Source organism: Lissotriton vulgaris, chromosome 2_1 (genome assembly GCF_964263255.1).
Source record: "Lissotriton vulgaris chromosome 2_1, aLisVul1.2, whole genome shotgun sequence".
NCBI lineage: Eukaryota > Metazoa > Chordata > Amphibia > Caudata > Salamandridae > Lissotriton > Lissotriton vulgaris.
The window spans coordinates 2,108,532,741-2,108,604,829 of record NC_141687.1 but is presented as its reverse complement, the minus strand read 5'-3'; positions in this window follow the sequence as shown (position 1 = coordinate 2,108,604,829).

The window sequence follows — 72,089 nt, the reverse complement described above, 5'->3', positions numbered from 1 at the left end:
CACCGTATTTTTTTATTTTTTTTAGGTATACACACATGTGTATTTGAGACTTTGTGAATAATTCGAACTATTTGAGACTTTGTAAGAACTTTTTTCTGAACTATGGCATCATCAGTATCACGAGATAAACGAATATTAGGTGCCATTCTCTTTGTTTTGACTATTGTGGTGATAGCTGTAATAGCCTGGGTAGTTGAACTTGTGGTACCTGCACGTGAACATCTGCTGCCGACTACCCCGGCTCCATCTGAACATTTTCACTTTACCTTACCCTACCATGAAGAACGACATCGGCAAACTTATCTGAATAACAGTTTTATTCAGATTCTTCATCACACGCATAATATGACTAATACTTCCAATTGCTGGGTGTGTGGGATGTTACCGGGGCACCAGAAGAGAGGGGGCACCCCACTCATTCCACTCCCGTTCTCGCATAATGGATCCTGCAATGCCTGGTACACCCTCCTCTTTACTTTGAGATGGCCAACAAAAGGGGGGGTGCTTTTTCGTTTGAATAAAATATGCTCCCATGACAAGGATGGGTTTCCACGGGCCGAGGGTACTCGATTTGAATGGGAAGAGTACAGGCCCGACAATATATCTGCCCATTGTGTGTGTACAGCTATCAACGAAATATCAATGTATCCAGCTCACATGTCATTAATGTCATTGCTACTAAAGCCGATTTGTGTATCAGAAATAAAGGTTCGATTGCGGTAGGGAAAAGTGAATGTAACACCACAGTTACTTTTGATAGCCCGAATGGCATTTCGTTTGTAGCATCTCGAAACACGTATTTCATTTGTGGAACGAAGGGTTATCATCAGCTTCCATTGGGATGGTTGGGCACGTGTTATGTATCGTTTGTGCTACCTCCTGTATTCATTGCCCCTCCAATGTATCACAATGACTACGTCTTGTATCATGATTTTGTCCTGAATAGAGTCAAGCGGACTGTTGTTCTGGATGACATAGACCAGACTGATACTGCCTTACAACAGTATGTGGACTTCAATTTGGGACTGTTTTCCTTCGTGGGGGCCGCGTTGAACAGTCGGAAAATAAGACGATTGACACGTGTTGTCGAGGCTGTAGCGAATGACACTGCCATTGCCCTAGGAAATATCACTGAGGAACTCCAGATTTCTAGAATAGTTATGCTCCAAAATAGGATGGTGTTGGATGTAGTTCTAGCTGACCGTGGGGGGGCATGCAGAATTATCGGAAGTAGCTGCTGTGTGTACATACCTGACAATTCTCCATCTGTTTATGATGCCATATCAAAGCTCCATAAAATCGCAGCTGAGATACACCCAGACAATGGAACTTGGACACTTTCAGGATGGTTCTGGTCAATGCTTACTGCTTGGGGCTGGAAACTGTTAACGATTCTATGTATAATTGTGGGGGCACTATTTTTTGTATGTCTATGTATCCAATGTGGCCCGGCCTTATGTTCTATGTGCCTATCAGCTTGTATACCATCAAGACGAGCTCTTGCCCATGACAAAATGATGCTTCATAAAGAAGTGACCCAAATAATGTTAATAGACATCGAGGACGAACATCCTGATTATGTTCACTATGAGGTAGATTCAGCTAAACGCTAAAAGGGTCGTCTGTCGTAATTGGCATGGCCGCGTTAGCGATTAGCTGAAACTACACGTTTTCCTCCTTAACTTGGCTATATATGAAAACGCCATTTTGAATGTTGCGGCGGCCATCTTAGACCATAAGCGGCCTCGTGGCTGGCGTGCCCTTTAGTCCGTTGTCCATTCCACTGACCACTTCAGTCTGCCCAGCAACAGGCTATTTTTAGTACTGGTCAAGCCCGTTCATGCGCAGTCCCCACTGACCAGTTACCCCTCAGGAATGTGCGCCAAACTGACCAGCGGAGTTGTGCCCCCTCCAAAGAGCTGGCTGTGTTCCAAAACATGACCATATATGTACATAAATGTGTTGTAACTTGTGCCGCCTATCTTTTATTACCCCAAAACTGTATAAAAGACGGGGTCACACCGGTGTTCGGTGTGATACCTCTTGCATTACCGAAGGGTGCTGTATGAGTGTACCACCACCCCATGGGGTCTTAATAAACTTGTTCTTTGACTTTTACAGTTTCCGTGCCAACTGTTCTTGAGTGTAAGTGGGTTATCTACGGAGCATGTAGGCCTTGGGAACCCTGATTACTACAAAGATTCATTTGGATGTGGCCCCAGCGCTCAGCTGACGCCCGACCTTTTATAAAAGATTTGCGAGTCTTTATCGGCACATACGCAGTCGGCACGCTATATTCTGACCAGGGTCCTTCGTTTAGCTCAAAAGCTTACAAGGAGGCCATGGCCAATCTAGGCGTTGCATTGCAGTATTTTAGTCCATTCCATCCTGAGGGAAATTCGGTTGTGGAAAGAAAAAAATGGGACATAAAGCAATCTATAACAGCTAGGGTACTAGACTCGGGTGATGGGTGGCTCAAACATCTAATAAGTGTCCAACGTAGTCTTAACAATCTGCCAAGAAGTTCTCTAGGGGGAATCACTCCATATGAAATCCTTTTTGGAACTAGAATGATTGTCCAAGAACTTGATTGTCACACTTCTGTGTACTAGAACAAAAACCTTTTGATATCAAAGACCGTTTGGCTGTTTTGCAGGACTTAAATGAAACAAAAAAAAGTCAAAGCAACATATTGCAGAAGCCATCGACCACTGAAGAGAAACCACACGCCCCAGCAAGGCCTGCCTGGATTCCAAAGATTGGGGATCTAGTCAGATCAAAGATCGCGGACAAGAAGGACTTTGGGCCTTCTTTCAGACAACCAGTACCTGTGCTAGCAATCCACAGTTCGAGAACAGTGTTACTGCCGCCCCTTGCTGGAAGAAAGGAGAACAGGTTCGTATCCATCGACCTGGTAAAACCACATCATGTGGCCAATTGTAAGTAGTAGGCCAAGTGGACTCCAAAGATGTAGCAGATGCCCGAATGTGGCTACAATCCAAGAGGTTCAAACTGAGAGACTGATAACATTTGAAGACTCTAGAGTACAGAATAAAGGATTATGTAACAAAGCCATGGAACTAGTGCCTCTTGAGACCCAAATAACAGTTTGTTAAGAAACACCTGCCTACAATGAAATAGCATCCGAGTATACTAATATGACAAGTGATCAAGTGGTTCTAGCGATTTCATCGAATCCTGAAGCAATCCCTACAATTGACAGAACCGCCTCTGGCTATTTCATTAACTTTGATACGTTTTCCGAGGAACCAAGTGAACCTGACGCCAGCTAAAAAAACTTTTAAAGAACAAGCAACGGAATTCTTTCACCAACTGGAAAAAACATATCTGGTTTCACCATGGGTTAAAGTATGGATTGTCTTAGGTATACTTTTTCTTCTACTTTGGTTGACTCTGGTATTTACCTTGGGAATGCTGATCAATGGAAAATATAGTATAAAGGAAACAGTAAGAAAGAATATCAACTTATTACTTAAGCCACACAAATCATCCCACCGTGAACAAAGAGACTTTCAGCAGTGAACATCACAGCCGTTCATATACCAGGTGGTATAGCTTGGGACAGAACTGAATATGGCATTTTTGGTCCGGCGGAGCTGTTGAAAATTCTACACCAATTCGAGGTTTCCTTGAGTGACTTTGTTTCACCCAGCACCTTTTCTGATGATTGGGACTTTGAGACTGTTAATAATATGATGTCAGACTTAGAAATGTTTGCAAAATTTATAAATCATGAATAGTTAGAAGGTTCATCAGATTATGAACAAATGTACTGTTATAATCACAGCTGTCATCATTTCTTGCAAAAATCGCCAAATCCTAGAAATGCATTAACTTGTAACCAATGGGAACATTGCCCGTCGCCACCAAAGGGTAGCTCTAAAACATTTTATGACAAATTTCCATACTTTTCAGGTTTTAATGTTTCAAATCCAGAAACATTTTACTTTAAAAATATTAATAGGACAGGAATGAAAAGTATGTTGACGAATACAAAGCAAATTTATTCTGCAGCCTTTTATGCTCCTTTAGGCTTTGACTTTTGGAAAGACAATATTGAGACAAAAACTGTCTGGGGTACAAAAGACTGGCAGGTGCAGGGCTTAGAAGCTTTATTTAGAGCCTGCATTATCCCAGAGCAAATAATGTTTTAGAATGACACTGTTCAACAGACATCTTGTCTTGGATTAGCTAAGATAAAAGATTTAAACAAACCGTCAGTACCTACACATACACCTGATAGCAGTAACACTTCAGAGGGGGTGGTCGACGTAAAAACTATTTTACTTAACAACAGAACAGATCCTGAATGAAAAAAATGGGTAATCTGGCCCACAGACACAAACAACTGTCAAGATAGATTCCTGAATAAGACACAAGGGTTCACATTCACTAGGCCAGATCCAAGATATGTCCAGAGACAACATTGAGGGATAGTAACATCATACAGTGTGGGAAAACTGTGCCTTGAGTGGCTACAAAAATCTAAACTAAAAGAAGTAAAACAACACTTATTTTTACTTAAAGATGGCGTTGATTTAAAGGACTTCTTACAAGGACCTTCAAAACTGCGTCATAAACATCTTATATATGCCGGTATCGGTGCCATTTATAATGAAGCATGGAAAACAATGCAAGCAGAGACTGCAGAACGAATACGAGAAATTGATCGTATCAAATTAGAGAAATCTCTCTCTGTAGTTGACAATGGGTTAACAACTCTGTCATCCAGAATATATTCTTTGGACAGCATAGTATCCTCTGCCATTGACATAATGGAACAGGACTTGGTCATGTTACAACTTGGTCAATCACAATTGCGTTCTATAATGCTTTTGGGCTGGACGTTACAAAACCTTTGTTCTGGCTATATGCCTTGGCGTCTAATCAACAACACCTCATTGTTTTCTGAATTTACCCTTACAGATAAACAAATCACTTTGGCACAGAGGGGAGCAGACTACACGGTGCTGAGCATTGGAAAACTGGAAGGATTGCTATTAACTGTTTCTGAGAAACCAGCAACAGAATGGATATTACACGGTACAATCAATCTGCCTGTTACGATTTTGCATTTTCAGTATTGTTTGAAACATATACAAGCAGGCGTATATGAAAGGTTGGTTAAAGAATACATCAAGACATCCTGGGATTTACCTTATACACAGAAAATGTTGGAGTGAGGGATAAGAAGTGTTTCTTAGTGGTACGAATTGCGGAAATACACTAAGCGGTTCACTCTTGTGTCAGGGTATTAATTTACACAAAACCTGCGATCGTTCTTCGAACAACTTATCCTGCCACCTGCAAGGTACTCCAGCTGCAGTGATAGATCCAATTTTTAGGCAGCTTTCTAATGGAAGTTACATTATGTTGAATGATCACAGCTGCTGTGGCATGTTGCTAGGAACCCCGTATCTGGTAACTGTGTCAGCCAGGGTCCCTTGCTGTATGCAAGTATTGTTTCCTAAAACTAAGACAGACGGGGAGTCGCCATTATGGCCTTCACTGAACATCTCTTCTATACGAATTTATACTTTGAGCAGAATGCAAGCCATTCTTTTACAAAAAGCTGTGCCACTGACCTCGGCCAAAGAAATGTATGATCTGCAAGTCGCGAGGACTTCTGCAGAGATACATGCCCTTTTATCAACAAACTGCACTATACATTTCTCAGAAATGTTAGGTGTACCTTAAACATGTCTGATACGAGTGGTATTGTACATGTATTTAAGACAGTTTTTCGGGACTGTTTGCACCGTTTGAAGCAGTCCTAGGAATATTTCCAAACTTCGTGCACTCTGTGTTTGGCGGCCTGCTTCTTGTTTTGGGACTCGTAGCAGGGATTCTATTTTTTCTCCTTCTGCTCCGATATGGCGAGCCAAGTCACCATTGACACCCAGATCACCTTGGAGAACACCCTTCTGGCAATGAAGTGTCGTGAGCGCATGATACAAATACTGGGCTTGACTCGTTTGAGAGATTTTGAATACCACGTGGACCAATCTGGCAAGATTGCATCTTACTTGTTCTACGATGCCTGCTATGTGGAGAAGAATGCGTGCTAGACATCTGTCTGACACTCCCATCAGTCCTGCCAATGGAAGTTGATACTTTGCTTGAACCAGTAACAGCTCATGCACTGTGTTGTCCCCAGCAGCTACCAATCCTGATGACGGCATTCGTTGAGATCTCACAGACGCAAAATGCTGACGTGAGATACGTAGAGCAATAGGCACACAGGTACCATCTACTTCGAATATTGCTAATGCGACTGACACAAACGGCGATGCTTCTCATCTATGTGCGGTTGATCTGCTTAACGAGGTAGTCCAACTTTCACCTACAGTAGTAGACAAATTCTTTACTAGCTTAGAAGATTTTATGTTTTCCCCAAATAATGACACTGACTTTTGAAGTTAGCACACAGTGTTCTGTGAGACTCTGAATTCGACCTTCATGTTTCAAAACAAGATTCTAACTTTGGAACTCTATTTTTTCTATGATTTGACTTTTTTCCAAAATTAAACTTTTTTTTGGCACAAAGTAATCTGCTTGAAGTAGAACTATTCTTAGAGAACAAGAATTCTTTGAATGCTTCCAAGAGACAATATTTGACCTTGTCCACACTCAAACAATTTATATATTCTGTCATGAAATGTCCTCGACTTTTCTTCTGTATTTAAGAGCCATTTCATAAATGTATTTTTATGATTCATTCGGATAGCGTTTTTCAAATGTCATCTATATGCTTTGAATGAAACATTGCTTTTAAATGCGTACAGCACAAATGCTCTTTTTGGGTACAACCATTTTGAATGTATTTTTATGTACTTTGGGTGTGGTTTTAACACATCATGTTTAGATATGTTTTATGTGTTTAGAACTTAGTAATGTCATACATAATAAAGTGGAGTAGGTGTTGTGTGGCATTTTAGGCTCCAAGTGAATTTTCCCGATTCATGCCCTTATATAGGTACAATTCACATTGCCCTAATATAGGCATAGAAACCAAGCCCTTATTTAGACATAACCCATGAAGACCAAATACAGGCATGGCTACTTCCACCTGTACCAAACGTCACAACGATTTCTTGGAAAATCGGCTTAAGCAGTCAGGGACCTTCCCTTGCTTGAATATTGATTTGTCCAAGAACTCATGTACTTTGCAAAGAACTACTATTCCCTAGGGGTTCTTTCCTGACGTTATTATGCACGACTTTACTTCAAACTAGACACCTTCAAGGTATAAATGTGCCTTCACTTTCTCTAGCAAGACACAGTGGTTCGGAGCAGTTCGACTATCTACTTGCCAGACGCAGCTCGCTACAGCAAGTGCCGAAGGAAGCCGACCCCCCAGCTGACGCACTGATCGAGAGGCTGCATTTCTCTTGGTCAGAATCCAGCTCCAGAGTTTCCAAGCTCCCCTTGCGGGGTGTTGGGAAATCGAGTCCCGAGACTGAGATACCAGACCTCCTACATTCTAAACTAAGGTAGGAGCTGATTAGAACCTAGAGAAATCTTGGCTAGATTCTTGGCAAATAAAACTAAAACCTATGCTACACAATACTTACTTCTTCCCGCGTACTAGACTTAGGTCAGGTACATTGGGGTAGGCGTATTTTAGAAGCACCAGTCGAGTATTTTTAGCCATTGTTATTTATGTATGTATTTATATATGGTTAAGGAACCATACAATGCTCTTACAGTATTATTTTATAATATTGTTCTCGCTGTACGCATTATACTTTGCAGTCTGCATTCCTATTGTAGCAGTTCACTTTTATTGCATGAGAAAGAAGACTGTTCAATAAAACCTTTTATTGAAAACGCCGTCTCTCTATTTCTCTGCACTTCTGTAGAAACGAAGCATGCACGAGTGACTGAGTGAAATACTTATCTATTGTTTCCGCGACTCTAGAGATACATTTCTAATTCTCGGGAAACAAAAGTTGTCATGTTAATGCGGTTGTGAGAAACCAATCCCTTCTTGTGAATTTGAGAACGTTTGAGCTAGCTGGCACTCACTATTAAGTTTAATATATTCAATAGAGAACTAGTTGACCTTAGTCCTACGTCTAATCTATAGGATATATTATTCCAATGTGCAGAGCCTATTGGGAATATAGGAACTACACTACAGAAGGATGAAGTAAATATGGAATGTTCTTCGATAGGGATGAACTCAAGTCAAACAGCCTATAGCAAATAAAGCCAGCAAATAGAAAGTAAGCAACTTTGAGTTACAAACATGGGTGAGCGAAACTCACAGAGTTCTACTCTGCAGAATCATGCGGAGTGGTCTAAGAACTCTGTGTAATTCCGTGGAGTTCCGCATGCAGCGGAATGTCACTTTGGCTGCTTGTTGGTAGAGCATGGCCTCTCACCAGGTGCTGACTATCGTGCCAAAAGCACGAGGACCGGCTTCTGCTATAACCAGTGGTGGCTGCTTCGGTGGACCGGCTTCTGCTATAACCAGTGGTGGCTGCTTCGGTGCTGGGGAAAATGGATAAAAAATGTTTTTTAAAACTTACCGTCTTCGCAGCCGTCACCGCACCCTCTTCTCTGTCCTCACTCTGCAACACCGGAAGCCACTCCCAGCCAATCACGAAGCTGCATGAGCAGAGTTGTGGTTGGTCTGAGCTGCCTGTTTGGCCGCTCAAGCAGTACCAGGGAGCCTGGGCATGTACTCCATGGGGCTGTGTAACACAGCCCAGTGGAGAACATGCTAAGTGCGCATGAATGTTTGGCCAGCCGCAGAGGGCCGGCCAAACAATCATGCGCACTTTGGGAGTGCAGAAACCACTCCTCACTGTGCTCACCCCCTAGTTGACCTGGCTCCAATCCCTCGCAGAAAAATAAAATGATAATAACAGCTTGATATTATCATTTTCATTTTCTTTTTTACACTGCTCAAATAGCAGTGGGCCAATATTTCTCTGCCTTAGCAGATGAGTCAACACTGGCTATAACTTGCACCAGTTATAGCGCTTCTCTGGCTGCGGTGCCATTCATCCCTCACAACCACGGGTGAAAGCACCATGCCATTCTGGCCTAACCCCAGTACCGATTATGTACTGACTCCTATTTGAAATAAAACAATTTAATTGTTGGTGATAATATGACAAGTTCACACTAGTGGCAGTACCTGGTATTTATCAACCATCCTAGAGGCAGTGCAGCAACCTTTACACAAATAGGAATGTAATACAGAGAATAGCAAACATATGCTACCTGGGGAACCAGAAATTATTGGAGATAGCATGCTTAGGATATTCAGACTATTCCATATACAATACTGTGAAGTTGTAGTCTTCACACGTTAAATGAGGACAATGACACTTTTGGTTTGGGGAAGATCGACGGTTTATTTATATAAATACCATGCAAGAAGAGTGCCGAGCGTCTTACTGCCTCCGCGCTCCGGTCGCTCGCTACTGCGCACATTGCCCTTCGATCATGCGCATTCTATCGCTCTCACGTCCTTGCATGTTACGTCATCACGCGACCGCAAGGACTAGAGCGCAACACTACATATCTCCCCTTTTTATACATATACAAAGGCGTGCTATGAGTCCACAGGGGTTTAACATTCCCCCAGTTCAAAGTCTCTGAAATGAGCAGGCCTGACCACCGTTGTCCCAGCACGTGTGCGTCTTACCGGCGTAGAGGCTTCTCAGGAACCATCTTCTGCAGGGCTCGCCATTCTGTCCCTTTGTTGAATCAGTTCATTTCTCTTGGGTGTCATGTCCTTTTCGGCCTGCACTTCCTCCACACCTGGCACTTCCAGATCTTCTCCCTCAACGTGCGATTCTCCTTCCACTTGACATTCACTTTCTGCATTCATTCTTTCTTCGCTGCCTCTCGGTCCTTGAACTTGTCGGTCTTTCTCTCCCTCCACGGGCCACTGTAGGATCTTGTTGATTTTGGCCATGCGGTCTTGGGACCACACATTTCCGTCACTGAGTAACGCTGCTCTATCATATAGTTCTTCGACTTGCATGGGTGGGCTGTAATTGCTTTCTCCTTTTCTTCCCAGTACTGCCAGCTTGACTCTCACCCACTCCCCTCTTTCAAGGGCTGTGTCCTTCATGTGTCTTCTCCTGTTATAATGTTCTGTATACACTTTCTGGACCTTCTCTAGATTATGCGGGACTACAGCAGGTGACCATTTGCTGGTGACAGTCTTTTTCCTCCAGACTACATTGTCCTTCGTAAAGGGATGCCTGCCCCTTACGATTTGGAAGGGGCTGTACCCTGTGGAGGTGGGGGTAATCCTGTACGCCCATATCATACTCTGGACTTCTTTTTCCCAGTCCTTGCCCTTCATGATGGCGGCTTGTATGGACCCCATGAGGACACGATTGAATCTTTCCACCTGTCCGTTGCTCGACGGGTGGTACACTGAAGTGTGTTTGGGTTTGATTCCGTTTCTTTCACTTGTACCACTTCTCGGATTTGAATTGAGGGCCATTGTCACTCAGGATTGTTCTCGGGATCCCTTCTCTCAGGAAAACAGAGGTGAGAAACGTTATCACCGTATCGGCATCCATTTCTTCCTGAACATGAACTTCCGGCCATTTTGAGTATTTATCCACCAAAACACATAGGTACTTTGGCATTCCTTGGTTATCCAACACCGGTCCTAGGATATCCACTGATACATCTTCCCAGGGGTTGCAAGGCTGATCAAATTTTCCCAAAGCTGGTCTTAGTGGCTATAATATCTTGTCTGCCCCATGGCATTGATCACAGTCTCTCACGTGCCTTTCCACTTGCTTGTCCAGTCCCGGCCACCAGTACATTTGCTTCACCCGCAGTTTGGTCTTTACAATGCCGAGGTGTCCTTCATGTAGCTGGTTCATCAGGAGTGGGATCAATCTCATGGGGGGCACAACTTTGTCACCCCGATACAAGAAGATTCCGGAGTCGCTCATCGATAATTCCTATCGTTCTTCATAAAATTTCCGGAGCACTTCTTTCAGCCGCCGCTTCTCAGGCCAACCACTGATTAGGCATTCTTTGACCTCTGAATGTCTGCTCTGTGGGAGATAGCGCTCTGGATGCGAAGCTGAGGGTTTCCACATTGCCATCTTCCCTCTCTTGCGCGAGGACTGCTCCCAGCCCCTTCTAGCTGGCATCCGTGGTCAGTATGGTCCTCCCCTGGGGTTCATGTCCATGCAACTGCACCGCTTGGCTTATGTCTTTCTTTAACTCATCAAATTCTCTTTGTGCTACTTCGTCCCAACAGAACGCTGTCTTGTCCCTTATAATTTGTCTCAATTGATGCGTCTTTGTTGCAAAGTGCTGAACGAATTTGCTATAATACTCAGCCATCCCCAGGAAGGATCTCACCTTCTCTTTGCTGACGGGAGCTCTGGCATCGCAGATTGCCCTCACGTACTCTCTCTTAGGTGTGATCCCGTGTCCTACTATCTCATGTCCGAGGTAGGTGACAGATGTTATACCCAGCCTACATTTATCCCATTCAGCTGTCAGGCCCTTCTCTAGCAGCACACCCAGCACTGTGTTTAATTTCCTGTCGTGGTCCTCTCGATCCATCCCCATCACTAGGATGTTGTCTTGAAAATATTGGATGCCTTCTACGTCCTTGAACAGGCAGTGCATTAGATTTTTGGAACACCGCAGCGGCTGATGCCAACCCGAAGGGCATCCTGCGGAATTGATAGCATCCAAAGGGTGTTATGAAGGACGTGAATTTCCGGCTTGATGGGTGCAGGTCTATTTGATGATAGGCCGATGCGAGGTCAATCGTGGAGAACCACTTCACTCCCCTTGTTCTGGCTAGCATTTCTTCTATCCGGGGCAACGGAAATGTCTCCACTATCAGGCATTTGTTTAGCTCTCGAAGGTCCACACATAGACTCACCTTGCCGTTGGGTTTTCTTGCCACAACTAAGGGCGCTAGCCACTCCGAGCTGTCAATGGGCTCAATTATTCCTTGCTCTTCCAGTCTGCGTAGTTACTGTTGCACAGCTTCCTTCACCTCTATGGGTACATTCTGGACCTTGTGGGACACTGGATGAGAGTTTTCTTTGAGCAGGATTTTGTGTGTGAATTTCTCCAGTTTGCCAACCTTTCCGCCAAACACTTTCGGGAAGTCCCTTTTTACTTTCTCCAGGTCCGGCCAGCACTCACAGTCTTTCAGCAGAACTTGCACATCTCCTCCCGGGTCCAGTTTTATTCCTAGGTCCCCTTGGTCCATCCATCCTAACATCGAGGGGCCCTTCTCTGCCACATACAGTTTGCACTCCGCTGTTCTTCCCCTGAATTCAAACTTCAGGATCCTGTAGCCCACCATGGGGATCGGATTGTTCGTGTATGACACCGGTCGTATGTCTGGTGGTTCCAACTTGGGTCCTAGGCTGGGCTTGAACTCTTCCTCCCATACTAATCTTTGGACTATGGTGTATGGGGATCCTAAATCTATCGCAATCCTGAACTTTCACTCCCCCTATCAGCATGCAGCCCGTGGTTTACGAGAGCACTTTTCTTCTATTCCCAACACTTGTTCCTCGATACACAATACTAGGTCTTCCTCATCCAGTTCCTCTTCTTCTCCTTCTGGTTGGTCATGTGCTATATACTTCACTACCGACCTCTTCCCTTTCCTGCGACATACTTTTTCGTAGTGTCCAATTAGGCCACAGAACATGCATTTCACCCGGAACGCCGGGCAGCGCTTATTTTGGGCTGCGTGGGTCGCACTTACGCACCTGTAGCACGTGGTCTTAGTTTCCATGGACTGTTTCCCTGTTTGTCCTGGCTTGTCCGCCCATCTGTGAGCTCCTTTATTTTCCCTGGGCGTTGTTCTATTTCTTCCTGAGGGCTCTGCATCATCCACCCTGTTCACCATGGGCCTCTGGGCGTTCTCCCTTTTTGCTGCGTCAGCACACCGCTTCGATAGTTCCGCCTTCTTTACCATTGCGATAACTTCCTTCAACGTCACCTCTCTGTGTGCCCACAACTTATCCTGTACTGTCTTGTTGGTGGTGTGCATAACAATTTGATCCTTTATGAAGTCGTCTTGGAGTGCCCCGTACTTGCATGTAATCGCCAATCTTCTCAAGGCCCCGACGTAGTCATCTATGGATTCTCCCGCTTCTTGCTTTCTCTGTTGGAAGTTGAAACGATCAATGGAGACACACACTGCTTACCGTCCAGCATCCTCCAAGGCATGTTTGAAGACGTCATCGTCTGCTGCCGGTCTGGGCGTGGGCACTAGATTCGTGAACACCCTTATCCCCTCCGGGCCTAGGTTATGTAAGAGTATCCTTTTTCTCCTCGCGCTGGGAAAGGCCTCGCCATTTTCATCCTCCAAGGCTTCTAGATAATTCTTGAAATATTCCCTCCAGTCTTCCCATTTCATCTGGGGTTCGCCTGGTTTGGGCAGAAACGGAATCGGCGCTGTAAGCGAAGATGCTTCGACGCTCATTCTGGCCTGTTCTCCCGGTTCTTCTTCTTGGCTACTAGGGCTGCCTGGCGCGCTTGCGTTCCCGCCTTGTGCCGTGTTGGGTGGGGTTCTCTTTCTCCCCTTTCTCCGTGGTCTCCCCGTTCTGCCAGGGCCTCTGTGGGGGTACTGCCACCCTCCTACCGTGCTTCTCCTCCTTGGTTGCCCGGTTTCCGGCTCTGGTGCACGTGGTGGGAGCTGCCCACTTCTTTGCGCCTCTGCCACGCTCCTCTTGCAATATCTCTGCCACCGTGCTTCTTCTCCCTTTGTCAGCTGACCTGTGCAGTGCAGCGTTCTGTTTTCTGCTGTTCCTCTCTGTGAGTTTCTCTCTCTTTTTTTTTTTTTTTAACTGGATGTCCTCCGTGTGGGGAATCCCACTCCTCGACTTCACTGTGAAGTCGTAGTCTTCACACTTTAAATGAGGACACTGACGCTTTTGGTTTGGGGAAGATCGACTGTTTATTTATATAAATACCATGCAAGAAGAGCGCCGAGCGTCTTACTGCCTCCGCGCTCCGGTCGCTCACTACCGCGCACATTGCCCTTCGCGCATGCGCATTCTCCCGCTCTCACGTCATTGCGTGTTGCGTCATCACGCGACCGCAAGGACTAGAGCGCAACACTACAAATACAAAAAAAGAAAACGGGCAACACATAGACAGAATGCAGGGGCGACAGAGAAGCAATTCATTGGAGGCACCACGGAGCCTGTGATCTCCGATCAAGGTAGACCCTGAACTTGCCGTGGGTTGGGAGGCGGTACGGGCAGAGGAATGCCGATCAGCCCCTGTAAACTGGCGGTGTCTGTGGAAAAAGAAAAACGAAAGAATGGGAGACTTCTCTTCATACATTATCTATCAATAGCTTCAGAGCATTGTAAATACATTGAACTAACCAAACAATAACCATCAGTGCAATTTTAAAAGAGCACTTTGACGGCAATCAAATAACATTAAAATGCAATTTCACATACAGTACAAAAAAGCATTTCACATTACGAGGAAAAAGGAATCCATTTTGAAAGTCGGCGCACAAAAAGATCAGGAACACAGCATACAGAGACATGATGACGGCTCTTCATACTGAAGTTGGTTAGATTGAAAGCAAAAGAATTCAGATTTTTGTGATCCTTTCTAGGGAGACTGGAGGCAAGGCCTAGTTTGTTCGGGAACATGCAGCCTGATTTATGAAATGTGGGGCCTTCTGAGCTTTCACAAGCAGGCGTAAGGAAGTTTTCCCCCTCTTTATCAGTGTTCTGTTTTGTTAAAAGGACCTCTAGACCTAAATGCAAGAATATATGAGAAAGATTGGTAACATGAGGTTCGCAGCCCTCCCCCAAGACTCACTTTTTATCTGGGTAGATCCATCCCTCGTTGCTGACTCTTGTTGGACTCGCTCGCCAGCAGGCCCCTGTAAAAGGGGTGTTCCTCCATATTCCTGCCCTATGCCACTCTTCTTTCCCACATGATTAAAGACTGCCAAAAGCTACTCTGCTGGATAAGTCTGGTGTCTGAACTGGGCACACCAGTCAGCTATGGCACAGCAGCAAGCAACTGCTGGATCAGAGGACTTGCCTTTCCACCATAGGCAGTAGCAATAACAACTTAAGGAGGACTTATTGGCCCTGTCTGAGGGCCCGCCGTCAAAACAACTCCTGTTATGACTGAGGCCATCTTAAAAGACATAGCACGAGCAAGATGAAGGCAGAATAAAACACAAAATGGGACCGGTAAGCTGAACTCCTCTCTGCAGTGGTCAAAAGAGGTTTTTTGCTGAACTCCTCACTCCAAGCGGAGCGGAGTTTGCCACCCACCCCTAGTAACAAACAACAAATCCAATAGTAAGCAATGGGTAATATTCATTCCCAGAGAAGCTTTCAGAATACCCACAACAAGCTGTTACCAAATCAGATAGCTGCTCTGTCTGGTAGGCTTTGAACTAATAATGAGCAAAAAGGATGCTCTGTAAAAAAGGCATTTGCCTAGAATCACACAATTTGGTCAAGCAGGGAAGGCAGGATTGATCTCATATTTTCCAATTTCATACTGTGACATTCAGCCACTAGATGGACTGCTCTTTCTGACATCAAAGTTTACTGATTGGTCCAGTGTCAGGGCTCAAAGCTCTGCTTATGGTGTGCCGAACACCAAGGCTACTTAGTTTGGAATCCACATTATGCTGCTTTAATTGACTACCAGACACCCCTTACCCTTTATGTCACTCTTGTAGTTTCCTGCTCTCTCCCTGTGTGATGTCTTTTTTGTATTTCTATTCCTCTGTCTTTACACTTTGTACATTTTTCAGTCTTTCTCTCGGGAAATGTACGATGAAAAAAGTAACAGTAACCAAAAATGAGTGTAGATGGAGATCATCTGCAACCATCAGCTCAAATTAAGCAACGGCTTGGTCATTAATTCTTTGAAGATGAGATTAGAGGAGGATGACAGAATCAACATTTTATTTTTGGTCGTTTTTCATATCCCTAATCGTGACAAAGGACATAAGAGCATTTCATTCCCTGTGTTACATGGTTGGCAGTTAGAACCACTGTGCTATGTTGCCTCAGAGAAAGTCCAGGCTCATTATAGGCTCAAAGGTCCAAGAGAACCTTGACCCGAGCCAGAGTTAAGCAAAACCAATGGGAATGATGGACAGATGGCAGTTCGGGCTGGACTGTTCCTATGAGACACAGGGTCAGACTGATTTGCATATGGCCATGTCTGAACTGGGGTGGCGGAGTGAGCTAAAGAATGATGATGGATTAAACCCAGATCAGTTGACTGGGGGTGAGTGCTCGCAATGTTCAACACTCCGTCCATCATCCCCTTTGGTTTTGCTTTGTTTGCCCTAAGTTGGCAGGGTATGCCCAGACGTGGGTCCCTTGCTTACTTTGCCACTGGATTCAAGCTAGCCTGACCAATGACGGCTGATTAGCCAGAAACCGGTCCCAGGATGTGTGTTTCCGGTCCAGGGAAGACATGGCTTGGCAGTTTGGGCTGGACTGTTCCCATGAGGCGCAGAGTCAGACGGATTTGCATATGGCCATGTCTGAACTGGGGTGAATTAGTGAGCTAAAGAATGATGATGGATTAAACCCAGATCCGTTAACTGGGGGTGAGTTCTTGCAATGTTCAACACTCTGTCCATCATCCCCTTTGGTTTTGCCAAGCCAGAGTTAGGCAACTGGTTTGAACCTTCATTGGCTACCCCTACCTCTAAGCAAAAGATATCTGCACATACCTAGGACTCTTGCTGCTGATAACGGTCTGTGAGAACCAGGTTTCCCCAAGCTCATGCTGTCACAAAGGGTAAAAATAGGGTGACCACCTTTCCATAATTTTCATTGACTGTCCGTAATTTAGCACTAATATTCGTTGACCATGATGGATAGTTTAACAGACAGCATTTGTGCGTAATTTTAGCCTTTAAGCTGAAGGACAAAAGTTAACTGTGACAATTCAGATTCCCCAGCTGGAGTGGAAGGGAGGGAATCTCCAGTGCTGTGACCCCAAGGGAAGGGCAGACAGAAAAGAAACTTGCCTTCTTGGTATGGTACCTGCTACCCAAAAGAAATGCAAATGTGCGCAACTGGTAAACTGCAAATGTAAAGGCTGCTTGGAAGCCGTTATAGGCATTAATTAAAGGAGTCCCTTGAAGCTTCTTTGATGGCAAAAATATTTTCTTTTTTAGAGGTACTGTAGGGGTGTTCCAATATGAGGTGTGGAGTGCGTGCTTTTCATGGATAGTTATACACATTTTTGCACTCGATATAATATGCAGATTATTGAAATCTAAAATTTAGAAACACTTTTTATTTTTAACCTAAATTCATATGCTCATTTTGTGGCAGCCTATATTATACTGTGTGTAAAGCATGTTTAAAATAATGATTTACACATTCAAAGTGCTTTCAGAGACCTCTTAGCACAAAAAATATGTAAGTCACTTTACCTGCTGCACCAAACAGGATTCTAAAGAAAGAGGAAACAACAAGGACAAATAAAGATATTTCTCCTCGTTATGCCTCATTTGGGGAGGTGTACATTTTGATGCATTCTGTGGTCTACCAGTAATGGTAAGTCTGGGAATGTGCCAGAATCCATGGTTGCATGCATGGGAACACCCACACTCCACCCATGAAACGCATCCCTGGGGCAGAGTAACACAATGCAGAGATTTGCACTGTGTTGCGTCACTCTAGATTTATCAAGCCATGCAGGGCATGGAAGATGGTCTTACGTAGCTTAATAAATCTGAATTAGTTGTTGCGTTGGCCTTACGCCCCTCCTGATGCGCATGGGCGACGTAACCCAATGATAAATATACCCGGGAATATTGTGATCTTTTTAGTCTCACATATGATTCTGCCTCCACGCTCACTGACCCTGTCCCCACTGCAGTATCCATACATTTTAAATTCTCTTCAACCACTGCACAGAATAGCTATGTAATGTCTGAAAAAGTTAATGACATTATCTATGATGTCCTGCCTTCTCTTACCTCAATTATGTAACTTTTAGTTTTTAGATATTGATCCAGCTTAGCCTGTGATCTGCATTTATTGTAGTTACTTTTAAAGAGCTCTGCCTGGCTCATTGAAGCTCATCAGCTTCTGCTAAGACCATGCTAGTATCCAAGATTCGTAAAGCTTCCCGGGGTGGCAGAAGCGTTGTACATCCTACTGCCTTGTTATGGAATCAAATGCCTTTGCATCTTAGGTCCCAGCCGAACCTGATAGTTTTAGAAAACAGCTAAAAATGTGGCTATTCCCAAGCTGAAGCCTTGATTTTTTGTGAGCTCTAATTTATATCGTACTATAGCTGGTAGCATTAAGACGTTATCTGGCATGCGTTGCGCTTGATAATATTAATCTAATCTAATCTTTATTTAGCACAGTGTGCTATTCATCCTACAGAAATATACAAAAACACTGTCTTCTGTTTTATTTAGGGGATTGAGGTAAAGAAAGTAACCTATTCATTGGCTTAAGTACACCATGTGTGACAGGAAAGCCTTGGTTCAAATCCCAGATTTTCTCATGACTAAATTTGTTTACTTCCTATGTCTATTTTACTTGAAAGTGACATGTGAGTGCACTTTCAAGTAATTCAGTTTAAAATGGACTGTGTGCAAAAAAGTACGTGTATGTTTTATTAGCCTGCAACGTTCCATCATCCATTACAATAATATTGGCCATGATGCAAGGAAAACCATATAATTGGTTCACATTGTTCACTTGTGGTTTTGTCAACAGTGTGGACTAATGATGGTTTTACAGTTTATGTTTAGAAACTTTGACTTCATATAAATGTCAATTTAATGTTATGATCTAATGTACTAAACTGATACACTACCATATGTGTTTTTTAAATTATTTTTTTATTGTTTTATGTCAAAAGAGGTTACATAGCAGGATAGTAGCCAGGTATGTAGCAACAGATTCCATCATACATTTACAGAAGAACAGTGCTGGGCTACATACATTTATGAAGAGTTAGCGCACATTTTGAAACATTTACTGTGAACATACAGACAAACTGTCCCTCCACACCACCATGCCCAGTTCCTGCTGCCTAACCTATCAGCATAGGGAAGCATGAGAATGAACTCTGTTGTGCCTAGAAGAAAATATTCTAGTTAGGAAATCATGCCAGTGTGTCAGAGATAGGCGCACTTAGACAACTGCCTAGTGGAGTTGCCTAGATGTGGCAAGAACAACGAGTACATAGAAACCTAGAGTGTATGTGTCAGGGTGGTTTACTGGGGCAGGAGGTGACAGTATCATCCTTGATGGAGTCTTTAACCCGTTGCATGCTGATGACGAACCCCAGCCGTCATGCACTACGGTGCTCGTGTGCTGATGACGGCTGGGGTTCGTCATGGCCCGCCCCTGTTCATTTGTTTACCGCACAGGGGCGGAAACGGGCCAGCAGTGAAGGGGTTAAAGACCTCCATCAAAATATCCCACCAGGGGTGTAACAAACACCCCGGCAACGCCCGCGGTGCGGGGGCAGTCGTTAGTATATGAAGGAGGGCCCCCTCAGCTCATCGGTAGAGAGCTGTGAGAGGTTTCCGCTAAGGCAGCTTTAGTGTGCAGCCAGCTCTGAGCTCCTCGGGTTGACCCAGGACTGAAGAGAAACAAAGTAACAACTTACATTGTTTCTCTTCAGTCAGAGCCAGCCCCGGAACAAAGGATGGGGGTGGGGGGGGCAGAGAGAGCAGGAGGCAGCACAGAGCTGACAGGGGCAGGAGAAGGATTGCAGCTCCAGGAACAGGATCTGCTGGGACGCATTGGAAGGTAAACAAGCATTTTCAATATATGGTTTTGCAACATATGCATTTGCTTATGTAGAAGTCATATATGGTTTGGATTGGAATTGTTAGTTGTGGAATTGCGTTGTGTGGATTGGATCTGTGTAGTGAAATAATGTGGCATGGTGTGCAGTGTAATTATGTGGATAGTAATTGTGTCGTATTGAGTGTACTGGAATTATGTGGAGTGAGATTATGTGTCATGGAGTGGGACTGTGTGTCTTGGAGTGAGATTATCTGGAATGGTATTTTGTGTTGGTTAAGTGGTATTTAGTGGAGTTTACTTATGTGGTGTGCTGTAAAATATTGTAGCATGATGTGGAATTTTGTGGTGTGTTGTGTAATTGTGTTGTTGGTTAGAATTATGTAGTGTGGAATGGAAATGAGTGAAGTTGAATTTGTGTGGTGTTGAGTGAAAATTGTGTTGAGTGATATTATGAGGCATGGTGTGAAGTATAGTTAAGTGGAATGTTGCTACGTAGCATAGACTGGATATATGTGAAGTGTATTCATGCAATATGGGGCAGAGAATGATTATGTGGAGGTAAATTATGTGGTGCTGGGTGGTATTATGTGGAGTGCAATTATGTTGTTTAATGAATTGTGTGGGGATGAATTGTGGAACTATGTGACGTGTGGAATAATTGTGCAGAGTGGAATTATGCAGCATGTTGCAGAGTTGTATTTTGTGGAGGGTAATTACATGTTTTGAAGTTGAGTATAAATATATTGTGTGAAGTATAACTATATAGGTTGAAGTGGAATTATGTGTAGTTGAATTGTGTTGTGTGTAGTGTAATGATGTGGTTTGGAGGGGTATTAAGTTGTGAGGAATGTTATTATGTGATGTGGAATTAAGTGGTATGGAGTGAAATGGAAATATGTGTTTTTTATTTTTAGGATTGTAATTATGTGGTATTGAACGTTTTAGGGTGAAATTATTTATAGTTGAATTGTGTGGTATGGAATTATGAGATGTTCAAATGTGCTGTGTGTGGTAGAATTAGCATAGCTGCCAATGTTTCAGATTGCTATGTGTGACATTTTCATAATTTCAGTGTAATTATGAGTGACATTTCAACGTTTATGAGTGACACTTTCTCGTGAGCAAAATCAAGCAATGAAGAGGTGAGAAACTTCTAAATATCAGAAATTACACCCATTTGAGCAACTAGAAACTCTCAGAAAGTCACTGAACTAAAGTGCGCTAACAGCAATCTACTGAAAACTGAGCAGAGTCAGACTGCGTGAATGTCACCCATTAATACAGTTAAATTATGAAGACGACACACTTCCCAATCTGAAACCTTGGCATCTATGAGTGAATCAGTGTGAAAATGTGCTCTAATGGAGGTGTATTCCTCTGCACCCTCATGGTGACCAGCCTGCCAGGTGTCTTTGCAAATTTGCAAGCGCCAAGCAGTTTTTCATCAGCTGCATGTTAATATAACTCTACAAAATAAATACATAGGATGAAAAATCAGAGGTTTGCCTGCGCCAGGTTACACTTACTCCAGCACTTTAAAATTGGCAGTTCATTCAAGGACCAAGCAGGCCACCCATAATGTCTGGTTACTCTGCGTAGAAATGCTGCAAAGTTTTTTTTAAATGCTAACCTGTGGTCAGATTAAATCTTCCAAAAACTGCTTTCATCTATGAGTAATCAGTCCATTTCTGGGATGCTAAAATCACAGTAAGGCCTCAGTGATCTTCTGTCTGAGGTGGGGGGCTCCTGGGATCTAACATGTTTTAGGACTATGTGGTCTAGACTGCCCTGGGCCGAAGTGTTTCAGCCATTTAGCCAGGAGTGTGATTGGAAGGGAGATCCGAGCTTAAAGCAGTGTGTGCAGTGGTGCCTCTGATGCTCCCAGACTGGAGTTAGGCCACAGCTCCCTGCGCCACGGTAGGCACTTAGACTCTCGGCGCAACCAGCTCATCTGCGGACCAAGGTCTGTAGGTGCATTAATACAACACCTGCTGGACGGAGGGGTACCTCAGGCCTCTTCTGTGTGTGTGTGTAAATTAGGCCTCACAGGCCTGCGACCAGCAGGCAGAGGCCCAAACTTGAGAGGCTGGGTGAGGCAATATAGTGTACAGTTAGAGCATGCCTCTCAATGGACTCTAGTCAAAAGAGGCGCATTGAGGACCACAGAAGGGCCAATAGGCGTTGGGAGGCTTTGAGGTGACTGACCACAGTAACAGATGGAACTACGAGAGATCACTGGAGGCGCTAACCCTCTGAGGAGCAATAATTTATGGCAGTAAGGGAGGGGGGTTTATTTCTATGAACTCAGAGAGTGTATTGTGCGGTATCAATACAATGTCACCTGGGTACAGTAACGCTTTCGGAAACCGATGTCACGCATTTAGCAATTACTCAATGTGACACCCGTAATCAGTGCAGCTATATGTCTAGCTTGCATCTGAAGAAATCAACGCTCTGACACAGATAAGAGTTACCAATACACCTAGGTCACAGGAGTTACAGGTCCTTCACAATTAACATTTTTGTTTTTCATTCCGGTATGTCTGCTGCTGAAAGTAGCTTTTACAGCCATGTGAAAGTTTTGAAGAAAACAAGTAGAAATCAGTCTGGAAACAGACACCTGCATTTTATTCCTTTAATACTTACTCATCGTCATTTCCATTCCCCCAACATCAAAACAGCAATGAAATTGGGCACTTGAGTGCTGTGGTGTCATCGTGTTGGAATCTTAGATCCCGGCTCCTCCATGCAGAGCTGCCGTTTTTGCACATTGCTCCCCGCAAGGAGGCGGAGGTTATTCCAGGTCACAACATCACCCACTCCAGAGCTCTGGTGCCCTTCTCAAGCCCCTAGCTCCCATCAGAAACCAGTCCTTGCAGATGTTGCACTCTAAGCGGCTGACATGGTAGGGCTGCCGGTGCATGGCGCGCACGCGCCTGCAACAAAATCTTGTGAGACCTAACTTTATGGACACACTACGGAAATATGGCAAAATGTTATGGGCATAGAAAAGGGACATTCATTACAGGACTACCACACAGGCAGCTGTACTGCATTACGAAATTTACTGCATCACATTTAGGAGACAGGGGAAGCACCAGAAAACAGACGGTGCCCACATGGAAATAATACTACACCAGCATTGATTAGCAGCACTGGTATCCGAGGAGGTGCGATGCCTGTTATGCGTGATTTTGCATTTCAGTGCTGATCACAACACTGAAATGTGTTAGTCTAATGCCAGATGTATGGTACTTGGCAGGGATGAATTAGGTGGTGTGGATTTGGACAAGCTTTGCATGCTAAGGCTGCTATGTCATGTGGTATAAAGTTGATGTTTGTCTATTTTTCTTTGTAAAAAAATATGGGCTGTTTCTTTACCTTCCAGTACATTTCTGAACAATTTGTTAAGCTAAATTTTATTGTTGCATTGTGTGCGAATGCAGGGAAGAAGGAGTGTCTGCCAGACATGCAAAAACTCATGCTACGTCTCAGTATCAACTTCCACACTTCTAAGCCGTAATTCCAATCCTAGAATGAGTTACCTGTTTTCTTTAAAACGACAGTTAGTAAAACAAGGAAGTGCTTTGCGAGCCTTTATAAGTAGCAAAGGTTTTAAAGGGACTTGTTTTTGTGCAAGGTATTGCTTTTCCCAGTTCACGGAAGGGATAAAAAACATCTCCTGATAATAATAGGGTTTACAGGATGGTGCGATAGCAGAATATTGAAAAGTGTGGATCTGGTGAGGACTGCAGGCAGTAAGTGCTTGATAAGCTATTTGCATAGGAAAATACTGTATATTTATTTTGTTATCCTCCATTAGTTATTAGTAAGGAAAGGGGAAGAGAAGCGTTCACCGACAGCATTCGGACAGCCTTAGGGAGACAAAGAATGCTGTGGTCCGTGATAGATGCCGCCCAGAAGTCATAGGTATATGTATCAGGAGCTGCCATTGAAAGGAAGTGGAAAAGCGCTTTTGATGTTGCCGGTATTGATAGCTACCGTGCGGTTGCAAATTTCGCTGGGCTGACAGTGGGTGGGGGAAATGCTACGTGTCACTGTAGGTTTAATTACATGAGTCGCGCATTCTCTCTGGTGTTTGTCCTAGGGGTTCTTGCTGACTGTTGCTACACATGGGATCAGGTTAGCCTTTGACAAGAGGTATGGTTTAGTGGGGTACACTGCCATAGCGCAAGTAGGAACTCGTACACGACCATCACCGCCGAAACCCGAGGTATTTCCTGCTGATAGCCCAAATACCGCCCTCATTCCAGAAATTCTGCAAGACAACCACGAACGTTGGCATTGACCACGCGTTTTGCATATTATACATGCAGGCTCGTTGCGAGCCAAGGGAGCGATCGTGCCTCCATTGTTCGCGCTCCTTGTGCAAACCGGTTCTGAAATAGAATTTAATACCTTACAAAGGCAGCACCTTAAAATTCAGACATGTTAATCAAACCGTCCTGAAGATTATCCCATTATTCTTTTAAAAGGGATTGAAACATCGTCGACCTATGGAATAGTTTCACAAAGAAAACCATTGTGAAATATTGGTGTGATAACTATTTTGGACAGCTTGTTTTGCATTTTCATTTACTCAAAGCTTCCTTTTTCTGTGTTCTTTGCCTGAAAATCTTAAATGTCTAATTGTATGTTTGTTTTGTATTGATGTACTGGATGCAGGATTGCATCCCACTTTATTATTGTTTGCGTCTTAAACTGCTAAATCATTCAATTGATTAAACTATGTGTCCGGCTGGACACCGTGAAGTATAGCACCCACTATGGTCTATATCTATCCTTTTTGCTCTAAATAATTTTTAAGGACCATTGTTCATAATTTAATACTGTCTTTACTGGTAGGCAGTGGTTAAATGGGGACCGACCATCAGTCTTTCTGTCTGTGGTGTACAGGGGAGCAGTGGGCGGCAGTCACGGGTTCAAAGTGACATCCGAGGGGTGGTTTTAAAGGCGGGCAGAAAAGCTTAACTGCGGGCTTCGTAGTGGTGTGAGAAGAGTTAATGGATGCATTAGTAGCAGGCATGAAGGCAGTGGTCTGTGTTTGGAGGTGGTCAACTGAGCGGGCTTCGCTTGTAGGTGGGTCATCAAGTAGAAGGATGTGTTTAGTGGGCCGACTGGAGGCAGTGTTATGCAACTTTGTTGGCAGGCGCAGCAGCAGTATTTACTGATGTATGTCAGTACAGTTGGTGCACATAGCCGGATGGTATGACATCGACACCTCCATTTCGAATCCTATTATAACCAATGTTATAAATTAGGACCATATATTGGAGCTAGTGTGTTATTAAGTCATCCAAATGGGGGAAATTAGCCCACGAGACGTTCCCAATCGTCTTTAGAATTTAGTCCATTCCTGACCGTGTCAAGAATTGAAATATACCATTGTTCTTGGTATTTGTGCTAGGTGGTAATATCCCCACCTCTTTTACTACCTGTTATTCTCTCAATTATGAACCATTTGGAGGCAGTGTTATGTAACCTTGCTGGAGGGCGCAGCAACAGTATTTACTGATGTATGTAAATCGCCCGACGAAAGGGCAGATGTGACAAATGGAAGAACCAGAATCCTTTTTTATGGCTGGACTGAGCCCCTGCAGTATGTCGGGTTGCTGGCCTGAGAGCTCACGACTGACACGTAGAATGGGGTTCTCCCTCCATGTACTTTGCAGGGGGGCCCACTCAAGTTCCGTTATGCCACTATATCCCACGTCTGTGCAATAAAATATTTTCTCAGACCTGCTTATTCCACTCTATGTAACAGAGCAATCTCTCAGATCAAAACCAATAGACTGAGGCCTTGTCCAATTTATGATAGTTATAGGACGTGAATCCTTCCAGTGCAGTATGATATTGCATTTTGCTAGAAGAAGTCAGGTTGAGGATCTTGGTGGAGGTGGTTCTCGAACATAGGGTGGGGAATACGCCCAATAGAACCACTGCTGTGCAATTTGATAATACATGGCCATTGTGGTCAACAGCACCTCGAGAACTCTCTGCCAGTATGAGAGGAGTGTGGGGCAAGACCAAATCATGTGAAGCAAATCATTATCTAATTCCATACAAGGACATGCAGCTGTGGCTCCCAGATGTATTTTGTTCATTCAGCAAGGTGTATAGAAGGCTCAGTCCAAAAAATTAAATTGAATACAACCTGCTTAAATGGCAGTCGCCCAGCCCATATCGTGCAGATATTTGCCATGTCAGTCTCCCAAGTAATACAGAAAGAAGCTCTGGAGTGATCTACATATTTCAGTAAAGCTCTGTACACCCATCCTATCAGTTTGCCACCAGTCCCTATGCTGTAGAGCATCTGACACACCTCACGTGCGGTTGATGCCAGGTGGTGGACATGAAATAGGGCATTTCATTATTATTTATGGTGTTTGTAAGTAAGTAGTTGACCCAGGTGAAGAATGTAGTCTGCCATAAGGGTTTGGAAATCTAGTAGCTTGTCGTCAGCAAATAAATCTCACAAATTTGAGAGGCCTGCAGCATGCCACTGACAGAGTTGCCCTGAGCATAGCCTTTCTGTGCATGTGGGAAGGCCTAGCAAAGGTAGAGCAGGAGCGTAGGGTTTCTTCGTGTTATTGAGTTTACGAGTTCTAGTCCCTGTTGAATGCTGCATCCAATTTAAGGCATTGTGTTATGTACACAAATGTCTTTCAAACTCTAGGACCTCCTACTTAAGCTCTTTGGTGCTGCCATATACTCCAAGTCGTTCTCTCCGCTCAAGTAATTTGGACCTTGCAGGTGTTCCTAGAGTCAAGAGTGCCAGACAGCCCATTACTGAAAGTGGAAGATAAGACCAAAAAGCAAACTGGGCTCAGAGGGACCATGTCAGTACGCCCAGATTCAGGCATGGTAGATATTAATCCCTCGGTATTGAAGTGTAACTGATTCCCAGTTCAATCTGGGGTCTGATTGTATTTAAAGGGGAAAACACTACCATATGTTATAGAAACACTTCTTACATTTTAAAATCTTTAGCACGTTCTTACAATTTGTTTGTGCAATTTACATCCCAAATATTTTGAAGATTCTACGTGTATAATGGTATTTAGGGTGGAGCCACATCATGGTTTGGCTTTGAGATGCCGGGTTTTTAGAGACCCGGTGGTGCCAGGAGAGGAGACCACACCCGAAGACCTCTGAGTTCTCCCTGTTCTGGACTTACAGAAACACAGAGTCTTCTAGTCGAAGTCAGTGATCGAGTTTTATTGGCTGCAACCAAGTAACATGCGTCCTAGAAGTACGACAACACGGGCCGTAAGTTCTCAGGAGACTGTTCGTTTTTACAGAACCAGCCTTCTCCTTATATACATAAATAACAGCTGTAGGCAAGAATTCTTGAGTTTATGATATGGCTATACACATATTTCTACAATAATACAAAGAGCGAAGTCATGCTGGTCAGCACATATTTCAGATGTCCAGTTTGTGATGGATTACCCCGCCAGATCCAGAACTCCCATCAGATATCGATGAAACACCAATAAGGTCGGGCACCCTCCCATCATAAAACGGGTCATAAACAAGAGTCATGGACAGGTGTATGTGTATGGAAAACAAAGTCTGTATGTAGTGGATGGTTTATGACATGTTGTGCCTTGAATGATATCTTGCTCGGCCACTGGGCGAGGAGCTGCCCAAACAGGCTTGGCTGGAGGCAGTGGGGACAGCTTCGGCCAGGTCATGGGGAAGTCAGCTACGGCGGACGTGTCCTTTTAGATCAAACTCGGTCTTAATCAATTGACTATATGAGGGCAAGTCATAACATGGATGCCGTTTACAAAATGGAGTCTGAGGGTTCGGGACGGAAACTACGATTTAAGGGTGTTAGCATCACTCAATCATGACGCAATGCATAGGGATAATGTCCTAATCATTACCGGTCTGTAGATACCAAATTCGTCATGGTACGACGATATTTTGTGACACGAGTGTTGGACCTCGATATCTGTGAAACAGCGGGGTCCGGATTTGCAGTACCACAGACACTCCTTTTGCCCTCATATTAGGCAATAACTCACGCTAATCTGAGTCCAAATCTGTATTGATGAATTCACGGAGATGCTGTAGCATCATTCTGTTGCTCAATTCGTCCCTTGACACAGGCTTCCTTACACATGAAGTGGCGCAGAGGCCACATATTGCAGGAGCGCACTGCACAAACAGGCAGAACATAAACAGAACGGCTAAGATCATCCCGATGAAGATCAGAGTTTTCCATCCCCAGGCAGAGATCAGTTCCCAGAACCACCCTAGCAGAGACCAGTCTCCTTTCTCCATGTGAAGGGAGTCAGAGATTTTGTGTAATTTGGAGATGGCCTGGTATACCGTCGGAGCATTATCGGGGATGAAAATGCAGCAACTAGATTGGATCACTCTACATACACCACCACGGTCTGCAAGTATGACATCTAGGGCAACCCTGTTCTGAAGGGTCATAAGTCGATCCAACTGAAGCTCAGCTGTCAAGTTGCTAAGGGCACCGGCCGTTTCAGTCACGGCGGATTCACCTATTCGCGTCAATTGTCGAATGTTCCTGCTGTTCACCATGGGCCCCCAAAATGGCAGAAAACCCTTTGCGAAGTCTCCAAACTCCTGACCCGCAGTGTCGTCTTGACTCACGACACCCCTAACTGTCCTTGTCCGATGGTAATCTGCCCCGGCCGTGTAGGTGGGTGGCAGCAGAAACGAGATAAAACATGTGCCCAAGAAGTCAGGGGGCAACCATGTGTAAGCTTTGTCATGGCAGACGAAATAGGTGCCTTTAGCCGCCAAGAATGGAGGGGAAGTTCGGGAGGCAAACACATACGTCTCCGTGCATATGCTCTTCCCCAACTGTGCTTTGGGATCCCTGCCAATACCTTGCAGACATAAGTGACCTCGGTGGGGCACTATCCAGACTGGGGAGGATTTCTTTTATTTCTGGCTCTCACTTAAGGAAATCCCATACTTGGTGATGTTCCACCTGCTGTATGGGGTAAACTCATCTTTGGGAGTTGCTCTAACCGTGTCAATATCTCTACTCATATTTCGGATCCCTGCCACTAGTGCCTTATTGTTTGAGTTCTCCCCTCGAACGTATGGTTCAAGGGAAAACAGGAACATGGTCTGGAAAGCCCACAGAGAACCGAAATAACTAAATGGCAGGACAAAGTAAGGGATGCCCTTATCTGTAGTGTGTGGCATGAGTCCGCATATCCAACAATTCGATGTGTTCATTATAGACTGGTGCTGGTGTAGGAGCTGGATAAAGGAGTTATTTACGAATTCTAGTCTTCTGGCAGACTCGTGTTCAGGTAGAGGGTGAAAGGAGTGTGCGGGAACAGTAGGAGGAGGTGCGAGCTGTGTGTTGTGTATGAATGGAACTCGAAAAATGGACAGAGCATAGCCAGTTAAAAACATTATTATACTACACAACATTGAGATGCTTAACACTAGAGTTCGTCTTTTTGCCATTACAGTACATATTTTCTTTTCAAAGGTCATGTGTCTAGCAGGTCTCTCAACCCCTGGAAACTCCATCCTCTGGTTGCTGCCCGCGGTGGGAGGTTGCTTCTGCCAAGATGTGCGCTCTGTCCAGTCCGGGGTAATTCCCTCAGACTGACCAGAACCGGTGACCTAGGCGTCCCCGGCTGCACTCCTCAGACTTCAACCGCGGCCCTAGCAGCAGAACCGGATGGCGGTTCGAAAATCAAAAATGAGCTAGTTCCCTGGGCGAGAGAGCTGTGAAATCAAAAATAGTTCATGGGAAAGGGGGGGAAATCGCACAAATTCGATTATGTCAGTTCCTTGGTCTGGACCTCAGATTATATCGTTCCTTTCCAGGCACGGTGTGATCTTCAAACAATGTTTCAGGTTCTGTAGTGTCCAACTGCATCGACGGTGGCACAGATCTTTGCAAAATACAATCGCTCTCTTTGTCGGTACCGGTTCCTTTTAATCGTGCATCGCTGAAGGGGACAAAACGAGGTGTAAACTCAGTTTCGGAGTCAGCGACTCCTTGCCGGACCCATCGGTCATATGGAAGGGGGAGCGGGACCCTTTTGCAATGGGCGCCGTGCACCCAGTGTTTCTTCCCGAGGACACGTACTGCAGAGCGGGTGGACAGCAAAACCTGGAAAGGTCCGGTCCAGCGAGGCTCCTCGTTCTTTGTTCGTCTGAAATTCCGAATCAGGATCCAGGAGCCGGGTTCGATGGCGTGGCCTGGATCGTCAGACGCCGGTGGAGAGGAGCTGTGGACCTGTTGATGTAAAGCATGCAGTTTAGTTGTCAGTTCGTGCAAATAGTCAAACAGTGCAGGGTACTCTATTTCACTGAGCCTCCTGGGTCTCGGTACTCCCCATATATTTGCTGGGCGCCCGAACACGATCTCGTACGGGCTAAGTCCTAATCTGGAATGGATAATCATCCTGGTAGACAGGAGTGCTAAAGGCAGGGCGACCTGTGCTTGGCCAGTTTCAATTTTAACGTGCCATTATAGCACTCTACCAATCCTGCCGATTGGGGATGATTTGCAGCGTGGAACTTCTGGTGGATGCCTAGACACTCACACACTCTCTTCATCACTCGTCCCACGAATTCACTTCCATTATCACTCCAGACAATTCTAGGCATGCCAAATCTAGGGAAGAATTCCTTGACAAGGGCTTTGGCAGTTGACAATGCAGTGTTGTTCTTAAGGGGGTACGCTTCTACCCACCTGGAGAAGGCGCAAACGACAACAAGGACATATTTCAGGTTATTGCACCTCTCCATGTGAATGAAATCGAGTTGCAAGACCTCGAACGGGTACGTTGGAGGTGCAAAATGACCAGCTGGGGTTGGGGTTCCCCTACCGGGATTGTGCTTCAAACACACCATACAATTTCTGACCAGATTCTCCGCACATTTTGGGATACCACTATTCTGCCATACTGGGGCCAACAGCTTACATATTCCTTTCACACTGATGTGTGCCATTCCGTGGGCCATCGTTACCACTGCGAGCACATAGGCATCAGGTAACAACCACCGCTGATGTTCTGACAGTTCGACCCAACAACCATTCGCGTCTAACCTACCCTTGCTTTCTCTCCATTCATTCACCTCTTTCTTGGTAGCATCAGCTTGTATAGACTTCACGCTTTCGATGGTGTCCTCACACATACCCACATCAGGGGTCCATCTAGCAGGACCTACAACATACATCCGACTCATTGTGTTCCTTGCAGTCTCTTTCGCGACCTCATCGGCAAATGCATTCCCTCGGCCAACATCATCTCGGATTTTCCTATGCGCACTGCACTTCACAATCGCAACCTGTAGGGGCAAGGTCAGTGACTCGAGAAGGTCGTGTACTAGCTGGCCGTGTTGAATTTTCGCACCATGTGACGTCAGGAACCCACGTTCACGCCACAATCTTCCAAAACTGTGGGCTACGCCAAAGGCGTACTGACTATCAGTGTACACATTCACTCGTTTTCCTTTCGCCAACACACACGCTCTTGTGAGTGCGACTAACTCTGCTGCTTGTGCAGAATTCTGGGGGATGCGAGCTGTCTCTACAATCATGTGTAATGTTGTCACGGCATATGCTGCAGTCGTATCACCATTTGGCAACTTGAAACATGAACCATCAACCCATAAATTATCATTACATTCAGGGAGGGGAGTGTCCTGTAAGTCTACTCTCCCTTTTGTCTCTTCCTCTGTCCTAAAGCAGCAATCATGTTTGTCGACCTCTTCTGTCTCTGCTGGTGGAATGGGTAGTAACGTAGCAGGGTTGAGTGTATCACACCTCTTTATGTGAATGTGACTTGCTAACAGGGTCAATTCGTAGCTGGATAGTCGAGCACTAGTTAGGTGTTGCGTTTTCGTCCTGTTTAGTAGGATATCTACTGCATGTGGGACCATAACGGTCAGAGTATTATTCATGACTAACCCAGCCGACTGTCGAATACAGACAGCCGCTGCGGCAGTGGCCCTCAAGCAACTTGGTAATGCCTTAGCTACGGGATCTAGAGTCGCGGAGAAATATGCACATGGGCGTTGTTTGTCCCCAAAGTGCTGCATCAAGACTGATAATGCGCATCCTTCCTTCTCATGGACGTATAATGTAAAAGGCTTGCTGTAGTCGGGGTTGCCCAACACAGGAGCCGAACATAATTCCTCACGCAACTCATGGAAACTCGCCTGACAATCTTCAGACCAAGGCAAAGGATTGGGTGTGTCTTTACGCATTAATGCCAGCAAGGGCTTGGCCAACAGTGAGAAATTCGGTATCCATTGTCTACAGTATGATGTAATGCCCAAGAAGGCACGCACTTTTCTTTGTGTCCTTGGGACACTCAATTCTGCAATTGCCTGTATTCTTTCTGGGGTCAGTCTCCTTCCCTCCTTCGATAAGATGTGACCTAAGTAGGTTACTTCTTGTCGTCAAAATTGTAATTTGGCAAGCGAGACCTTGTGCTTCATGTCACATAAATGACGCAACAATGACAATGTAGCTTGCTTGCAAACCTCTTCAGTATCTGCAGCGATCAGCAAATCGTCTACATACTGAATCAGAGTCGCGCCGCCAGGTAGAACAATCGTATCTAGTTGTGTTTTCAGAGCCTGACTGAATATTGATGGACTCTCACAATAGCCCTGAGGAGCGCGTCTGAAGCGGAAGCTTCGTCCTCCTAAATTGAAGCCAAAGATATCTCTGCTCTCCTCGGCAATCGGGATGCTGAAGAAGGCATTCTTCAGGTCGATCACTGAAAACCAATTGGCTGAGGCTGGGACCATTGTCAATAAGGCAGTAATGTCGGGGACGACTGGAAACTGTGGTACAACGATCTTATTCACTTCCCTTGGATCGATCACAAATCGGTACACAGGGGGCTGTGAAGGATCGGTGCGCTTTAAGACAGGCAAAACAGGACTGTTACAAATGTTGCCTGTAGTCTCTTCGATGACATCTTTCGCAATTAGATCGTGGACTATCTCTAGCAAAGCCTTTTCACATTCTTTTGACATTCTATATTGGGGAATATGTGGCAACTTGACATTAGCTTTCAATGTTATGACATACGGTGCTATCTCTAAACGACCTACATCATTAGAACCATTCGCCCAAAGTACATCTGGAAGAGATGACAACTCAGTCGGAATTCTTTCCTTTGACAAATACATCGGGGAAATCACTTTCTTACCAAGGGTGAGTTGTACTCCCGAAGGAGAACAATACAAAGTTGCATATAATCTTTTCAGCAAATCCAAACCTAACAAATTTTCGCCACAACCTGATCGGGTTTCTAACAGGGGCGCCAGAAAAACCTACTGAAACACTCATTTCGCCGGACAAAGGTGCGCCAGGAAGTTTTGAGTGCATAATAGAACTTTTTGTAGCACCAGTATCCAGCAGAAATGGCTCCGACACTCCGGATGTAATTACCTCGACATAAGGTCCATTCTGATCTACCGGAACTGAAACAACTCCCTCTCTTTGTCCATGGCTGTCCTAGCAATTATTACCCTCATTCTCGTTTTCTGCGTAATAGTCATCTGCATAGTACTGAGCTGACCTGGAAGATGCATTATTCTGTTGGTCAAAGCTATTCATAGAATTCTGAGGCGGAAAAGAAATGGTATTCTGGGGGAAATTTCCACGGCCCCTACCTCTAGGAGCCTGTTGAACACCTCTACCTCTTGCGCCGGAGACACCGTTTAAACGTCGTGCAAGAGCTGGGCAATTACTTTTGAAATGACCCTCTTCTTTGCAATATGCACATTGATTCGGGCCATACGGAGAACGCTGGTGGGAAAACTCGTTTCCTTGCGCGTTTCTCGAATACTGCTGTGGTTGCTGATAATTGGGCTGACTAGGAGTGCGGGCGGATAAGCTTGCTGGAGGAGAACTTTAGTTTTTAGTTCTTTAGTCTTCTTGTCTGACTTATCTAGCTCGTCTTTGCGTCTATTTTCATAGTACTGGGCTGTGGCTAAAATCTGCGCTGACGTGGAAACAGCCCAAGCACTCTCTGAATCTTTCCATTTATTGCACAATTCAGGAAGCAGATTATGTACAAATTTGTCTACAAACAATCTTTGGCCACCCTCGGTAGCCATGTCCTGACCACTATGATCAGTGAAAGTCTCCTCAAACCTCGTGAAAAAGTCAGACACATTCTCATCTTTCTTTTGCTTGCACGCAGATAGCTTGTCCCAATTTACACGTAATTCAGGCATTAACGTTTTCATGTACGCGATAATCCTACCGGGAAGATCTGCTATTAAAGGCTCGGGTTTAGAACCACCTACTTGTCTAGCATCTGTAGCAGTAATATTAGCCCATGAGTCACCTAGTTCTTGATCATGATCTACATGACGAATTTTACTCCATAAAGGATGCGGAACAACATTCTCAAACAACATGTCTATATCTGCTAAATTCATTATACATGAGCTGGCGGTCTGTGATAATTCCTTGTAATATCCTGCTGGGTTTTTACGGGGATCGGGTAGTGTCTGTTTGAGTGCTAAAACTTCGGATCTTTTCCAGGGGACATGTACCCATACACGCTGGAAATGCGGTGGAACAGGTGGTTGTGCATTCGCATCACCTTTCCGCCATACCGGAGGAACCTCTCTCATGGGGTACTGTCGTGCCTTTTTCCTACCCGACATATCATCCTCATTAAACGATCTAGAGCTGTTTCCCTTACTCCTATAAGATAACAACAGATCCATTGCCTTTTCAACATCTGCACCTATAATCATGCCTTCGTAAAATGTGAATCGTATGCGGGCTAGTTCCTGCATTCTGCGTTTTGGGTCATTGTCTTGTAAATCTTCCCAGAGGTACACACACATTTCTTCAAATACATATCTTTGAGTGGATGAATCCCACTGACGGAAGACTTCCATAACAGACTGAACATCATATCTTACAGTATCAGTAACCCATTTGCGTGCTAACTCATTCAGTACTTCTCTTTCCTCGTAGTCGGGTAGTTGACTACGCAACTGTCTACGTTCTGGTTTAGGGGTCGTTTTAGGCGACCCAAAGAAGGGCGAGAATAGACCAGTGACAGTACTTGCCACTCTCTGTCTGACAGAAGGAGAAGCTTGCGGCGAGGCAGATGCGCCAGAAAAGACAGGCTGATGTAAAGAGGAAGTCGAAGCAACAGCGGAGGAAGTCGAGGCAGTAGCAGACGTAGTATCGTAGTGAATAGTTGGAGCAGTAGGCAAAGTTGTAGAAGTAGATGGAGTATGTAGCAAAGGCGGCGGCCCTTGAGAAGGCTGCGCCGGAGAAGTAGGAACCAGTTGAAGAGGAGCTGGTGCTTGTGCAAGAGCCGCTTTTCGTGCGCCAGGGCGCGGTATAACAATACGCCTCGGGGGTCCAACGATACTCGATGTATATGGGGGTGGTGAGTTCAATAAATGGGACATTAATGGATCTTTCTCGGATGTTCCCTTTGAGTCTTGTCCCTCATGTGGTAACATCGGGTAGCATTTATCTATTGCTAGTTTCTTGCTTCTGAGCATTTGTTCACTTTCCTGCTCTTCCTCATTATCCCTGTATGCGATGGCAGCTTGTACCATCGACATGCCTCTTTTATTTTTCTTTGCTAATTTTATTTCTTTCTGTTTGGCTTCTTTGCGCCATAAGCGAAAAGAGTCAAACATCGCAGGCCGGGCTTTCTTCTTGAACAATTTGACCTCGAGGTTATCTAATATTTCTGAATCAAAACTACCATATTGGGGCCATTTTAAAACACCATCCTTGCGGGTGTATTTTATCCATACCTCATTATATGTGATAGGACCTACTCCGTGCTTTATATATAACTCATATGTTGGAGTTCCAATCGGAGGAACCGGACATGAATCCTCTAATCGGGAGTCCTTACTACAACCAAGACAAAACAAGTTTCCAAGTCTGCTGAGACCAGGCATCTTCGCTCACTAGTCTAGCTTCAAACTTCAAGGGATTATCTAATTATGATATTGTCGTGAATACACGAATCCCTCGGTTTTGGTGCTTGCAAGAACCAATACAAACCGTATCTCTGGGATACCAAAACTAAGAACCAAAGTAAGAACTGCGAGACGCTCCACTTATACTTAACTGAATATTGAAGATCGGTGACGTCACTAGAAGACTCGTCTATCGTTTCGCTCTACCAAGGATCACTGGGTCCAAAACAGGGCGATAGTCAGGGCAGCAGTCCTTCGTAGCCGTCGGGACGCGGGGAACCTCGCAGCAAAGACCTTCGGAACCACGTCGACATGCAGGGGTCGCTGAAGTGGCTGGCCGTCCTCCGGAATTTTCACACGAAGCTCCTCACGAACATCTGGCTTGGACCGTCACCGCTTGATATCGCCTCGAGTTGGGCGCCAACTGAGGTGCCGGGTTTTTAGAGACCCGGTGGTGCCAGGGGACCACACCCGAAGACCTCTGAGTTCTCCCTGTTCTGGACTTACAGAAACACAGAGTCTTCTAGTCGAAGTCAGTGATCGAGTTTTATTGGCTGCAACCAAATAACATGCGTCCTAGAAGTACGACAACACGGGCCGTAAGTTCTCAGGAGACTGTTCGTTTTTACAGAACCAGCCTTCTCCTTATATACATAAATAACAGCTGTAGGCAAGAATTCTTGAGTTTATGATATGGCTATACACATATTTCTACAATAATACAAAGAGCGAAGTCATGCTGGTCAGCACATATTTCAGATGTCCAGTTTGTGATGGATTACCCCGCCAGATCCAGAACTCCCATCAGATATCGATGAAACACCAATAAGGTCGGGCACCCTCCCATCATAAAACGGGTCATAAACAAGAGTCATGGACAGGTGTATGTGTATGGAAAACAGAGTCTGTATGTAGTGGATGGTTTATGACATGTTGTGCCTTGATGATATCTTGCTCGGCCACTGGGCGAGGAGCTGCCCAAACAGGCTTGGCTGGAGGCAGTGGGGACAGCTTCGGCCAGGTCATGGGGAAGTCAGCTACGGCGGACGTGTCCTTTTAGATCAAACTCGGTCTTAATCAATTGACTATATGAGGGCAAGTCATAAGATGGATGCCGTTTACAAAATGGAGTCTGAGGGTTCGGGACGGAAACTAAGATTTAAGGGTGTTAGCATCACTCAATCATGACGCAAATGCATAGGGATAATGTCCTAATCATTACCGGTCTGTAGATACCAAATTCGTCATGGTACGACGATATTTTGTGACACGAGTGTTGGACCTCGATATCTGTGAAACAGCGGGGTCCGGATTTGCAGTACCACAGCTTTGGCTCAACTGCAAAATCATTTTAAGACAAGGGTCAAGTGGGCAATTGCCCAGCCAACCTTACAAGGGGTCTTGCCCCTGCTCACCCTTCACTAGCAGAAACTGGTAGGATCATTGCAGCAAGAGAGTTTGCCAAGGTGGGTGTGTGCTGCTTCTTTAACCACTTGACAATGCCTCTTCCGTTTCTATCCTCTCTGCTGAGACACCTCCCCAAGTACACAATATGTTTCGATACTCTTGGTGGACCCATCTTGTCTGATTTTAGGAATTGTCCTACCTTGATCTTCTCGTCTTTATTTTGACCGTTCTAAGCAACCACCTCATCTTTAATTCTCCTTGATTGGTAGTTCAGGCTCCCAGTTCTTCTATAAATGTCGAATCCCGGATGCTACACTCAAGTGCTGTGAGACTACAGACAAGTTGTGGGTACCTCACATATTGACATTAGATGTGAGACTGTCAACCACATCATCTGCTCTGCCTCAGTAATGTCTCTTTACGTTTAAAGTCCACTGGAGGTAGAGGCGAGCCAGATGTTTTTGTTAAACTTGTTTATACTAGCATCAGGTCACTTACCTTACTGTTTCCCCACTCATTGCCATGGTTTTTAAATGTTTAGAAACATTATCAAAATGTTGCTGCTGCTTTCTGTCCAAGAAAGATAGTGTATATTTGGGTTGGGGTGATGGACTTGACACTATGCTCAAGGGCATTAATTTACTATTGAACAAGGACGTAATGTGCCACCTGAATGTAGCATACCTAGAGGCAATCACAAAAGCCCATAGTAAATAATTAGTGTTATAGAAAATAAAAGCAGTGATAAAGTTGATGCTTTTCATAGTATTTAATCGTGACGGACCTCTAAAGAACAATTTGCCCTCTAATGAGATGCTTTGAAATGGCGGGCTTCTGCTAAATTGTGGCTGTTTGCAGTTTTACTCAGCTAATGTTTCAGAGCTCCACTGTTTCGCCTCATTACTCTTCTAGTTCCTCATTTCAAGCTCGCTGTCTGCCGGATTGAATGATACCGCTTTCTAATTTTGGCTGGCTCAGATGATGGATATGCCAACTGATTACGTTTGTTTTTTCCTGGGCTGACTGGGGGTTTCTGTTCATCTTGTTTTCGTCAGCTGTTCTCTGATGAAAAAGTAAATAAGGTAAAAATAATAAATCTGCTTGAAGAAAATCATCTGCTTTCCTTTATAATCAACTGAATTCTGCTTCATTGTTTGCTTTCATTTATCATCCCAGGGTCAGACTTCAAGATGCTGTACTTTCTGAAACTAAAGTGCTCTCTCCACGTTACTAAAATTAGAAAAAAGGCAAGTAGTATGTGGGCCCTTAGACAATGATAAGCACTTTATTCTCTCTGGCCTTCCGTCACAATGGAGTGTAACGTTTTGCTTCTCATTCAACGGTCGGTAATTTGCAGTAAAGATGATGTCTTGAGGTTGCACCATTAGTGTGAGTGAGACAGCAAGGTAAACTTGGACTACAATGGTGGCATGTTGGCTGTAGCCCCAGAGGGGACGACACATGCATTATGGTACAATCCCCGTTAAGACTCTGAAAAGTATACAGTGTTTCGGCAAACTGTGATTCTGAGGATGAAGAATATGCCTTCTTCTGGAACTCTTCAGATGTGTTTGAAACATAGAATATGGGAGTGAGATTACTAATACATGTATTGCACAACCTCATTGAGTAATACTGTGCTCGCTGCTGGTGATATCAATACCCTAATATTGGTAAATTCAGAGTGAAAATTGATATTTGACTAGTTGAACATGTAATTGCCATCTACCTCTGGAATCTGATGGGTAACAAAGCCATCCAATTAGTACATCAACCCTTGTGCAACTGTAAACTGGTGCCAGAAAGAAAGTCAGCCTCAGAGAAACTATGCAGAAGTGGTTGGCCACGCCTTAGGATGAGAGTCAGAAATGTACCAAAGATTAGACATTTGATGAGAGCCCAGGATCTGGCCATCCTTCCTAGAGATAACCTGTGAAGCGGAGAGAACAGACAGGTGTCTCACTTACAGATCTGTGGGCTATTACAAAATGCGGGCTAGTGTAGAAACTGATCAAGATGTAGTGGTGGATCTATCAATGTTATACTACTCGCACCCTATGCATGAAAACAATTATTCACTACACCATTACTCGTTTATGATTTCATCAATTATGAGGGTAGACATTCGACGTCAAGTCTTAGAATCTTTTAATCAGGATGATCCTTCCATCTTCTCTAAAGTTTCATGAATTTGTTGACGAAGCCTCGGATTTCCTGCACCACATTTTCGGTGCCCATACACCATCCCATTCCTGCCAGCCTCTGCTCTTTAGTCACAATCTGTGAGGATTCCCAAAGTTTTTCAGAGTATCTCTTTGGAACTATTAAACAGCCGTGTGCATTAAACAGGTTATGGCTTTCTCTTTTTTATTGGGCAGAGCAGCAGCTTCCATAACAATACACATTACAGTCAGACAATACAAAGAAAACTACAGCTGAAACATATTATATAGAACAACACCGCTGATACTGATTATTCTCACCCAGCCCTGGGCTAGTTAAGCCTCCTCCCAAATTGAACACTGGTGTTTTCAACCCAACCCTAAATTTTGTCAGAACCTTCTTAGAAGCTATCACATTTTATTGGATCCATCAGCATATAACTTTTCTAATAGTTGTACAGTAGCTGATTGGGAAGGGTGAGAAATCTGGACACTAGTATCTATCATGTCCCTAACTAGTTAGTACACATGGTATTTAGTAGCATTAAAGTACTTCACAATATTCTTCCATACACCTCCCAGGTCCAAGATACACTTCTATCTGACGAGTTTGGGATGGGTTTTGGATGAGAGTAACTTAACGCCAGGGTAGGTGTTTTTATCCTTCACAGCCTACTCAAACGCAGGAAAACTATCCTGATTGTTAATCAATTGTATTAGCCTCCTACACATTGCAGCCAAATAGTAAAATTGGATACTGGAAAAAGTCCAACCCCCTTCACTGGCAGTTGCTGATATATTGTAGGTCTTCCTGTCAAACGATGCCTCTATATAAAGGATGAGATAGCAGCAACTATTTGCTTGAAAATAGCTGGTGGGAGATAAATGCCTAAACAAATACATAAGTTTGATCAGAATAATCATTCTAATAAAATTAGTCATTCCTATAGTCGAAATGGGTAGTCTCTCCCACTTATTATAAAAGAGATACTGCTATGAAGTTTCTTGTAATTAGCCTCTTTCAGGGTCTTATAATTAAGTGTGAGCCACGTGCCCACATTTCAGGCTATTCACTGTATATGATGTGTCTGTACTGATTGAATCTATATTTGATATCTGTTTTTTCCAGATTTACCTTGTATCCAGCTACCTTTCCATACTTAATTGCCATCGCTTCAATTGCGGGGACTGCGGTGCTTATGTCTGATGTAATAATTTGTTCACTGTCTGCATAAACCATAACCATAACTTCCAATTCAGGAAGTCGAATAGGTGTGATATTAGGGTGGGCAATCTAATGTGGGTTATTTCCATCGGTTTCTACAGATTTCAATTGGGTGTTATCTCCGATGTGCCCGCCGCCCCACCACTTTTTATTTGCGGCAGCCCCCACTGTTGGAAAGGTCTTGCTCTAGTTTCATGGTGTAGTATCAAGGTTTGTGAAAGTCACTGTTAGGGGTGCAGGATCAGAGACCCAAATAGGTTGAAAAGCCACAGGTTGATCACTGAGCTGTTTCCATGTTCACTAAGAAGCATTCTATCCTGGAATATTGATTTGTACTGGATAAGAAAATCTGGGCACTGCTATCTCCAGGAATCTATTAGATCTAAACTCTCCTTTAGTGAAACTATAGCTTTTCTAATTTTGGCATTTGAGTGCACCCTCAGATATTGTTTGTAGTTTTTCTTAAGCAAGAAATACAGTTAAATCTCCGACTATTATAAGGTAGCAGGATAGCATCAAGAGTATCTCTCTAATATTACCATATAAAGTTGGATCATCTTCAATAACACCATATACAGAACATACATTTAACAAAGCACAGCCTATCTTGACCCCTATGATTACTCATCACCCGCCCAGGTCCAATTTACTATAGACAATCTGATAGTTAGATCTAAATATTTAAATCTGTCCTTTCTGGTGACTCTAACTTCATGTAGACATGCTATAAAAGGTTTGAAGCTTTCTACCCAACTCTTTTCTGTTTAGCTCTAGAGTTTGGCCAACTGACATTCAAAATTACTATTTTGTTTATGGAAGGGGGGATCCAAGATGGTAGCTGCGTGATCAGCCGTGCACTCCTCTCTCTCCGCTCCCAACATCTGCTGTATTAGCTGTACGAGTAGCCTTAAACCATACCTTATCTACTTTCCGGATGGCCCTCTGCTTACTTTGGCCAACTTCTGTGGGGCATGAGACCTCAATATGATAGCACAGAGACATCTTCTTCATTTGGCAACTACTACTTTTCAGTCGCCATCTATCTACGATGGGATACAGGGGTGCAGTTCTGGTATAACATTCAAGCAGCACAAACAGCCGAAGCTGCACATGCAACCGAGCCTACCAAAGCAGCACTTTATGGGCAGCTTGATGCAACAACTGAACGGGCCATGGCAATGAACAATGCAACAGATAGAAGATGGATTCATGCAGTGTCGGTGAAGGAGGCCGCCCAAGGTCTTGATTTTCAACTTTTTTAGCAAGTTCCTGAAGTATGACGGAGGAAGTGGCACTGCAGAGGTGGCCCTAAGTGATGCAGCTGCAGACTCAGAAAGCGGGATACAACAGATATTGGAAGTGAAAATCTATTTCAATAATACAAACAGAGATGCCTGTCTGTAGATATCAACACCAGGCACAGGGCATCCCAGTGGGTGAGGGTCTGGTGAAATAGTGAAACTGACTGACTTTGGGTCCTGGATCGCTCTAATGCAGAGAGCCTGATGGAAAAGCCAAATCTGTTTTTGACAAAGCTATCCCCAACAATCCCGAACATTTCAAACTGAGAGGGCTGATCAAACAGTTTTACAACAACACAGTGTACCCTCAGTGGTCTAACAGATCAGGCCCCTAAACACACCTAACGTACTGTGCGGGGGGATGGGCGGATTCCATAGTGCAGTCCAAGATTGAAGAATCTAAATATGATATTCCAGTTGAACCTTGCTCACCATATGAGGCCAATAGTGAAGATGTGGACCACACTAAAGTAAAGACTGGGCTCTAGGCTGCGAGGTAAAAGTGCAGAGGGAAGATGCAAGAAGATAAACACTCATTATTTATGACAGCGAGTAATGTAACAGGAAATTAGCGAAACATTTGATTCCCTCTCGATGGGTTTATGGACCAGTAGGAGGGCAACACGAACATAGACAGTAATATAGTTAGTATGGAATCAGAAGACTAATGTTCATTTAACATCATTATTGGATAACGAGAGGCTCCCCATGCAGTCCAGAAGCCAGCCTCTATTCAGGCAGCAAAAGAGAGCACTGAAGTGGGACTGCTCTTTATCTTAATCACTGCTGAATGTTACACTTACCACGTCACTAAGATTTCCTCAGGCAGGGCTCGAGAGTGGAGATTTTCCTATCTAGAGGAGATATATCAGGGAAACATGGCCCATGGAGGAGAGGCTAAAATGGACAGCAAGAAAGTCTGGATGCCACAAGGAAACTTGAAAGCGTCTGTAGGAAATGGTCTAAAGTGGACTGCAGCTGCAGAGGCTGAAGTCGCCGGGTTACAAGCTCAAATCACAAGTCATGTCTCTCAGCTGATAGATATGCAATGGAAAGCCAAAGATTTAGAGAATTGGCATTGCCATAATAATATGCGAATTCTTGGCATAAAGGAAGGTTCAGAAGGGTGCGATGTTTGTGGATTTATGATACAGCTCTTCAAGTCTGCTTTCCTGAAACTTGTAGATTGGATCTGGGAAGGCAAAATACAAAGATCACATAGGTTTCAACTCTCATTAAAAAGCGCTCAGCAACTCAGAACTCGGTCACAAATACCAACTGCAAAGCAAGAACTATCCTGTTCTTTTTTGGGAATTTTCCCCTGAGATAAAAAGTATTTGAGAAGACATGACCGGATGCAAAAAAAGAAGCCAATGGTGAAATATTTTTTACTAGATTGATTTCTGTCATGTCACAGTGGAAAGGCACTGGTTTCTTCATTAAATGATCGACCCATTTCAACAGAAGGGTTTTCAAGCATTCTTATCAAGTCCGGCCAGGCTGAAAATCATTAACGATGAAAGAGAGATCGTTTTTAACTCAGACATCAAAGCAAAAGAGTTTCTTAGTTGCTGCATTGTTGGAGAACCAATAGCTCTGACGTGACTGAATGTAGTTTAACAGTGAACTATGAATTATATTATTCACAATGGATGCATTAAAAATTAATTATAAAAGGTAGGCCAGACCGATAGGATATGTACAAGAGGCTTCTTGGGAGGAGAGCAAGAGGCGCTCATTGCTGATACAACCAAGGTCTTTGGTCGTGCAGATTTTTCTACATGGGAGGAACAGAGGTGCAGACGTTGGTGGGGTTTGGGTGCAGTGGGAAGAGATGGGTAGGGCTGTTGGGCCTCGGCTTTGAGTGGGAGATGGGTGGTGAAGGGGGGGTACAGATGTGGGGAATTGGAGGGTTGGGTGGAGATAAGGAGGAGCAAAAGGAGAGTTTTTGGCAAAAAGAAACCAAGATCAGTAAATGCATTCAGATGTTATTTGGACAGTTGTGGCCACTATTTTTAAACTTCATCCTTAGCTGATGTGTGGTGATGCTGATAAGCTACGGATTTTAACTATAAATGTAAGCGGTCTGAACAATTTAATTTAAAAAGGTGTTTGGCAAAGGAAGTAAGATCATATAAGCCTAGCTTGATCTGTATTCAAGAAGGTGATATTCAGTACACAAAGAAACACTTATTGCATGCTCTGGGCTGTGTTCTCCTAGCTTCTACAATGCTGGAGACTACAACAAGGGATATGGCAATAATGGATAAAAGAAATTCATGCGTGTCAAATGAAAAGCCTCAGATAGATTTGGGGGGAGGTCTATAGTTGACGTATATTCATCATTAACAATGTTACTCTCTGTTCTGATTATGGCCCCATTATAGATGATTCTTTGATGATTGGATATCTGACAATGGAACTGGCACAGTGGCCAATCCCAATTATGATATGTAGAGATTTCAATTGGATATATGAATGCAATCCTGAAGCTCTCTAAAAGAGTCAAAAACCTAAAATGTATAAGGCTCTGTTAGACTTAAAGAAAAAAAAATGAACTGTCTCATTGATGCCTGGGCACAATTTAATAGCTTCGACCCAGGATGCCCTTTGTATTCCTTCGCTCATAAAAGAGCAAAATATACAAGGTTAGATTACTTTTTACTTTTTACTAAATGTATTAAGTGGCACACAGCTGGTAGAGTATCAAAGGACACCAGAAGGTTCAACCACTGCTACCTCCTCAGGCCAGAGGGACAGTGGTCAGGAGTGTCATCCTTAGCCGCCTGGACTACTGTAATGCCTTGCTGCTGGAAACCCCTAGGTATCTAATATCGCAGCTTCAGAGTATCCAGGAGGCAGCAGCAAGACTGGTCTTGAGGAGACCATGGAGATCATAAATTTCCAAGGCATTATCTAAGCTACTTTGGCTCCCGGTGAGCCAAAGGATACTGTTCAAGTTGCTGTGTATTGCCTTTAAGGCAATTCACCGTACCGGGCCCAAGCCACTTCAGAGTAGGTGAGGCTGGTATGCCCCTGTACACATCTTGCGATCCTCTGCAGCTAGCCTGGCAACCATCCCTAGGTTTAAGCGAACCACAATGGGTGGGCGAGCATTTGGAGTGGCAGCTACTCGCCCGTTGGACAGCCTCCCTTTGGAACTGAGGCAAACGCAAGAGCTGCTGTTGTTTCGGAGGAAAGTTAAGACCTGGTTGTTCCCCAGAGGGTAATCGGCAGTCAGCTTTTGCGGATCATTACAACTTTACTGTGTCTCAGCGTCAGGATGCCCGTGGGGTTGCAGTGCGCTCTATAAATGAGGAATAATAATAATAATCATCAGGTCATAATCCTCTGGTGCTGGATTTAAAGGTTCAACGAGTGGCTTATTCTATTTCACGTAGGCCATTTAAGCAGGCCTTGCTAGCAAACCCCGGGATTATAGAACATATGAATCAATGCATTGCAGCCTTCTTTAGTTGGAACTGGGGTAAACTCTCTGCCAGGAGTAGTTTGGGATGCATTTAAAGCTAGAATCAGAGGAGACAGACATGGTCACTTCAGGAATTGCAGTGGAAACTAGCCAGATTTGAACATGAACACATAATAAGAACAGGGCAGTTAGGAATCAATTATACTGATACAGTTCAACGGATTGCAGTGGTTAAAGCACAGATCCATAGTTTTTATGGAGAAAGAGAAGCACAGAAGTATTAGGTGCAGAGGTCAAATAATTAGGAATATAGCAATAATATTGGGAGAGTTCTTGCTTTGAAAACTCATCAAAGAGAAGCAAAGAGCATGATCACAGGAATTATAAATGCTCAGGGAGATATACTTTATGGGCAAGAGGAAATTGTAAAGGTGTTCCGGGCCTACTACCAGAATTTGTATTTAGAGTAAAGTAATGCCACAATAAGCATGACCGATTCCTTTCTTGACAGGGTATAGCTAGGAATATTGTCTGATAAAGACAGAACAGAAATTAAAGGTTCTGTGACTCTACCAAAAATCATGGTGGCCATTAAAAGTTTACCATCTGGGGAAGCTGTTCTGATGTGATCCCGCTAAAGTTTTGGACCGGCAATACTCCCTAAGATGTTTCCGTACTTCAGAACAGTGTACAGTAGCCAGGCTGCCCCAAAATCAAGGCCTAGATCCGGTATAGTAGTTTTTAATCAAGAAAGGTAAATCCCGGGGGGCGTGGCCGAGCGCGGAGCGAGATGGCCGCTTAGTCCGCGAGCTCCGCTCGCCACGGCATTTATCCTTTGAATATCCTGCTCTTCCCCGGGTCGCACAGGCTCGGGCAGTGCTCACACGGCGTCGGAAGGTGCGAGGATCAGCGGGCGGCAACTCCGGCGCTTGACCGTGACCGGCGACCCTTCCATTCACCCTTTTTCGCTAGATGCCGTGGCGGCGTCCGACTGCTGGCCGAGGGACCGGATGTTGGTGCCGGCCGCGGATGCCACTTGAGGTCGCGGCTTTGCGGGCCACGAAGCCCATATCTCTGAGCTGCGGGATAGACACTGCGCCATCCCAGACGGACGTGGGGATTTGGCGCCGCCACAGACACGGACGCACACGCTGGAGATCTGATCCACCGCTTAGTAAGACTGTTCCTTTGTTCTCTGTGCTGCGTGTGGATCTACTGGACGGGCTGAGATCGCCATTTTGGAACGGGAGCAACGTTGCTGGCGCTGGCTGACCTGGGGCAGACCGGTGCATCGTTTTCAGACCTCGGAGGTATGAGGTCGGCGCTCCTGCGCACAGTTGGTGGGTCTGTCCCTGCTATTTAGACTCTGTGCCACATAACGCTAATGCTGCCCGCGCTTCTTATGGGGCATCCTGTGACTGAGTGAACTGTGTATTGGCAAAGTGTAATGGCGGATCGATCGTAGCAGCTGGAGGTGGCGCCAGCCCCCGCTCTGGTGAATTTCATACTAACTTTTTGGCTGGGCGGTTCGGTGGGGGCCACTGACACTGGCCGAGGTAGAAGATATCCTGAGAGCGAGTGAGTTTATATCGGCTAAGTACCATGGAACCTACGGCTCGCGACCTCATTGCTGCTCTGAGCTCCCTGCGCTTTACCTGGTTGGATGGGGCCGGGGACCTTGCACGGCGCCTAGACGCTATTATCACCCAGCCGTTGGAAGAAGGCTCCGGCGATCCCGTGAGAAGTAGTGTCGTGGGCGGTTCTTTGCCGCCATTAGATGTGCCTGCTACGTGTCTACTGGTGGTGCCATGGAGGGCCCTGGATGATGTTGGTCACGGATCCCACTTAACCGGCCGCGTGAATGTGACATTGGGGCCTAGTGCTGCAAAAGTGCGGATTCCCTTCATGGGCCTGTTTCACCACCCGGCCATCTTGTGTTGCCGCCACCGGGTCGCAACCTGAGGGATTTGCTCGGAGCCCTGTTCCTGTGCCTACATGTCTTAAGGAGATCACTTTTCAGTCCCTTGCTTCTGGGACTTCTCACGGAATTGCTCTTGTTCTACCCGCCTGGCCGCCTTGTTCGTCCGGGGCGGTGCCCCATTGCAAACTTTCAGTGGCTACGTATTGACGGAAGGGTCAAGTTGGGACAGGGGTGAACTCTTCCTTTATGCATCGCAGGACTGATCCCCGGTCACTCATTATGATGTGGACGCTTTGCTGAACTATACTACGACGCCGCCATTGCTTGTCGACCTGCTGGTCTGTTGGTGATCGAGCCTGAGCTGTTTTGTGCGAATGGGGTGGGGCGGGAGTCTGCTTGTGTTGACTTTCCCCCGTCTTTTCCCTTATGTGGGTACTCTTGGGGCGACAGGCACGTTAGTAGGGGGGGGGGGGGCCGTAGCCTCTTCGACGTGCAGGGTGGGGGGGTTGGGGCTTGATTTTCGTTTTCTCTTTTTTGTTTCTATGGCCTTTTCTTCTTGTTTTTTCTCTTGTTTCCTTTCTTCTTCCTATGTATCTCGGGTCAGATGGGGGTTGGGTTTAGTCCTTTCCGGGACGGATTTTCGCGCTTTGCGTCTGTGTCACTATCGCAAGGCTATTGATTCACGACCACGATATCGATTTTAATGCATAGTTACTGAATGATTACACATCCTGCTTTTCCTTCCCTCTTATATTACTGTTTGAGGGCGCATTTTCTGCTGCGAATTTTCCCAAGTAATAAGTGCCTTTTTGCATGTCGTAGGATCCTTTCATTGTTGTCGTAGAATGATCCCTCTTATATCCTACTATACCGTATACAAGCTAGATTGTGACTCCTGATATGATAAATTGACTGGGCGGGCACTAACTGGGGTGATATGTACTTCGGTGCTTGTTTATCCTTATTGTGCTGATTTACGCCAGTATCTTGATAATGATGTTTAACTCGTGTATATCCTTTTACTTGGTCCGCCCTTTCAGCTACCCGATCTGACTTTAGGACGATTCGTCAAAATTACAAAATGAAACCCTCTCTATCCTTTGCCTGTGGCTCCTTGCCAGTCTATCGTAGTGTTGTTATTTTTGTCCTCTATTTGCAATGCAAGGTACCTTGGAAGGCTATTTATTGTCATAGCGGCCGGCCCGCAGTGGTTGTAGGCAGACGCTGTGTACCATGTCTCTGATAAATAAAGGTTTTCAAAAAAAAAAAAAAAAAAAAAAAAAGAAAGGTAAATCCCTAACATGTACTGGGTCATGTAGACTAGGTCTTTGATCAATAGCGACAATACAATATATTCTATCATTTTGTCTATGTGCCTAAGCAGGGTTATTGCACGAATATTTACTCTGTGACTGCATTGATTTGTTCAGAGAAGAGTAACAATAAACCACATTAGTCGCTCTATCGCGCTTTTTGATATTGCGGGAATCAAAGTATGCCACTCTAAATGATCTTGCTCATTGTGGAAAAAGCATTTCATAGAGTGTCCTGGGGTTACCTATCAAGAGTTCTGTTTTGAATGAATTTTGGCTCGAGGTTTGTCAAATTTATATAGACTCTTCATGTGTACACTAAAGCTAGACTCCATTTAATGGGGCAGGAACCCAATGACTTTATAATATTGTGAGGTACGCAACAGGTGTTCACCCGTTCTCCACTTCTGTTTGCTCTATATATTAAGCCTTTTCTACAGAAGCTGTTATCAAATGAAAATACAATCTCCTATTTATGCCAACCATTTAAGTAGAGTACTGTCATACGCAGACGAAATTGTATTCGCTATTGACCCAGGTACAGCTATCATTGAGATTGAGAAGACAGCAAAGTAGTTTGGGACAGTGTTGGTGTATTAATTGAACTGCAGAAAAACATAGATAATTCATAATAATAGGCTGCAACTGACTGATGGTAGAGAAACTATGACTGAAACTTACCTCAGAGCCTAATTCTCATCTAACTTAGAATAAATGATCCTACAGAATTATGATCTGGTATTAGAAAAGACTGCATGGAACCTGAAGCACTTGGATAATCTTACGCTTATGATCATTGGGCACTGTAATATTATTAAGATGCCTATATTCCCCAGGGTGTTATATCTATTTAGAACCATGCCACTGGAAGTACGTACTAAGTGATTCCAGAAGCTAGACTTGGTTTGTAACAGCTTTATATGGGGATATAAGCGACCAAGAAGGATTGTCAAATTCCTGAGACTCCCACGTAGAATTTCCTAATTTTAGGTATTGTTATTCCATGGGAAAGATATAACACATTTGCTGCTTAGTAGCAGGACTCAATAGGCAGAATTAGTAATCTAATAGTCCATCATCAATTTATAAGTATAGCCTGAGTAAAAATGTTGCCAGCTTCTTCTTAAAATATATAGAACGGAGCTACAATAAAAAGGTAAAATGTTTGATGTTAGTACTGACATTCAAAGTTTTGGTGAAAAATAGCTGGTTTGATGATGTACTCCCGTTTATCGGACTCCCCTTTATTCTTGCCAATATTTCATGGCACTTACTGCAAGAAATGGAAGAAAACTGGGGTAAGAAAAATTAGGGACATCCTCATAGATGGTGATAGAGTAGAAGATTCAGCTTAAATAAATGCCATAATTTACAGTAGGCAGTACCACGAAAACACTTGAAAGAATGAATCATAGGAAAATGCGCCTTTTCTTAAACATGTAAAATTAACGCGTAGAATTACTTTTGTAGTACGCACTCATTCCTATTGTAATTACACTACTAGGCAGACTAGGCTGCTTCCATTTTCTACCTTTCAGTAAATTTCTTCTTTAATAAATAAATGTTTTTAGGAAATGCTGACCTATGTAATGTGATTTGAAAAATGATTCACATTTGACTTGTTTAAACGTGTCATCTCTGTATTATGTGCTGACTTTAAAAATGTATTTCTAATTTTCCTAAGCTACATGTTCCCATCATACATAGTTAGTTTTCTAGCTGCCACATATATGCACAATGCTGAATAGTGTATTACCAATATTGCTTACATGTAGACGTGAATCTCATGACTAAATATCATAGGTTACAACTAGAACATTTCCGCCTTTAGAATAGCTCATTGTTACGCAGTTGCATACCAAATAGCTAATAGTTTAGACTGCATGGTTCTCGTGGGAATTTAGAGTGAAGCTAACACACATGAATGTTCAGCAACTAAGTTGACACTTATCGATAGCACCTTGCCGACTTTGTACGTTTACTACGGGACTGAAGGAAGCAGCAGACAATCAGGTGATCTCTCCTCATTGGCTTAAGATGACCTACCACCAAACAATATACACAAGAGGGGCGCCAAAATGTCGCAAATCTGGCATCAATCCAAAATTTGGAAACTTTCTAATAACTAGTCCTTAGGCAGTAGATTTGATTCAAAAATATCTTTTTCTTCATTATAATGATCACAGTTCCTTTCAACATGTCAAAAACAGCCAAGATCATCTTCTTTATCATATCAATCATAATTTATTTCAACAAGTTAAATGAGCCGACGCGTTTCGTCCTCAAGGGACATCATCAGGGCCTTAATAAATAATAAAACATGTATCAATAAAAGTATCCTGATCAAATATTCCAAAAATTGCAAGCACCATCATCCTACAGAAACCCAAATATTATTCATAATTTTTTCACATAACCAGTATCTCCTGCCTATATCCATTGTAACAATTTTGCTTGTTCATGATGAAGGAGAACCTATCTTTTCATACAGCGAAATGCCCCCATCCTCTTTTTAATACAATCTAAATCAATGAGGGAAAAGTTGAACAATGTATGATTTGAATTATTTCTCACTGTCCACATACCTCTAACGTATGAAAAAGGCGCGCTATATTGATAGTCCTTAGCTTCCACTTCTTATGGCTGACTCTAGTTTAGTAAGCCTGATTCTCCGCTGATATTTATCAATAAATCATCTGTAAATATAGAAAAATTATAATAATATGATGGCCTAAGTTTACCCAGGTTCTTTACAATTGTTATCCTATTATCCCACACTTGAGTGTGGGATAGTAGGATAACAATTCTCAACACTTGTGTGTGTGTTATGTCGCCCGTCAACAAGGTTATCTTGTTGTTGACAGGAAGCCAGTGCAGGTCTCTCAGGTGAAGTGTGATGTGGCTGCGGTGAGGGATGTCGAGGATCAGGCATGCAGAGGAGTTCTGGATGCGTTGAAGCCGTCTCAGGAGTTTGGCCAAGGCTCCTGCGTAGAGGGCGTTTCCGTAGTCCAACCTACTGCTGACAAGGGCCTGGGTAACCATTCTTCTTGTTTTGGTAGGGATCCACCTGTAGATCTTGCGGAGCATGCAGAGGGTGTTGAAGCAGGAGGAAGAGACGGCATTGACCTGCTTGGTCATGGAGAGGGTGGAGTCGAGGATGATCCCTAGGTTGCGTGCTTGGTCTGTGGGTGTTGGAGCTGTTCCCAGTGCAGTCGGCCACCAGGAGTCGTTCAAGGCCGAAGGGGTGGATCCGAGGATGAGAACCTCCATCTTGCCCGAGTTCAGCTTCAGTCGGCTGTTCCTCAGCCATTCGGCGACGGCCTTTATTCCTTTGTGAAGGTTGGTTTTGGAGGTGTGGGGGTCCTTGGTAGGGGAGAGGATCAGGTGGGTATCGTGGTTGTAGGAGATTTATTTATTTTATTTATTTATTTATGGTTTTTCTAGAGCGCGTAGTCACCCAGAGGGTATCCCAGCGCTGAACCTTTTACTCACAGGGGGAGAAAGTCAGGAGTGATAGTGGCTCAGGGGAAGAGTAGGGTTTTGAGAGATTTCCTGAACCGCAGGAGGTTTGGTTCTGCTCTGAGGCTCAGGGGGAGTGCGTTCCATTTTTTTCCCGTGTTGACCGAAAAGCGGCGGCCACCTATGCGGGCTTTCTTCACCTTGGGGATCGTGATGAAGTTACCATGTTCGGAACGAAGCGCTCTCGTGGGTCTGTAGGGTGTGATCCAGTTATTTAGGATTGGGGGGCCAGTGTTGTGAAGTACCTTGTGGGCCAGACAGAGGGCCTTGAAAGTTACCCTTTCCCTAATGGGGAGCCAATGCAGCATCCTCAATATAGGCTTGGCAGATGTTCTGGCCGGGGTGTTCGTTAGAAGTCGGGCTGCGGCATTTTGAGCTTTCTGCAGAGTTTGGAGAGTGGATTCTGGAGATCCCAGGTAAATGGCGTTGCTGTAGTCCAGCCTGGATAAAATTAGGCCTTGGATCAGCAGGAGACGCGACTGGAAAGGCAGAAGAGGGATCACCTTCCTGCAAGATCTAAGTAGTCCGTAGCATGTGCCGGCCGTCTTTCTTGCCTGTGTCCTGAAGGAGAGATCCGTGTCCAGCCACACTCCGAGACTCTTGACCTCCGTCTTGGGGGTGGGGGGTTCACCCATGCAGGCGGGCCAGAGGTTAGGAGGGAGGCTCGTGGTGTTATGCCCTAGGAGCATGATTTCTGTTTTGGAGCCGTTTAATTTCAGGGCAGAGTCACTCATCCACTGATGTACGTTGGAGAGGCAGTCGTGGAGATTGGAGGGCTCTAGCTTGGGGTGGGAGAGCGTCACCACCAGCTGAGTATCGTCGGCATAGCTGACGATAGTGACTCCAAAGGGTGAAACCAGTTCCTCCAGTGGGGCCATGTACACGTTAAACAACGTGGGGCTCAGAGATGAGCCCTGTGGCACACCGCACTGGAGGGGGATGGAGGGGGAGCGGCTTTCACCTTCCCATACTTGGAAGGAGCGTCGGGAGAGGAAAGACGAGAGCCATTTCAACGCCCTGTCTTTTACCCCGATGTTATCGAGACGTTGGGTTAAGACCTGGTGACTGACCGTGTCAAAGGCCGCACTCAGGTCTAGGAGGACCACTGCCACTGATCCTCCTGTATCGATAATTTCCCTGTTTTTTTCTACTGCAGCGAGGAGAGCGGTGTCCGTACCCTGACCTGGTCTAAAACCTGTCTGTGAGTCATTGAGGAGTTGGTTTGACTCCAGGAAGTGTGACAGTTTTTTGTTGGCAAGTTTTTCGGCGACCTTACCTATCCAGGGGAGGAGTGAGATAGGTCTATAGTTGGATAGATCTGTCGGGTCTAGAGATGGTTTTTTGAGAAGCCCTTTCACGACAGCCTCCTTCCAGTTTGTAGGGACCTCTCCCTGTGCCAACGAGATGTTGATGAGGGCTGTTAATTGGGGGACTATAGTCTGAGAGATGTTTTTGACTAACCGTATGGGGACTGGATTGCTAGGGGCTCCGCTCTTGGTAGATGTGAGTGTAGCCATCACTTCCTCTTCTGTAACTGGGCCGAACGACGCTAGATAAGGCTTATCTGGTGGGGGCGGCGGTTCCTTAGCTCTCTCTACGGAGTCCGGGTTAGCGGCAGGAAGGGAGGTGAGGATTTTTTTGATTTTTTCGTCAAAGAAGGTAGCCAGCTTGACGCATTTTTCCTCCGCTGCCTTGGGGTCCATGGGTTTCTGCGGGGGGTCAGGGACCTGGAGGAGCTCTTTGAGGATGGAGAAGGTCTCCTTGGCTGAACACGAAGAGCTTTTTATTTTTTCCTCGTAGAAGGCACTTTTTGCGTCGTGTAGAGCACGTTTATACGCTTTCATGGAGGATTGATAGGCACTTTTCTCTGCTATTGACTTGTTTTTCCTCCAAGTGCGTTCTGACTTTTTGCATTGCTTCTTAAGGGCGTTGAGGGCGGGTGTGTACCAGGGAGCGGGGGTGATTCTTTTAACGTGTTTTAAGGTGCTGGTAAGTGGGTTGAGACTGTCTAGGGGATGGGCTAGCCAATCGTTGAATTCTCTGTCCGCGGTGTTCGGGTCCGCGGATAGAGGGCCAGCGGTTTCACGTAGTTTAGCTTCCCATTCCTCTGGTACTAGCTTGTGCCACCGTCTAGTTCGTATCCTCGTTTTCTTTTTGAGTGCTGGTGTCGTTTTAAGTGACCAGTGCATGGGGATTAGCATATGGTCTGTCCAGGGTAGAGGGGTGGGATCCTGGGCATTTAGGTTCTTGATGTTGGTGAGGATTGGATCCAGGAGTTGTCCTTTCTCATGGGTGGCCTTAGAATTTTGAAGGTGGAGATCGTCTGTAGAGAGATCAGCAAGTAAGTTGGCTGCGGCATTGTCCGTGGGGTCAAGAAAGTGCAGGTTAAGGTCCCCTAGGAGGAGAAAGTTAGAGACTGAGATGGTCTTGAGTGAGATGTAATCCATCAGAGTACTGGTGAATTCTCCCAGAGAGCCTGGCGGGCGGTACACTAACAGTCCCGAGAGGGAGACTGATGGTGAGATCTGGATGGTGAAATTGCAGTTTTCACAGTCTTTGACGGTTCCACATTCAATTCTACATTTAAGGTGGTCTTTGTAGAGTATGGCTAGGCCGCCACCTCTACCGACTGGTCTATTCAGGCAGCAGATTTGGTAGCCGGGGGGTGTTGCATTGACCATGTCGAAGTCACTGTGCGGGGTCAGCCATGTTTCAGTCAGAAACAATATGTCTATCATCAAATCCTGGACGAGAATGTTAGTTTCGTGAGCGTGTTTAACTAGGGATCTGCAATTCAGGAGGCCAAGCCGAAGTCCTTGGTGGCGTTCAGATTCCTCGGGTTTGTTACAGAGGATACATCCTACAAAGGGGGGGTCTTCCTTGAGGATGTATTTGCACTGGGGATGTTTTTTTGGGTTCCAGGCAAGCAGTGTATCTTGGGTGTAAGTGATACGTTTCTGCAAGTTGGGCATAGTGTCTAGGCCTGAGGCCGTCTGGGCCCGGACGGGCCCAGACGGGCTTGCCTTTGGCGCGCCTTCGGCGCGCTGACGGCGCGCCCGCTGCGCCCGTCCGCTGCGCGTCCGGTGGTTGCACATCTTTTCTAGGTGGAAAAGGGGCGGGAGGGCGTGGCCTAAGAGTAGGCGTGGCCTCGTTCCTCGCCGTCAATGGCGGCAGAATTGTTTGCTTTTTTGGCGTTTGGTGCAGCGAAGAGTTCGCTGTTTTTTGGCGGTTCTGGAGCACGCTCCGGTGGTGCCAGACGGGTAAGTGAGGTTAAAATACAAAGATTTTCAATAAGTGACACAGGAAATACAATTTTTAAAATCAAGAGATCTCCCGGCTTCCGCCTCAGGAGTGTGCAAGGTTGTGATCAGTTGCGCTGTCGGCAGCGTTTTATACTGTGGTGGGCGGGAGGGCGTGGCCTAAGAGTAGGCGTGGCCTCGTTCCTCGCCGTCAATGGCGGCAGAATTGTTTGCTTTTTTGGCGTTTGGTGCAGCGAAGAGTTCGCTGTTTTTTGGCGGTTCTGGAGCACGCTCCGGTGGTGCCAGACGGGTAAGTGAGGTTAAAATACAAAGATTTTCAATAAGTGACACAGGAAATACAATTTTTAAAATCAAGAGATCTCCCGGCTTCCGCCTCAGGAGTGTGCAAGGTTGTGATCAGTTGCGCTGTCGGCAGCGTTTTATACTGTGGTGGGCGGGAGGGCGTGGCCTAAGAGTAGGCGTGGCCTCGTTCCTCGCCGTCAATGGCGGCAGAATTGTTTGCTTTTGTGGCGTTTGGTGCAGCGAAGAGTTCGCTGTTTTTTGGCGGTTCTGGAGCACGCTCCGGTGGTGCCAGACGGGTAAGTGAGGTTAAAATACAAAGATTTTCAATAAGTGACACAGGAAATACAATTTTTAAAATCAAGAGATCTCCCGGCTTCCGCCTCAGGAGTGTGCAAGGTTGTGATCAGTTGCGCTGTCGGCAGCGTTTTATACTGTGGTGGGCGGGAGGGCGTGGCCTAAGAGTAGGCGTGGCCTCGTTCCTCGCCGTCAATGGGGGCAGAATTGTTTGCTTTTTTAGCGTTTGGTGCAGCAAAGAGTTCGCTGTTTTTTGGCGGTTCTGGAGCACGCTCCGGTGGTGCCAGACGGGTAAGTGAGGTTAAAATACAAAGATTTTCAATAAGTGACACAGGAAATACAATTTTTAAAATCAAGAGATCTCCCGGCTTCCGCCTCAGGAGTGTGCAAGGTTGTGATCAGAGATGATGTTTAGATAGTGCAGTCGGGAGACGTGGGCAAGCGGTGCCATGTAGATGTTAAACAACGTTGGGCTGAGGGATGAGCCCTGGGGTATGCCGCAGATGATCTCGGTGGCTTCGGTGCGGAAGGAGGGGAGGCGGACGCTCTGTGTTCTGCTGGTGAGGTAGGAGGTGGTCTAGTCAAGGCCCTTCTCTTGGATCTCGGCGTCGTGGAGGCCTGTTCGTAGTGTGTGGTGGCAGACCGTGTCGAAGGCGGCTGACAGGTCCAGGAGGATGAGGGCCTCGGTTTCTCTGTTGTCTAGCATGGTCCTGATGTCATCGGTGGCGGCGATGAGGGCAGTTTCGGTGCTGTGATTGCTGCGGAACCCAGACTGTGATGGGTGCAGGATGCTGTTTTCCTCGAGGTAGCGGGTCAGTTTTTTGTTGACGGTCTTCTCGATGACCTTCGCCGGGAATGGGAGCAGGGAGATGGGCCGGAAGTTCTTGAGGTCCTTGGGGTCCACCTTGGGTTTCTTGAGTAAGGCGTTAATCTCGGCGGGCTTCTAGCTCTCCGGGACGGTTGCTGTCTCGAAGGAGATGTTGATGACTTTCCGGAGATGGGGTATGATGGCGGTGCTGGCTTTGTTGCAGATTCAGGGGTCTGACGGAGATCCGTAGTGGATGGTGTTCATGCCCCTGATGGGGTCATCGTCGTTAATGTTGGTCCAGGAGAATAGGTGGTATATGTGACATAAATTATCACACCAGGGCATAAATACTGCAGTTAGGTGGGATGGAGAAAACACACAGGGCGCAAAACATCACCCAATGTAAACAGCAGGGCATAAATCCTAGGAAATCACCATAATCATGTAGTCTATTATCAATAGCCCATTCCTCTCTAAAGATAACGCTCATTCACTGGTTGCCGATATTACAGAGGACAACTGGGTCCATCATTTTGAGGGCATCTTTCAGCCGAATTCCTTGCCTAATGCGGGGAATGATAGGGTGGAAGGTAAGGTGGATCTTGTCTTTTCCAAATCTGAGTTGAGAGCGGGCATATTAGGCCTGACCAACAGAAATCCCCAGGGTCAGACGGGATATCGCCTGACATCTACATCACCCATGTAGATACTTGGACTCCCGTTCTTACTGCTATTATTAACACCCCGGTCTGGGTTGCTGTCCTGACTCCTGAGCTTTATCGACTATAGTCCCGATATTTAAAAAGGGTGACAGGGACAGTTATAGGCCCATTTCTCTTCTGGACTCTGTGGTGAAGGTGGTGGGCTTCATGTTTCTTGATAGACTGATATCATGGGCGGATGAAAACAATTTTTTATCTGCGTTCCAATACGGCTTTCGCCCCGGTCGATCCACTATGGAGGAGTGCCTAAATCTGCATTTTGTCTTGAACAAGTACATGGTGGCTCGTGCTTGCCCAATATATCTAGCCTTTATGGACCTGTCGTCAACCGTTGACTGTGTGAATAGGCCCAAGATATGACAGTTGATGTCATCCATCGGCATCGATAATAACATCATTTTGTTTTTGAGGGATCGTCATCGAGATTCAAGGGCAGAAGTACGTTACTCAAAGGACTTAAAATTGTCCCGTCAGTTTAATATCAAGAGGGGGGTGCGCCAGGGGTGGATCCTCACACCCTTACTTTTTAATTTATACATCAATTCCTTAGAGAAGGCCCTCCTAGCAACTAAAGCAGACATCCACCAGGTAGGCAAGCGTAGCCTCCTGGTCCTCCTATATGTGGATGAGGCAATCATCCTGGTGAGGACAGCTGGGTGCTTACAACTCCTTCTCAACTCTTTTGCCTCATTTATGGAGGAATTGGACTTGTCGGTGAATCATTCTAAAACATACATTATGCAGGTGGGTCCTGGCAAAACTAAGGCAAAGCAACCCACTTTTAAACTAGGATGCTTGCCAATGCCAAAAGTAAATGTTTCTTCCTATTTGTTAATAGTGTTCTACGACTCCTTGAGTTGGCCCCCCTTGCTCAACCGCAAGAAAGGGGACCTAGTGAAAGCCACTGCAGCATTTTTTAACTTTGCCAGATGAGTTCGAGGAAACCAATAGGGGCCCTCCTGAAGATTTACCAGGCAAAATGTACTGAGAACTCATTCTTGCAAAGAGTTCTTTCTGTCCTGCAAGGTACGCCATCTTATGTTGTCCATGAGGAATTGGGGATGTCTTTTCTTGCTGATGGTCTGGCCTTCTGCCCTTGGGCTCTGTGTCTCAAGGTTTTGCCTAAGCAAGAGAATACACTTAGTAAGGATGTGATACGAGATTACCTTTCTCTTGATCATGCCTCGCGTATTCGCTGGCCCCAGTACATAAAAGCTCGCCTCGCCAGGCTAGGAAGAGCAGATCTTTACATGAACCCTGAGGGAATTCGAAAAAAGGGACCTTGTTTGGGCCAAGGAGGTTTATTCAAGAACACGTCATTGTGAAAGAGACAGTAATGAGCTGTGTAAACCTAGCGTACAAAAGTATGCCATACTGAGAACTATGCCCACTACTGAGACTTAGCTCTGTTAGGGTTTGTGCACAGCAAAGAGCATGTCCCCTCTCATTGCACTAGTGGTCTCTGTAATAGCTCTCTTTAAACATACTAATGAAAGCCTTTCTTGTTATCTCAGCCCCTCCCCAAGACTTCTGTGTATGTTGCTCAATGTATTCACAAGTTTGGACATTGCTGTCTTGTTTGCACATTGGACCTTGCTTTTACCAAGGCTTATTTAGAAAACATTGGACCTTGCTTTTACCAAGGCTTATTTAGAACACTCCTCTCTAGGCCATGTGTTACTTCAACTCATTAGCATAATAATAATAACTGAAGCTCTGCACACCTGCTTGTGAGAACCACACCCAGTTTTTCGAACCACACCCAGCTCTTCGAACCACACCCAGCCCTATCTATAAAAGGCAGCCCCTGAGCCTCACCCAGTGCTTGTGCTCATCTACCTCCCACTTACCTGAGAACAGATCCTTCGGCGCTGGCACTCCTGCTCTCTCCAGACCTACATTGACTTCAACGGGAGCGGCTACTGGCTCTTCCTTCTTCTGGTTTCCGGCTACTTCTTGCCTCAGCCCCTCTTCTGCCACTGCAATCGACCTGCAAAAGAGAAAGAGGTCAAGGTTATACTGATCAGTATCCCTTTTCAGCAACAAGTAAGTGCAAAACCTTTTATTACCTGAAAGAACTTTATCGGCGATTTCTGGATTCAGGTAAAGACAATTTGGAACAAGATATCTCCCACGAACTTTGTGGTTCAAACCCTTTGTTACAAGAATACTTTGTGGAACTTTGTGAAATAAACATTGTTTTACATGGAACTTTTTAAAGAATCGAACAGAGGAAACCATTGACAGCAAGGCAAACAGTAAATCAAGGACTTGCACAAATTACCTGCTGTATTTTGATGTAAAAGTACAGTATTTGTTTTATAAACAGTCTGGAAATGTGTGAAAAGTGAGTTTGCTATTAAGAATTAGGCTTTAGTTATATTAAGGTGAATGTTAGACTTTGGTAATTCTGATAATGATATTCGTTTGATTTTACCGAAGTTTTAAAGTGATAGAAAGCACATCTCAGAACAGTAACACATTCCAAACCTGGAAGCTTGAGACCAGGATCCAAGAGGTACTTCTAGAAGAGAATTTCTAATAAGATTAGGGTTTAGTCAGGAGCATATTTAGGAATAGGTTGCACTTATCTGTTCTTTGTTTATGTTTCATTAGGCACCAGTTTCTACAGAAGTCAGAAAGGGCCGCAGATTTTAGCAGCTCTTCTACAGTGGAAACGCAAGAACGGTGTTGTCTCTCTTTTTTTATTTTATCCACTTCCCCCCTTCCCTTGAGCTTCTGATTCTTAGTGCACTGTTTTAAATCTAGTGTTCTGGAACAAGCAGTTTCAGGGTGGGGTCGGACTGTCTTCAACCTCCATCAGACCTGAACAGAAACTCAGGTGAGCTGGGCGTTGACACCTCTTAGGGCTTAAAAGTATTCACAACTGTTTCTTACTGACAAGGTTTCGGCTCGACCTCTTTCATTACTTAATAGCACACCCCCAGGGTTTCCATAGAGGCCAGTGCCTCATGCCCTGTGGCTGCGACAGGGAGTCTCCTCAGGACATGTTGCACTTTTTAATGTTTTGTAATTTTTATATTGTACCGCAGAAAGTTATTTATTATTCCCATTTTTAAAAAGATGGGGTTTAGGAGGGTGAGACCAGCTTTTATCTTTTTACAACATCTTTCAAGCTATACCGTTTTGTACACTTTTGTACATTCTGTGTCTTGATTTCTGGATTTCTTTATTTTTGTTAACTTGTAACTTGAATGATGGAATTCTGTTGGCTGTTTAACTTTTATGGTTTTATTTTTAAAGCCGAATAAAGTTTGTTGATGATGATGATGGTGTAGTCCTCGCCTTGATATAGCGCACTTGCTCTTCCCTTACAGGTTGTATGGTAATTTCAGTTCCGAATGTGGGTGCAGGCACTCCTTCTCACCTATGAAGGGGACTATGGTAATGAGGAAACCTAGCACAGGAAACTGCTGCCTCTGTCGAGGTCTCACCCCGTTCTCTAAAAGAAGATACCCGCCCCCAGGTATGTGGGTGCGCAGGGATATACATGCAGGCACATGCAGGCACAAACATGTCAGCAGCCCGCAATTACACGCGGCAGCTGTCAACTCCAAGCAGCTCTTTAAAATTGCCCAGCCGCGGCCAAATTAAGCAGCTAATAAGGGTAACTGCCCGCTTCCCCACTTGGCAGCTGGTGGCCATACAGCCTCTCTGTACACTTTGTAGTTGGGAGCGCGGGCCGACTCCCAACTCCCCTGGGGCCGTCTCACCCTCGGGACTTGTGACTGTCGGCTCAGGGTGCTGCAGTCGGGTTGGCAGCCTCGCGACCGGGGCCCAAAGCCTCACTCACCTGAATACCGGAGGGTGGGGCCGGATGGACAGATGCCTCCCGGGTAGCCAGGCTTCTTTGGGTTGCCACTCAATCTGTCTCGACATAGGCTGCACAGAGATGTCCCCTTGAAGTGCGGCAGGACCCGTCCAAGGGAGTTCTCACCGTGCGGCAACAATGCGGGCAAAGCAACGGCCTAGCAAAGGCAGATCGGAACGGACTGCTCGGTCTGGCCAGCGGCCAGTGAAGGTCTCAGCAGGGCAAAGAGCGCTCCCCTGCACTAGACCAAAGAAAGGCAGGGAGCAGCCCTCCACACACTCCCCTTTCAGAGAACAGGCCAGAGCGCTCGAAACATGCTTCCTGGCCCCAAAGTGAAAGGGAGGTAAAGTGCTTTCCACGCTTACTTAGACAATGGGCATAACAGCACTCCTTGGAGAGGGTTATGAACCCGAAACGGGTCCCAGGATGCTTGTTTCCAGTCCAGGGAAGACATGGCTTGGAAGTTCGGGCTGGACTGTTCCCATGAGGCAAAGGGTCAGACTGATTTGCATATCGCCATGTCTGAACTGGGGTGGTGGAGTGAGCTAAAGAATGATGATGGATAAACCCAGATCAGTTGACTGGGGGTGAGTGTTTGATTTGTTCCAACGCTCCGTCCATCATCCCCTTTGATATCAGTTTGTTCTCCCTGAGTTGGCAGGGTATGCCCAGACGTGGGCCCCTTGCTCACTCTGCCACTGGATACAAGATAGCCTGGCTGATGAGGGTTATGAACCCTAAACCAGTCCCTGGATACTTGTTTCCGGTTCAGGGAAGACATGGCTTGGCAGTTCGGGTTGGACTGTTCCCATGAGGCACAAGGTCAGACTGATTTGCATATGGCCATGTCTGAACTGGGGTGGTGGAGTGAGCTAAAGAATGATGATGGATTAAACCCAGATCAGTTGACTGGGTGTGAGTGATTTACTCAACCGCTCCATCTATCATCCACTTTGGTATCGCTTTAGCACTGATCAGCAGTGGCAGCATGCCCAGGGTCATAAAACCATCAAAAACAGGTCATAAAAAGAGCAGGAGGAATGCAAAATGATTGGGTAAAACCCTGCAAAAAGGGCCAGGTCCACACTCCATTCTAAAGTGGTGGCAACCTAATTGCATAAATGGGTGAAGCTTCATTGATTTTAATGATTTCATGCTGGTTGAGATTTCAGTAGCGGTTGTGGAAAATACTCTTGAGTGTTTGTAATACTAATATTTCTTTATAAGAAGCAAGCAAGAGGGAGGTTAAAGCTTATTGTTGAAGCTGTGTGAATGCAAGAGAGATTATAAAGAAGGGTGAACTGCTGTAAGGAGGGAGAGCAAACATCGTTATTTCACCCTCAGATTGGTCGGGTGGTGTTCTTTCGCACTGTGATTGGTGACGTCAGGGTGTCGTGCTGGAATCGGATTACAAGAAAGTGTATAATTTATTTGAATTTGACAACAAATAAAGGAAAACTAATAGTCTTAATTAGATTGGCATTGAAATTTAACGTATACGGAACAAAAGAATAACATTTGATTGAAGTTTACCTTGTCTCTCCTTGCATTGCAAAAATAAAATATTTTAAAGAATATAAGAGTTTAGTAAGAGGAGATGTTGCTATTCTGTTATGGACAGATGAAGCAAGAGACAAAAATGAAAAAGAAGGTGCACTGGGTTGTCCGAGACATGAGACATTTAATACCAGAATTCTTGATCATTTGAAAGGAAAGTTGTACAAGATGAAGCGACCACCTAGACCCACGCAATATAAAGATCTGAATGTACACAAATAGTCTGCAAGGGAGAGGGAAAGGAAACATACGAGAGAAGGACAAAACGAGCGGTGCAGAATTATGGGGATGCCCGATGAGATGAAGAACAACATAGTTGGAGAAAGGCTATCATGGAGGGAACAAGATTATATTCAGCTATTCATATGGAAGAAGCTAAGATGGGAAGTGAGAATGATTACCAAAAGAAAGATGGGGATGAGATGGATGCTGACTAAAGGGATGAGATTCTAGAGCAGATGCTAGCTGCAAGACTTCTGCCCTATACTACCCTTACTGATCAAAGATAATCAAGTGCTAGTATGCATGCCACAGTGGCAACTGCTCCTGTAGATACAGATTTAGCACAGATTGAAAGACTCCAAATTATTCCACCAGTTATGACTCGACCACAGGTTGCAGTTCAGACTGTGACTAATGCGACTAGAGTGCATACCACAACCCAAATAACACCTGTAAATGCTTCTATATTGCCCAGAGTCATTTCAAATGTTCCTACAAATCAAAAATTAATGCCAGAAGTTTAACAGGCCGCCGGAGGTATACCTACCACTATGTTTGATATATACCTAAGCCAGATCATTCACAACATTTTCAGATTGTTATATGGAGACCCCCACAGACAGTACAAACACTAATAGATTACTTTTACTCATACATTACTCTTTACAGCCCCTATTACTCATAGGGACATAAATGCTACTGAAGAGGGTAAATGCCACCTTAGAACAAGCAGTGGGAATTAGGAAGACAAAGCACAGAGAGGCCAGACCGGGAGAGGGAAAAGCCTTTAAATGTTACTCAATTGAAGGTGTAATTAGAAGAAATAATAGGGGGTGTTTAGAATTTGAACATATTGGGCAATACCAAAGAAAGGAATACATTTTCCTTTAAATGGATATTACATGAGGAGCAGCTTTAGTGCATGACCAATTGACTGAATTGGCTCAAAAATACTAGATTGATCTTGCTAAAAATGTCCATCTGCAGAGAAATTATAGGGTCCAACTGGATGATCCAGCATTAGAGAACAAAAGAGTTTCAGGAATGTGTTTACACATTATGAAATTAGTCAAATTGGTTTGCAAATCGAGTAAGACTGAAAATCTACAAATTAAATGGGCAAAGAAGCATGAACAAAAAGAGAGAAGCAGCTAAAGCAGGGAAGCAAGATGAGGAAGTGAGGGATAAACAGCATACCCACTCAGAGAAATAGCAGGAGGAATGTATGTGCATATTTCTTGGAGTAGAGGTGTTTGGCTGCATTTACAAACAATTTTCCGAAATTGAGAGACAAACCAGTACAAAGGTATGCATAAGTGGAACGACTCAAATATTTCAAAGGTATTGTGAGCCGATTTGAATACTTTTTTTGACATTGTAGCACCTGCTGATTAATGAAATGAATGTAAGACTGTGGTACAATGGCCGGAAAAGGAACCTGGGAGGGAGACTAGGATAAAAACACAATCAACTATAGTGATGGATAAATATGAGGCAATGATTATTTTCTTGAGAGATATGGATTAGATTAAAATTATCAGAACTACCCAAGAGCTGAAAGAAAAAGTGAATGCATACTATGAACAATTGTTACAGGTGTTTCAGCAGCACAGTTGACAAGAGTATCCTGAAGAAAAGGATATGGGGATGTTTGCATTCTAGTTGGTTTTTCAAAATTGATTGTTCAGGTTTCTGATAATTTCCAATGCAGGTTCCTGAGCGCGGAGAAGGTTGCTGATACCCTTGTGGGACACACCACCATGCAAATACTTTCTGTTAAAACACTAAGGAAAAAAGATATTGACTTTTTTCGTGCAACGGCACTGAGAAGAAAACCCGACATAAACCAATGACTGTGCACCAGTCTGCAGTACACTTGATCTGAACAGTATTGTGACTGGATTCTGTACCACGGGACAATAAGGTGGGACCATCAGTTTTCAACCAGATTCTGAAAATAAATCTGGAGACCTTACAAATGCTAAGTAATTCGAGCCTTGTGCAATATATTAATGACTTGCATGTGTCATCAGAAACATGAGAAGCTTGTACACAAGACACCATTGCCTTATTGAATCACCTGGCTGAGAATAGACACAAGGTGTCTCCAGGAAAGCTGCAGTAATGTCAGAAAGAAGTTTAATATCTGGGAAACATCATTGTGAAAGGAGCTAGAAAGGTTTCACCAGAGAGAGTGGAAGCAATCTTTCAAATTAATCCACCGCAAACTCAAAAGGAAGTCAAGATGCTTTTGGTAATGGTTAGCTACTGTAGACAGTTGATACCAAACATTTCCTTAATTGCAAAACCGGTAGTAAGGTTGACACACAGGGACATGTCAGAAAACGAATGGTCAAAAGCGTTTCTATAGTTGAAAGACAAATTGTTTTGTGCCCGGCACTGGGAATGCCTAATTATTCAAAATAATTCACACTATTTTGAAGTGAGAGAGATGGGTGGGTGCACTCTCTCAGGGATGACACAGATGCACGGAGATGCCCAAAAGTCTGGGGCATTGTTCACTACCACACTTGATCCTATAGCTGTAGGTCTTTCCAGTTGCCTAAAAGCGGTTGCTGTTGTGAGTACTAGTCTGAAAAAGAGCGAGAACATAGTGATGGGTTACCCATTAACTGTTATGGTGGAGCTATTACAGGCAAAAACAGAATAACATTACCTAACACAATCATTTGACTAAGTAGGAGCAAACTATTCTGTCCTGTGACAATGTGGTTCTCAATAGATGTCATGTGCTTAATCCTTCAACTTTGTTACCTGAATAAGATGCTGATTGTGATAAAATTGAACACGATTGCCTAGATGTCACGGATTTATACACCAAACCAAGACCAGATATGAAGGATGAACACCTAATTGAGCCTGATCATGTACATTTTGTAGACAGCTCATGTTTAAGAGGTAACAATGCCACACTAAGAGCAGCACATGCAGTGTGCACAATAAATGGTGCAATCGAAGCTTCATGGCTTCAAACAGTTACGTCAGCACAAGTTGCCAAATTGATTGCCCTTACCAGAGCACACAATTTAACTGCACCAATGAGAGTCACAATTTTATGGGTTACATGTTGTCCACAACTATCGGCAATTGTGGTCACAACAAGGTTTTTTGACTTCTACAGATGCACTGATCTGGAACAGGATCCACATCAAGAATCTGTTGGAGGCATTGCAGTTTCCCAGGGAAATTGCAGTGGTTAAATGTACAGCTCATCAAAGTGGTAATGGTTATATTGCCATAGGTAACAGATATGTGGGTTTGTGGATTCGGTTGCACGGTATTGTGCTTTGTTGGCCTGTATATTTCATGGAAATTTCACATGTGACTCTGAAGAGGAGAATTCATTCACATTGTTGATGAAAGTCACTGATATTTGGGATTATTTAAAGAGAGTGCAGGAAAATATTTCAGAAGCAAAGCAAAGCAGTTGAATAAAAGCAGGATGTGAGAAAAATGCTAATTACATTTGGATGTCTTCTGATGGGAGACCAGTATTGCCCCATAGCTTGTTGTTCCCTATAACATGATATTGTCATGGATACACATGTTTAGAAAGTGATTCCATAGTGAGATTCTTTAAGCAAAGCTGGTACAATTCCAGATTTCGAAAGTTGGCTGAAGACATTTGCCACAAATGTTTAATATGTCAACAAATGAATGCAGGAAAGAGAACACATGCTACACTGACATACATAGGGTCCCTTCAACAGAATGCAGATGGACTTTAATGAAATGGCAGTTTACCACAAGCTGAGATACGTACTAGTCATTTTATACATTTTCTTTAGATGGGTGGAAGCCTATCCAACCAGGAGAAATGATTTCCTCACTGTAGCAAAACTGTTATTGTGTGAGTTGATACCCGGGTACAGAATGGTGATTTCCCTTGAGTCAGAAGGAGAAACTCATTTTAATAATGAGGTTCTGAAAATGATCTGTACAGCATTACAGATAGAGTAAAGATTGCAATGCCGTTACAGGCTTGAAGCTGCTAGAATAGTTGAAGAGGTAAGGTGGACTTCGGTTAAGTGTGCTGGAATTCCAAACTGGATTCATGCCTCACACACCAAGAAAGTGAGAAATCCAGAGGAAGCAATAATGGTCTCTGATCCTGAACAAAGAACATTGGTGACTGCACCACCCACGAGACCACCCAGACCAGCAGCACCATCGGTTGTACAACAGCCAGATGAAGGGAAGGGTGAAGAACAAGCAGGGTGAGAAATTCAAGTGCATGAAGTTAGACAGAGTGGAGTTGAAGTCTCTAAAGAAAAAGAAACAGAGACCAATCCTCAGAACAGAAGTGTCAATGAAATTGTGCTGCACAAATAGCAGATCCAGATGAAGGAATGAGTACTGGATCAAGGAGAGTAAATCGACAAGCTGAATGGCCACAAGGCTATGAACACAGAAACCTGAGAAAGAGCCCAATCATAGTTAGAAATACCAAAATTATACCTGAAGAAACTCAGTCAGGAATCAAAGTGATATAGATTCAAATAACCAAACTCTGAGAAGATCCAAAAGAGCGAGAGTGCCTTGTGTCTGAGACTCATGCAAAAAGAACAATTGGTGGACAGAATGCAGAACAATGTCATACATTCACCCCAGTAGAGATCTGGGCCTAAATCCATAATATTTTTGCTCACCATGACAATCCAGTTTGGACCTAGCCATATGAAAATCAGTCTTGACCTTGCGCCCAAAGGGAACAGTCCAGCCCGAACTGCCAGGCCAGGTCCTCCCTGGACTGTAAACAAGCATCCTAGGACTGGTTTCGGGCTTACAGCCCTCATCAGCCAGGATAGCTTGACTCCAGTGGCATGGAGAGCACGGGACCCACTCAATACCCGAGTGGTCATACTAGGTAAACACAATATTGAATGTCACTTTGGAAGATTTGTGCAAAGTAAATACTGAACTGCTTGAACCCTCTTCAGAGCAACCTGAAACCTTGATGGGAAAAGATTTGAATGTACGAAAAGAAGAAAAAGTAATAGAACTCATTGAGGTAACAAATTGTGCTATTAGACCTTTTTTATTTTAGTCTTTTACTTTACTGAAGCAAAACATAGGCCCGAGTGAGCAGTAGAAGAGTAAAATAACATTATAGAAGAACATGGAGTAGGGTTAAAAAATTATCTATTTAGTAACTAAACTTCTGAAGACTAACATTGTCAAAAGTAACTCAAGGGGGAAAAAAGAACTGCTGAATTCAAGAAGTATTGGAACGGAATCAAGGAGAAAGGTGTTGCATCACAAATAAGTGTAAATATATAATGTTCGTAATAACAGTAATGATGAATTCTATAGTACTAATAGGATTTAACTTCACACCAAAGCCAACACCCAAAGCAAACAATTCTACTAAACCACACAAATATCTTAGCAAATAAGATCAATTTAAATATTCTTTTGTGAGCTACAAGTAAGATGATTTTTCTACTAATGTTTACTCTATGTTAGAACAGGAATGCACTAATGCCATGGACGGGGAGGACTGTTATGTATGCGCACACTTACCAATGTCTGTTTCAGAAGTAGTAACATACTACCACATGCGTTTATCCTATGCAAATTCATGCCACATCTAACTTTCATTAGTTTGTCGACAAGGATATTTTGAATATATTCTAACTATGATCTAATACTTTCTAGGGTACCTTTGGTAGAAATCATGAATTTACATCCTCAAGCAAAAGGAATGGATACAGCCTGGTATTATTTCTTTCCACACAGACCTAGAGAAAGTGTTCAAGCTTATGAGAATTATTTAACATGCTTAATACGACCAATGGAGAGGCTGTACATAATTGCCTTAGGTACACTAACATAACACGAATAAGCGATAAAGATAGTGATGTATTAGAAAACGTTTCAAAGTAGGAAGAGAATGAATTTAAAAAGAAAATGGTTTAGCCGAAATTAGAGAGAGAACACAAAGGAAAAATGTGCGTTTACAGAAGGATACCCAAACGAAACAGTATGTAGCAATTAGTAGTTGGGAACAAGCCTTTTAATTAACAGGAGGAACTTGGCAAATTTTGCAAGGAGAAGAGAATACAATTCCTGGAGTTTACTATATTTGTGGAGCAAATGGTTATTTCTTGTCGCCAACTAATTGGGAAGGTATTTGTTATTTTAGGCATACTAATCCCTAAGATGAATAATGTGCAAAGCTTAGATCCATTAACAATGACACCATCAAATAAACAGAAACAAAATGCTGAAATTGGAACAGGCTTATAAGGAGACATATTTGGAGCAATCATTCCACTGGTAGGTGTCATTGTAAATGACAATAAGATCAAAAAGTTGGCTACCATTGTTGACAAGATGGAAAGGAGCACATCTAGAGCTTTGCTTATGATTAACACTGAGTTAATTGCAATATGGTCTATGGTACTTCAAAACCAACTTGCACTAGACGTTTTAGTCGTAGAGAAAGGACGACTACTGCTTGAAGTCAGGAAATAGCAGGCTATGCAGGGAAAATTTCAGGTTTAGAACCTGAATTACATAAATACGAATATGAAATTGAAACACCAAGTTTTTTTGAAAACTTTGGGAAAGGAATTTACACAATTGGAAATTGGTTTTTAACAGCAGGAAAGACGTTTTGAAAGTTATTCTAATGGCAATAATACATATAGGTAGGCTGTGGGGGTTTAGGTTTAAACCTATAATAACTGATAAAACCCCACTGAAAGAAAAATAGCCCTCACCGGTTAAAACATATAAACATTGAAAAAACACCTGGACAACCACAAACTAAATGCCATTCAAAGAAAGGAAAAAGAGAGTGAAAGTAATTTTTTTCTTCCTGAAGGAGTCAATACAATGTAACATTGTTATACAAGCTAGCAGTAAGAAAGACTGGCTAACATTATTCTGCTTGTGTTTTGTTCTTTAGGGATGCCACTAAAACTATTGTTTCTTCTTCCTTTTACTTTTTTCAGTTTTGTGGCCTTTGGTCTAAAGATGCAAGGTTTAGTTTCATGTTTTAGGTCTAGTTTAATTATTTTATAAACTATAGAGAATCAGGAAATATCAAACTCATGTTTGATATTTTGGCTACATTTGATTCTTTCACTGATAGGTAAAATGGCTGGTTTCATAAAAATCTTTCCTAATATGTGTCATCACATTTACCCACTGAGAATGGGTAAAAACCCTTAATACATCAGACCATAGTTTCTAGTGGGTCAGTATTGATAGTAGATGAATTTCCAACACCTCAGGCTTTAAACATTCAATGCAAGGTATTGTGACAAGTATATATATCACCAAGCATCTGGGATAGTGGTGAAAACATGACACCAGCCTTTTGGAAAACATGGAACGCAGTGTCACTTGTAATGCTATGCAAAAAAGGTTATTTCCAAGTTCAACAAAGATTGGAGTGATATTGTTTGTATTTGCAGTGATTCAGCTACGTATATAAAATAGTTGTGTGATGACCTGTCAAAATTGATACCCGAGCTGAAGTTATTCCCTGTAGGAGATCCTTGCCACTTGTTAGATGGTGTGCTGAAAGCATCTTTACAATATTCATAGTTAATGAGGGATGCCATTGCATTTTTAGTCCATCCTGGTGCACTGTTTTCTTATGCACAGGAACTAAAACAAATATTTATTATTTCGTGCTTTATGTGAATTCAAAGAAAGAGTCATACCAACTGTGTCCCTTAGCTGATGGTTCTAAGCCCAAGGGGCTATGAATGCTGAGAGGGCCCTTTCACAGAAGTTTACATGAGAAGGAAAGAGCGAGCGCACATGACCCAAAAGCTCACTGAAGAAGTATTGTATGGTGTACTACAATAAGATTAATTTGCAAAAATCTATTTGGACCTCATATACACTATAAGTACACTGTCTATATACCATCTTCTTTCAGTGCAGAAAGCAAGCAATAATAAAAGCAAAACGTTCCATAAACACTGGAAAAAAACCTTTTTCTGTTGTTTTTAGAGGCGCTAAAATGTGTAACCACTGAGAACAACTGTTTTTAAGATATTGAAAACACTGAAAAAACCCCACCAGAATTTACCAAAAATAGAAACTGAAAACAGGAAAGCCTACTTATAGGGCTTTGTCTAATATTTCGTTATGTTTCATTTATGAGCTGTAGACGTATGTTACGCAAAAGACAGGAAAGAATGCAAAGAAAGATATATGATAAATATTTAGGTTTTGAGGAGAATCATAAATGATGATTAAATACAGTCACTGAAATTTAGAGATCAGAAAAGGAAGAGAAGGCTGAACAGATGATGAATGTGCACTCTAAAATTAACACAAGGGGCGTGGCCAAGATGGCGGGCTGAGAGGTCGCACTTGCCGAGAGCTCCCGGACCCCTGAAACCCTGCACCGCTCGCAGCCGCTGATTCCCCCCCGGATCGAGCGTTGACTGAGCCTGGTGACCCCCGTGGTGGTGTGGAGCACTCGTTGAGCCCTGGGTGCCCCGCCAGAGGTGCGATTCTGACCGAGATAGCCTGGGGCGGAGCCCGCTGGTCGGCTTGTGTGCGGCCCGGAAGCCGCGAGACCTTCAGGCTTGGGGTCTCGACGGTGGGCTCTGCCGACTGTGAGTGGCCTGCCGGAGTGCCTGCACCGCGGTGTTCGAGAAGGTGCCGAGGAGGACTTCGCCGGCGGAGCGGAGCCGAACGGAGGAGGGCGACTGAAGCGGAGCCGGCCTCCGGCTACTACGCAAGTCCGGGGCTTGAGAACGCTCGCCTTGCGCGACCGCTCCGGCCCAACCCTGGTCGTGGCGGAGTGGTGTCGCGCCTCCGGAGCATTTCTTCATTCAGACGTGCCGACCCCGGCTGCCTTTGCCTCGCGAGCCTGCCCTCCGGCTGTGTTTATCGCCACTGGACTCACGGAGGAGGTAGGCCTCATTCCCTGGGCGTTGGCCCATTGACTGTAACGGGCGGCCATTTTGGGAACCACGGGCGGGCCTCTGTGTGGCGGTGCTTCCTGGCTGGCGAATAACAGTCCTGACCCTAGTGGCCTCTTCGCCGAGCGACGGCCATCGGAGGCTCCCGCGCCGCCAG